General features: G+C 51.3%; 1 protein-coding gene across 2 annotated transcripts; it reads right to left on the bottom strand.

Annotated features, from left to right (window-relative positions):
• Positions 1-9004: 9004 nt before the first annotated feature.
• On the bottom strand, positions 9005-39531 carry LOC100283985 (uncharacterized). Of its 2 annotated transcripts, none has more exons than NM_001294292.1 (6): positions 38962-39428; positions 36724-36801; positions 10052-10192; positions 9886-9962; positions 9647-9796; positions 9005-9577 (listed from the first exon to the last, which is right to left on the bottom strand). In NM_001294292.1, the coding sequence occupies exons 1-6, from the start codon at positions 39067-39069 to the stop codon at positions 9364-9366; spliced, it is 768 nt and encodes a 255-aa protein (NP_001281221.1). In that variant the 5' UTR covers positions 39070-39428; the 3' UTR covers positions 9005-9363. The 2 variants fall into 2 exon arrangements, with proteins under 2 accessions (NP_001281221.1, XP_020403362.1); XM_020547773.2 differs by having other exon boundaries at positions 9016-9577; positions 9647-9799; positions 38962-39531.
• Positions 39532-72089: the final 32558 nt, after the last annotated feature.

Genomic DNA, 72089 nt, shown 5'->3' on the forward strand with positions numbered 1-72089 from the left:
GTGAGCAAGGTGACATCGTTCCCCTCATGAGAGATCTTGAGGGTGTCCCAAATTTTCTTGGCGTTATCCAAGCCGCTCACTTTGTGGTATTCATCCCTGCACAAAGAAGCTAGAAGAACAGTAGTAGCTTGTGCATTTTTATGAATTTGCTCATTGATAAACATGGGACTATCACTACTATCAAAATGCATTCCACTCTCTACAATCTCCCATATACTAGGATGAAGAGAGAACAAGTGACTACGCATTTTGTGACTCCAAAATCTGTAGTCCTCTCCATCAAAATGAGGAGGTTTACCAAGTGGAATAGATAATAAGTGAGCATTAGCACTTTGAGGAATACGAGAGTAATCAAAAGAAAAGTTCGAATTGACCGTTTTCTTTTTCTCGTAGTCGTTGTCGTCGTCCTTTTGGGAGGAGGAAGATTCATCGCTGTAGTAGACAATTTCCTTGATGCGCCTTGTCTTCTTCTTCCTCCCATCTTTTCTTTTGTGACCCGAGCCTGAGTCAGTGGGCTTGTCATCATTGGGCTCGTTGACGAAGGACTCCTTCTCCTTATCGTTGATCACCATCCCCTTTCCCTTAGGATCCATCTCTTCGGGCGGTTAGTCCCTTTCTTGAAGAGAACGGCTCTGATACCAATTGAGAGCACCTAGAGGGGGGGGGGTGAATAGGTGATCCTGTAACACTTCAAAAACTTAAGCCACAAAACTTGATTAATAGTTAGCACAGTAATTTGCCAAGTGGCTAGAGAAGAATCTCAACACAACACAATAACCAAGAGATATCAATCACAGAGATGGCACGGTGGTTATCCCGTGGTTCGGCCAAGACCAACGCTTGCCTACTCCACGTTGTGGCATCCCAACGGACGAGGGTTGCAATCAACCCCTCTCAAGCGGTCCAAAGACCAACTTGAATACCACGGTGTTGCTTTGCTTTTCTTAATCCCACTTGCGAGGAATCTCCACAGCTTGGAGCCTCTCGCCCTTACAAAAGATGTTCACGAAGAATCACAGAGCAAGGGAGGGATTAGCAACTCACACACGACACAAAGATCACAGCAAATACGCACACGCAAAACCCAGACTTGAGCTCAAGAGACTAGCACACTAGAACGGAGCTCAAATCACTAGAATGTCGAACAAGTGCGCAAGAATGAAGTGTGAGTGATCAATGATGCTCAAAGGATGCTTGGTATTCTCCTCCATGCGCCTAGGGGTCCCTTTTATAGCCCCAAGGTAGCTAGGAGCCGTTGAGCACAAATCTGGAAAGCCATTCTTGCCTTCTGTCGTCGGGGGCACCGGACAGTCCGGTGCACACCGGACACTGTCCGGTGCCCGATTTCCTTCCTTAAACAGTGAAGCCGACCGTTGGCAAACTTGGAGCCGTTGGCGCACCGGACATGTCCGGTGCACACCGGACAGTCCGGTGCCATCTTCTAGCCGTTGGCTCAGCCACGTGTCCCGCGCAGATTGCGCGGCCGACCGTTGGCTCACCGGACAGTCCGGTGCACACCGGACAGTCCGGTGAATTTTAGCCGTACGTCGCCGGTGAATTCCCGAGAGCGGCCAGTTCGCTCGAGCCAGCCTGGCGCACTGGACACTGTCCGGTGCACCACCGGACAGTCCGGTGCTCCCAGACTCAGCAGATTCTTGGCTGCTCGAGCCAAGACATTTCCAATTGGATTTTTCCTGTTTCCAGCACTTAGACACAATACATTAGTCCATAAAACAATGTACTAAGTCTGAGAAACATACCTTTATCCTTGATTTGTACTTTGTCCACCTTTTTACCCTTAGGCACTTGTGTTGGACACTAAATCACCAAAACACTTAGAAATGGCCCAAGGGCACATTTCCCTTTCAATTACTTGGATCGCTTTCTTCCTTCCTCATTCTTATTCTCAAGTGACTTGTAATTAAGGCAAGAGACACCAAGTGTGTGGTGGTCCTTACGGGGTCTAAGTGACCCATTTGATTAAGGAGAAAGCTCACTGGGTCTTGGTGACCGTTTGAGAGAGGGAAAGGGTTGAAAGAGACCCGGTCTTTGTGACCACCTCAACGGGGACTAAGTTCTTTAGAACCGAACCTCGGTAAAACAAATCACCGTGTTCATCCGCTTTTATTTATTGATTGATTTGTTTTTGCCTTTTCTCCTGGACTTGATATTCATTCTAACGCTAACCCTGGCTTGTAGTGTGTGCTTAAGTTTATAATTTTCAGATTCCGCCTATCCACCCCCCTCTAGGCGACTTTCAAAACCTAGTGAAACAGCGGTTGCGTCGCTTTGACGAAGAGAAACACAAGGGAATTGGAGAAGAGATTGCCAAGCTCCTCGCTACCGGATTCATCCAAGAAATCAACCACTCTGAATGGTTGGCCAACCCTATATTGGTATGAAAGAAAAGTGGGTAATGGAGGATATGTGTCGATTACACCGGCTTGAACAAGGCATGCCCAAAGGATACGTCCCCCCTCTCGTGTATTGACTAGGTGGTCGATTCAACATCTGGTTGTGAGGCTCTGAGCTTCCTCGATGCCTACTCAGGCTACCATCAGATCACGATGAAGGAATTCGACCAGCCCGTGACCTCCTTCATCACCCTTTTGGTTCATACTGCTATGTAACGATGTCGTTCGGTCTGAAGAACGCAGGGGCCATGTACCAACGATGTATGATCAAATGTTTCAGTGATTTGATCGGAAGGACTATGATAGCGTACGTCGATGACATCATGGTCAAGACTCGGCAGACTAAGAGCCTTGTCCATGACCTAAGAGAGACATTCGACAAATTAAAAACCAATGGTACCAAGTAAAACCAGAAAAGTGTGTCTTCTGTGTTCTTGGAGGCATGTTGCTCGGTTACTTGGTTTCCGAGTGAGGAATCAAAGCTAACCCGAAAAAGTTTTCCGCCATCACAAACATGGGGCTCATACATGACCTCAAAGGTGTTCAGTGGGTCATGGGGTGTATGGCTTCCCTCAACTGCATCGTGTCACGCCTCGGGGAGCACGGATTACCCTCTACAAGCTACTAAGGAAAGTAGAGCACGTGTTACCCTCTACAAGCTACTAAGGAAAGTTGACCGCTTCGAGTGGTCGGCGAAGGCGCAGGAGGCGTTTAACAATCTCAAAAGCCTCATGACCCAATCCCCATCCTGGTCCCACCGAAGGACAAGGAGCCACTCCTACTCTACATCGTGGGGATAGCCCAGGTGGTCAGCTCGGTGCTCGTCATGGAGAGGCAGGAAGAAGAAGGCGCGCGCCCGCTTCAACATCCTTTCTACTTCATAAGTGAAGTCCTCACCAACGCGAAAACTCGCTACCCTTAGGTACAAAAATTATTGTACGTCGTTCTGATTACTAAAAGGAAGCTTAGGCATTACTTCGAGTCGCATCCTATTATCGTAGTGACTTCGTTCCCCCTAGGCGACATGACCCACGATCCAGACATTTCTGGGAGGATTGCCAAGTGGTATCTTGAATTGATGGGATATGGATGGGATCTCCTACACCTCGCGAACATCGATTAAATAATAAGTCCTTGCTGACTTCATTGCGAAGTGGACTGAGACCCAATTAGAGCCAACACGAACCATCGAGAAATGTTGGATCATGCACTTCGATAGGTCGATGACAAAGGGGAGAGCCGATGGCGGCCTCGTTTTTACGTCACCATAAGGAGAGTGGCTGCAGTACATTGTGCGACTCCACTTTCAAGCTTCTAATGACGTGGCCGAGTACGAAGCACTCATAAATGGTTTGCGCAATGTCGTGGAGCTGGGTGTCCAATGTCTGGACGTTCAAGGGGACTCCTAGCTCGTTTTAGGGCAAGTAATGAATGTCGCGATCGCAAGATGGTGGCATACTGCCAAGAGGTGTGACGGCTAGAGGAGCAATTCGACAGCCTCGAACTGAACCACATCCCACAGCGAGACAACGAAATGGTGAACACCCTCGCGAAAATGGCATCGGGACAAACAAGCGTGCCACCAGGGATCTTTGTGACCGACCTTTTTAAACTAACTGTCCAATACGACGATGTCCACTAGAGGGGCAGGCAACTCATGGGCACGGACCCGCCGACTCCAGAACTAGTCGCCATCGTGGAGGAAACCAACCCCCTAGCCGACCCCATGGCTAGCTGGAGAACGTCATATCATGACTTCTTGGCCAATAGTTTGTTGCCTGAGACAAAATAGAAGCATGAAGGATTCGTCGATGGGCCAAGTCCTTCGTCGTGATTGGGAAAGACCTCTACAAGAAGGGGCGCAACAGAATAAGGCAGTTGTGCATCCCAATCGAGCAAGGAAAGCTGCTCTTAGAAGACATCCATGATGGGATCTGTAGGCACCATTTTGCCCTAAGAAGCCTCGTGGGGAACACCTTCCGACAAGGATTCTATTGGCCCACCTAGTGTTAGATGCACATCAGGTAGTGAGAACCTGCGAAGGATGTCAATACTACGCGTGACAGACCCATCTGCCAGCACAGGCACAATAAACCATCCCTGTCACGTGGTCATTTGTTGTTTGGAGACTTGATCTAGTCGGACCTCTCAAAAGGGCACTCAGGGGCTACACCCAAATCTTGGTCGCAATCAAAAAATTCTCTAAGTGGATCGAAGCGTGGCCCCTCGCAAAGGTCACCCTTGAACAGGCCATGAAATTTGTCACCAGCATCATTCACCATTTTGGAGTACCCAACTCAATCATAATGAACAATGGTACGTGGTTCACCGAAAACAGGTTCCTATAATTTTGCGACGAATACCACATCCGTGTAGATTGGGCTACTGTGGCTCACCCCCGTGCAGACGGGCAGGTCGAATGAGCCAACATAATGATCATGCAAGGACTAAAATCTCAGATCTTTATGCGCCTCAAGCAGGTTGGCCAATGATGGACGGAGGCGCTTACAGCAGTCCTCTGGAGCTTGAGAACAACCCCGAATTGCTCAACCGGGTATATGTGCTACTTTATGGTTTACGGAGTAGAAGCGGTGCTCCCTACTGACCTCAAATACAATGCCCCGAGGGTAAAACAGTATGCAACTAAAAAGAATGAGTCAAGCTTAGAGGACATGTTGTACCAACTCTATGAAGCCTATGATGTGGCACTTTTGCGGTTAGCGAAGTACCAGCAGACGCTATGAAGGTACCATGGCCATCGCATCCGAAGAAGAACACTACAAATAGGAGACTTGGTCTTACGATGGGTCCAAACCAACAAAGATCGACACAAACTATCCCCTCCATGGGAGGGACCGTTCGTGATCGAGGAGGTACTTCGGTTGGGCACCTACAAGTTGAAGGACAAGTAGGGGAGGACGCTCGCCAACGCATGAAACATCGAGCAACTACGACAACCCTACCCATAGCAAGGCTCTGACGTTCCTTAAATCTACCTGCTCCCGACCTCAACTAAGAGCTCGGGTGCCAGGGGGAGGCTAACAGGCAGAGCAATACAAAAATACTAACCTCCTCTCACTAAATGAATATTTGTCCTTCTAGTAAACGTTTATGCCCGAGCGAGGTGACGCTAATACCTGTTTCCTCTTTATCGTTTGTTCGATTGATGCAGGATTCCGAAAAATTTGAGGGGGAGCCAGAACCGACCAGGCCACCCTTCGAGTAACGCCTCAGCTTAAAAACTAAACGAATGACAAGGGACACTTTTTGGTAAGAGCCCGAACCCATCCCAAAACGGCTAGGATTGCTTTTTGGTAAGGACCCAAACTCGCTCAGAATTCCTTTCTAAGGGGCCAAAGAGCGAAAAACTCATGGCAAAACAGCCATGAATTCTAGAGTTCGAAGGCCAGTCTTCAAAGGCCTCACGACCGCTCCAGCGAAGAATTGAGTAAGCGACAGCCGGAGACGGGCACACTAACGGCCAGTACCCAGATGCGCAAGCATTAAGGGCGTCACCAGCCCGTGTTCGAGTCCTAGGAGAGTCTAACTCATGGTTTATCGTGAAGATAGGCAGTGAGCCATCGGTCCCGGTCAAACGGGATCAACAACTATATGAGTCAGTGCCTGGGTGTATGAGGATGGTCCCCAGCGGACTCCGCGCTTGGATCCTGCTAAAAGAGCTAGGGCCTCACTTGGATTACCTATTTGTAACTCAGCGAGCGTCATTGCTAGCCCTCGAGGAAAGTGTGGTACGGCTCAACTCCCCTCATACCCGCGAAGGGGATGCGCGGGGGAGAGTAGGACCAAAAAATACGAGGCAAGACCCCAGATGGTCCTCTGCATCGAGCAGTGGCTCGGGGGCTCACCCCGCACAGGTATGGCGGAAGGACAAAAGTTGCGCGAATAGCACCCCTTTGACTTAGAGATCTTAGAAAGGCAGGGTCAGGGGGGGCTAGAACACATACACGTCACACCCTAATCACGCGCAAAGTTCTAAACAAAAGTGAATCGTAGGATTACAAATGTGCAGTTATTCTCTTCATGTCGACCCCAGCGTAATGTTCACAACAGCGTTGAAATCACCCGTGGATGGGCCCCTGAGCTACACCAGGCAAACTCTCCAGATAGACCGATGACGTTCCGGGAAATGACACCAATGGGTAGTTGTTTTTTTTTCTCGAAAACGCAGGAGAGCTGCATTTCATTAAAATAAGAAGGTGAGCCCCAAAATGGGGCGGTACAAAAATGGTGTGGCTTTTTATGGCGGCCAACACCTTACATAGACAAATGTATCCATAGTACCAGGAGACATCTCAGCCCACAGCCCTAGGGGCTCCAGCAAGGCGCCAGAAAGTGGCATCTTCGCTAATCTCCTGGACCACTTTAGCGATATCAGCAACCTCATCATCGAACACACAACAATTCCGATGCTTCCACAACCACCAAGCAACCAAGCAGACCACCGAGTTGAAAACCTTTCGCCGCTGCTTTGGTACATTTTGCTCCGCCTGCTGCCACCAGACTTGAAAGTTGTCCTCCCCAGGGGAAGGGCACAGGTGTTGAAGATTGCAGGCGGAAAGGACCTGGAACCAGACTTGCCTAGAGAAGACGCAGCCAGCCAACAGGTGTTGAATCGTTTCCTCTTCTTGATTACAGAGCACACAGCAGTCAGGATGAGCCAGCCCTCTTCTCGCCAAACGGTCCGCTGTCCAACATCTATTTAGACTTGCTAACCAAAGGAAAAACTTGCACTTCGGAGGGGCCCAGGACTTCCAAATCCTATGGGCAGGTTCAAAAGCGATGGAGCCTATAAAGAACCTCCGGTAAGCCGATCTTGAAGAGTACTGTCCTGAGGATGATGGGGTCCAGAGGTGCTGGTCACAAACCCCCGGCGCAAGATTAACTGTTTCTATGACATCCCAGAGTTGAAGATACTCCGAGAGAACTTGAGCATCCAGAACACCCCTGATATCTCTGACCCAGCGACCATCAACCAAAGCCTCCTGTACCGTTCTACCTCGCTTGAACTTAGAAGGGACCAGCCTGCATAGGGATGGTGCCAAAACTGAAAGTGAGTGACCCTGAATCCATCTGTCTTGCCAAAACAGCGTGTTAGCCCCATCTCCCACGATCGAAACCACCGAGGCAGCGAACATTGCTGCTGCAATGGGATGGACCTGAATGTCGAACTCCGTCCAAGGGCGATCTAGCTGAGTCTTTTTAAACCAAAGCCAGCGCATACACAAGGACCAGCCAAGAGCTTCCAAGTTATGAATACCTAGGCCACCAAGCTCGATTGGTCTGCAAACACGGCCCCAATTAACCAGGCAGTGCCCCCCTCTAATGTCACGTCTGCCTTTCCACAAGAAGCCCCTCCTGATTTTATCAATGGCTTTCAGCACCCACTTCGGACATTGAAGCACCATGAGATGGTGGATAGGAATGGCCGTAAGGACAGCTTTCACCAAGACATTTCTTCCTGCCGGATGCATCAAAGCAGCTTTCCATCCTGGGAGTTTGTCCGCGATCTTATCAATCAAAGGTAGCAAGTCAACCGCTGTCAACTTTTTGTGAGATAGAGGCAAACCAAGATATTTGCATGGAAAATTCACCACATTGCAGCCCAAGGTTCCCTGAACTTCCTCCACCACCTGATCCGAACATCGAATTGGGGTAATGGAGCATTTGCCAATGTTGGTGACAAGCCCCGAAGCTTCTCCGAAAACCCGCAGCAACTCTTTTGTCAAGGTTAATTCACTCGCCACCGGCTGCACGAAGAGCACCACATCATCCGCGTACATTGAAACCCTCTGTCCAGCACCCCGCCTTAATAGGGGGAGTAACAGACCTAGATCTGCAGCCCTCTTGATAAGGAAATTCAGCACGTCCATGACTAGAATAAACAGCATTGGCGAAAGGGGGTCCCCTTGCCGCAGCCCCCGCTGGTGAAAAATAAGATCACCAGGTTCTCCATTAACTGGGTAGTTGTGAAGCGACTAAAGTTGATACTGCACCTCGGTAAGGACCCAAGGATCCATGGTCTTACGCACGGAGGTCGAGACACAAAGAAGGCGCAAACTACAATCCTCAGGCAAACTCATGCGAGAAGAGGTTCGAGAGAAAGATTCCAACGCGAATGGACATAACCCGCCAAACAGTGGAAAACGGTAAGCCAACTTTCTTTTTATTTAGAAAAAAAAATCACATTTACAATGCAGGATTAGGAGTGTCACGGACGACTTCATCCACGGACAAAAAAAATATCTCCTAGCGCTGGGTGGCGGGTGCTCGGAGGACGACGAGACAAAAAAAATAAAATTAAGTGGTTCCATTCCAACTGAACATAGCGGCTTTGTTCTCAAAATAAATGAGCACTACCTTAGTAACCCCCTCTAGCTATCTTTATATGCACTCCAGAGGATTTTAGCATTTTTCTTGTTGGTTGGAGACAAGAATTTCAATAGAAAATTTAAGGTGATCAGGGATTTCCTGTGTTTGGTAGTATGATTAACATGAAAGAACTTCGGTAAACTGTCTACTGGTTAATTAAACAGGGAGAGTAGCTTCATGTTATTGTTTTTATATAGTTAAGAGATATAGCTAGTTAAGTATTCTCATTGCATCTAAAAAAACGGCTCATTCTATTATCAAAACACACAACTTGAATGGCCATATCTCCGAAACATGGATGCATCCTAGCCAACCTTGCCATCAATCCAAACACACAACACACCATAATCATGGGGAAAACACAACATTGACCAATCAATCTTCGAGACACCGAGGTCTGATCAAATAGATAAGATGACGGTATCATATTGTCCCTTAACTCTGGTCCTCCATTGTTATTCTTGAGCATCATGATTCGTTCCAATTCCATCAAGGCAGAACAAATGTATGCATCCATCCATCCAGCCATGGAGTCAAATCAAGGCCGCAAACAAGTCAGTCAGTTCCATTGTATTTTCCTGTGGATTGTCCACTCCGACGGGTTCACGGTGGCGTCACCGCTGGAGGAGACAAGATCGAAGGGGGAGTCCTCGGCGAACTCCGTCGGCATTGCCTTCCAGTGCAGGGATGGTTCCCACTCTGCCTCTTTCAACACCTTCAGGATCTCTTCCACCACAATGTTGCTCCCTTCTTCAGACAGATGCAGCCCATCCCTACAACACGACATCAATTATTGTCTTCTTGCTCAGGCCGGCGACAAGCATAAGCAGCAAACAACTCACGTGAAGCACGCAGTCTTCCAGTCCTCCCTCTTCTGCATGGCATGCCAGAGATCAACCACCTTCAGGTGCATCTCCTTGCACAGAGCTACGCACACGTCAGAGTACAGACGGCAGGTTTCGTTGGTCCGGACGATCTCACTCAGTATAGTACTGCTGCACACATAATATGCTCAGTTCCATGTATTATATTACATTGCAAAAAGAAAGTTTGTGTTCACCATACAATTGATCTCTCTCACCTGGTTGAGTTTCGAAGCATCTCCTCGTTCAGAGGTGGGCAGCTCAGGAAAAGGACCCGTGTCTTCTCGGAGAGGCTCTGACCACAAAGGCAAAACAAACTGTCAAACAACTAGCTACTGCTGCACCAGCACCATGCCAGTAACACCTTGGTAATCGACGCTCTACCTTTAGGTGTTCTGCAATCTTTCTCATGTTCCCTATGTACTCATCTAGCGGCACATGAGGCCCGAGACCGGAACAATGAGCATCAATTGAGTCGTTTCCACCAAAGTAAACTATTACCAGAGACGGCTGCACTGCTGAATCCTAATGACAAATGAAGAGTAGAAAACCAGTTAAAATTTGGACAACTGCCAGCTATTTTTTTTAGTATCATCAAAGATTATTTCGTAAACTGTATTAGGATCATTGATTACATTACAGTATTGGTCCTCGAGAGCATACACGTGTGTCATCATATAGATAAGTAACTGAAAACTGCTGAAATTTTCATTATGGTGTGATAAACAAGTTAAAGAGAATCAAGTAATCAGCAGTTTATCATAATGCTGCTTGAAGAGAATAAGCAGACTTCCTCTCGTTACAGAAACTGCACAGAAGAATATTATGAGTGCGTTTGAATCCTAGGCTAGAAAAACACTAGCCTCGCTAGGCTCTGCATTCGGAAACCTAAAAAAATTCTTCCTTTTGAGAACGACCTTGCCTCGCTCGCTTGGCAAAGCCTAGCTTCTGAGTGAGAGCTGATTCGGCTCGCCTTCGATGGCAAGGTCGCCCTCGTGTGGAAGAAAATGAGTGTGAAACAAACTCCCTCTCCCTCCATACCGCCATGTTCCTCAGCATCCCATGCGATTTTTGCTCCAACACTCCATAAATGAAGCCAGATCGAAGTTTCCACACACCATAACCTCCACCCAGTAGCTCCATTCGTCCTATCCAACTTGACCGCTGCGAGGCCAAAGAATCGAACTAGAGGATTCTGTAGATTTTCATGAATCTATTCAGCTCTTGTACCCCTTAGATTGAGATTCCAGATTTCTAACAGCAAATCTGGCTCAAAAAGCTGAACCAAACGGACCCTCAATATACTCCCTCCGGTTTTTTATTTGTCGAGGTTTAGTTCAAAAATGAACTAGCAGGCGACAAATATTCGAGAACAGAGGTAGTACCATAAAAAATTCTAGGCAAACCACGGTTTGATCCCTATTTTAAGGTATGGTCCTTCTCTATTTTATATCAAAATAGCCTTTTTATAATATATTAGTATGTACTTATGTTCCTATAACAAATGATGGTACCCACATCCCTTGAAATATTCCATCAAGGATTGTTGATAGGTTCCGCGGTAGGAAACCTTTCCTACCCAAAATGTACTTGCGGTGGCCGATTTTGATTTGATGTTCACGTATGTAAGTGGGTAAGTGCTGGTTGGGAGGAATCGGCACATGATTGCATGGTCTTACGACATTCTCTTGAGCATCCAAATGGCCTTCGGGTACCTGAAGATTGGTGTCTACGTTTGGAACACTTTACATGTACAACTTAGTGATATTAATTGTGTTCCCAATGGCCTGCTAGGTAGATACTACCTTGCAGGTGCTGGCTACGCAGCAAGGAGACGATCTCTACCTCCTTTTTGTCAAACTTGATACCATTTGCGTGAGTGGAGGGGTAATAGAGCGCAAACGCCAAATGAGCTATTCAACCTGCCGTGCGCCAGTGTCAGCACCTGGTGGCGCATGTCGTCGTAGTTCGGCACGAAGATGCGTGTGCCGTGCAGGAGCAGCCCGTCGACGAGGCGCCATGGCGCAGCCAATACGCCGTCCCGCAGCTGCTGGAGGAGGTGCTGCCCGTCAGGTGCAGCTGCCAGCGCCCGCCTGATGTCGTCCAGCAGGGAGAATGTCGGGCCCGAGATGGCCAGTGCTGCCATAGCCGTGTCCTCCACGGCAGCCTCCGAGTCGCGACGGGACAGGGCGTCGGCCACGGTGTTCAGGCGCCCCGGCCTGTATTCCACCGAGAAATCGAAACCGAACAACTTGCTGGTCCACTGATGCTGAGGAAGTGTGGACAAGCGCTGATCCAGCAAGAACTTTAGACTATAGTGGTCAGTCTGAACAGAAAAGTGGCGCCCCCATAAGTACGAGCGCCAGTGGCGGACGGCCTGCACGAGGCCGATGAGCTCCCTCTCGTAGGCCGCCAACTTAAGGTGGCGGGCTGCAAATGGCTTGCTGAAGTAGGCGAGAGGTCCCGCGCCCTGATGAAGGACAACACCGAACCCTGCGCCTGACGCGTCACAGTCGACGACGAAGAGCTTGGCGAAGTCCGGCATCTGGAGCACTGGACCCGTCGTCAGGGCGTGCTTTAGGGCGTGGAAGGCTGTTGTCGTGTCATCGTCCCAGGCAAACGCGTCTCGTCGCAAGAGACGCGTCAGCGGGGCTGCGATGAGGCTGAAGTCTTTGATGAACTTCTGGTAGTACCCTGCTAGTCCCAAGAAGCCCTAGAGGCCTCGTGCAGACCGCGGGGGCGGCCAGGAGGCCACTGTCGCGACCTTGTCGGCGTCCATGGCGACCCCGCCCTCGGAGATGACATGGCCCAGATAGGACACCGATGTGGCGCCGAAGGAACACTTGGAGCGCTTCAGGTGGAGGTGGTGTGCCTGCAATGTCTCGAGGACGATGCCCACATGCTGGAGGTGCTCCGCCCATGATGCACTGTAGATCAGGATATCGTCGAAGAAGACAAGCACAAACTTCCGAAGATATGGGCGGAGTACGTCGTTCATCATGGCCTGGAAAGTAGCAGGTGCGTTCGAGAGGCCGAACGGCATGACCAGGAACTCATAGTGGCCATGATGGGTGCGGAACGCCGTCTTGGCGATGTCATCGGTGTGCATCCGCACCTGGTGATAGCCGGAGCGTAGGTCCAGCTTGGAGAAGAAACGGGCTCCATGGAGCTCGTCGAGGAGCTCGTCCACCACCGGGATCGGGAACTTGTCCTTGGACGTCTTGGCGTTGAGGGCGCGGTAGTCGATGCAGAAACGCCACGAGCGGTCCGCCTTGCGAACCAAGAGCACCGGAGCGGAGAATGGCAACGTGCTGGGTCGTATACACTGTCGCTCCAGCTCGTCCTTCTGCAGATGCGCGTACCGGTACGATCGTACGGCCACCGGAGCTGTACCGGGCAGCAGGTGGATGCGATGGTCGTAGGGGCGGGCCGGGGGCAGTCCCGTGGGCTCGTCGAAGATGGCGCCATGTTGCTGCAGAAGGACGTCCATGAGGGGTTGTTGGGCAGTGTCGACGACTGCCACAGCCAGCTGCTGCGGGGCAGGCTGTTGCGTGGCCCGCACACCCTGCCAGTGGATGCGCCGGCCCTGGCGCTGGAACGACAAGGTCAGTGCTCGGAAGTTCCACTGGATGGTGCCCAGCATCTCCAGGAAGTCCACGCCGAGGATGAAGTCGAAACAGCCCAGGCGCATCCCGACGCACGTGATGGAGAAGGACTCGTCGTTGATGATGACGGGGACGTCGCGGGCGATGCCGACGCAGGGTAGGCGGTCACCGTTGGCCACCGTGACCCGAAGGTGCTCGCCACCCGCCATAGCTAGCCCGAGGCGGCTCATCGTGTCACCGTTGAGGAAGTTGTGGGTTGACCCTGTGTCCATGAGCGCGAGTAGTCGCTCGCCGTTGATGGTGACTGGTAGCAGCAGCGTCTTGTCCGTCCGGATGCCCGCCAGCGCGTGTAACGAGACCACCAGCGTGTTGGCTCTGGTGACGTCTGGGGCAGCCGGCTCCTCCAGGGGGTCGACCCCACCCTCACTGGCCGCCTCATCGAGGAAGTCGTCGACCTCCAAGTAGAACAGCCGCTGGCAGACGTGTCCCCGAACGTAGGGTTCATCGCAGTTGAAGCAGAGCCCCTGCCGGCGCCGCTCCTGCTGCTCGGCCGGGGACAATCGACGAAACGGGCGTGTCGGAGTCATACTATCGCCTGGCGTCGTCGTACCGGTCGGTAGAGCCCCGGGCGGTGCTGGTGTCACGCGACCCGAGCCCTGCGCCCGTTGCGGTGGTCGCGACCCGCGCTGCTGGGATGGGGGCCAGGCCGCCGCGCGCCGTTCGAACGCCCACGCCAGGTACATGGCTGTTTGTAGATCCTGCGGGTCGCGCAGCTCAACGTCCACCCGCAAGTACTCGGGTAGACCGCCCACGAATAGCTCCGTCTTCTGCATGGGGGAGACGTCCCGAGCTCGACACAACAACGCCTGGAAGCGGTTCGAGTACTCTTGGACCGTGGACAGGAAGGGGAGGCGTCCCAGTTCCGCAAGGAGAGAACCGCGCACTGCTGGACCGAAGCGAAGGCGACACAGCTCGGCGAAGCGATCCCAAGATGGCATGCCCTCGTCCTGTTCCAGGGCATAGTACCACGTCTGTGCCGGCCCCTTAAGATGGTACGAGGCCAGCCACGTGCGATCCGAGACTGGCGTGCGCTGCCCCCGGAAGAACTGCTCACAATGATTTAGCCAGTTCAGCGGATCCTCAGAGCCATCGTATGTGGCAAAATCCAGTTTGTAGTAGCGTGGAGGCGCGCGCACCTCAGCGCCCCCGTAGGCTGCGGTCTCCACGTCGTCGTCCTGAGGCAGCCCGTGGTACGGTGACCACGCTGCTGTAGCTGCGGGTACGTGGGGGCGCAAGGGCCCCCGACCCGGGAACAGGGGGTCGTCGCCGCCTCCTAACAGCACCCCGGGAGGCCCACCGGCGGCGCTGCTGGGTAAGGAAGTCGTGAGCGCCGGTCGCGGGAGTGCCTCGGAGTACACTGGTGGTGAAACCGTAGGCGCGCCCTGCGCCCAAGATGGGATGGGGGATGGGGATGGTGGGAAGCGGATCATATGGATGGGGGTTGTGGTCGGTGGTGCGGTGGATGAAGGCCCGGGGTCGATCGGCATGCCGTACTGGTAAGAGATTGGTTGTCGGACGAGTGGAGGGAGTGGCGCAGGTGGCTGCGTGGGTGGGGGCAGTGCGGTCGGCGGTGGCTGCACCGTCAAGGACAGGTGCGGCAGCTGGGGTGGATGGGCGACTTGTGGATTGGGGAAGGGGAGGTGGCCTGTCAGCATGGCGTTCATGGTGATCTGCATATCGCGCACGGCGTGGCTGAGATCCGCCAAGGGCGCCGCGATCTGGGCCGGTGTGAGCGCGGGGGCGGCCTGCTGGTTGATGGCCGCGCTGGGAGGGCCGAGCGCCATGGCCTCCGACGGCGCAGGGACCGTGGCCAGGGAGACGACCGGTGCTGCGGGCGGGCTTGTGGCCGGCGGCGGCTGCTGTCTGGGTGACGGCGGCTTGGAGGAACTCATGATCGTCGAGTCCTCTTATACCAGATTGGTAGAACTACGGATTCTACCGGGAAGATTGCGCAGATTGTAGGGTGGGGATTTGGTGCGACCAGGGCGGCGGCGCTGAGGCGCCGTCGTGATCCTGGCTGGGTCGCGCGCAGGGAGGAGATCACAGGAGACTCTGGCTCCCTCTGGGAAGCCAGAATAGATTGGAATTCTGCTTATCTTTATTCCAGAGTTTACAGATCTATATATAGAGCTATCTCAAGTCTATCTACTAACTTTGGATAAGTATAACTATCTAGATAGAGCTGATCTAAGTCTATCTACTAACTTTGGATAAGTATAACTAACTAGATAGAGCTGATCTATTAGCTATTGGGCCTTGGGCCCCACCTGGGCAGCCTTGGCCCTATTACGCCTAACATAGGCTTGGCCATACATAACACACTCATCCCTCCGCACTACTGTCAAGAGAGCATTTGGGGCACTAAAAATCGTTTCAAAGTGCTGACTACAATACCATACGAGTTGTCATAGCATGCTGTATTCTTTTTTTCTCGAACCGCTAGCATGATGTATTCTTCACAACTGGATCTTACAAAATGGGAGACCTGATGAACTAGACCATAGTGAACAGAGTTGGTTTGAGAAGTATCCAAGAACAGACAGACGTGTTTGATGAGATTTGCATGAGGAACAGAGAAAAGTACTCTGAGATAGGGATGCCATAGCTAATAGTATGTGGAGAAACAGGCACACTGTTAGGCATAGCTGATAAGTTTTGTTGAGATATCTATGAAATTATTTATAATTTTTGTGTTGCAATGTCTTCTAGTCCTCTTAATTGCATTCATGCATTTCTCTGAATGAAAGGTAGTTTCTTTTACATGAGGTATCTTACATACATATAGCCATATGAGGTGTATGAATTTTCTCATCTCTAAAAATATTTAACAGTGTGTAGTGGGATCCTAAGACACGATAGCAATGTGAAAAGAGGCAGGAGAAGAACGAAGTTGACATGGGAAGAGGCAGTAAAAGAAGATTTGAAAATGATGGAATGTATCCAAAGATTTAGCATTGAATAGGAGATCCATGTGCCTAAAACCTCGACTTATGGTTTCAGTTGGATTTCAACTCTAGTCCACTCCAACTTGCTTGGGACTAAAAGACTGGAACAATGTTGTGTGGCAGCCCCAGGTCTGCAATACTACAAAGAGAAGAAGTTGAGGAAAGACTACTGATTTTTGTGAGGTACATCATGTGGAAGAGAAAAATATCATAAGCTGAAAGAAGGTTATGCTGCAAGCAAAGAATTTAAGTGGGGCAAACTTTGATGATGTTAAGAAAATGGTACTTTACGATGAAACGGAGGTTGTCAGGATGCAGAATGTAAGTTTTTATGTCCTTATAAATTTGATTTGGTTATGTTGCTTATGTACTATAGTAAAGTACGAAATTAATACTGGACATGTGCAGGACAAAGACCAAAGGGAAATGTTTATAATCGTCCCCATCCATTGCTATGAGATGGAATTTATTTTTCAAGACAAGCATGCAACTAGGGAGTTCACTGTTCTACAAGCACCAGACGATTTTCCACTCAGGACAGAGATTTAATTGGTGATAAGAATGTGAATCATGGTGATGTTGAGCTAGGCTTGCAGTACGGTTCAGATTGCCTGGCTGAAGAGGAGGGCAATAATGGGGAAGCTCGTCTTGCGTCCTACTGTTAGCAAGGCTAAAAAGGGAAAGAGGGCTAAGAGTGATAATAATATGATTGAGGTGACTCATGTTCTACGTGATATGTCTGACATCATGTGCTTTACCCATGTGAGTCATCCAAATGAAGAATTATTCAAGACAATTGATGCCATGGAGGAATACCCATTATTCATTCTACTTGATATACAATAGTATCTAGCAAATAATGAGAAGAGTGCTAATATGTTGAAGGGAAGGCCACTAGAGGCCATCAAGGAGTATGTTCAGAGATGATTTATTAAAAAGCTTAAGCTGATGGGAGAAGGTAGTTTATCCACTTATACACTTCAACACCCCCACTCACGAGTAGCCAGAGAGAAAGGCGCAAATGTGGAAATAAAATGGAGGCGCAAATAAAACTTAGAGTGAATGCACTGACCAGTTTAACCCAAAAGTTTAAGATGATGAGAAAAGGTAGCCAATCCACTTATACACTTCAACACCCCCAGTCACGTGTAGCCAGAGATAAAGGCGCAAACGTGAAAACAAATAGGTGGAGGACAAATAAAGCCTATGCCAGGATTCAAACTCGAGAACTCTAGCTTTGGTATCATGTTAGAGTGGACACACTAACCAGTTGTCAAGAGCAGAGACGCTCATGGTGGCGGGTCCCCGAATAGGTGGAGAACTCTGGAACTTCTTCAACAGCCCGACATGGAAGACGTTGTGGATACGAGCACGAGGAGGAAGCTCCAGCCGGACGACGACCTCGTTGATGAGCTCGACGATGTGGTACGGCCCGAAGAATCGTGGCTTGAGCTTGCCGCTGAAAGCCTGAGGAAGTGATGACGTGGTGCATTGATGTAGTCGAAGCAGCGCCCAATCGCCCAATTGGTAGTGGACTGGTCTATGCATGCGGTCGTAGTGCCGCTTCTGGTACGCCTGGGCTTGTTCCAGTCGGTAGCGGATATCCGCAAGGAACTCGGCACACTCCTCCATCTGCTTGGCGACGGCTGGCACCCTGGTGTCGCTTGGTTCATATGACCCATGGACGGCGGATCACGCCCATAGACCACTCGGAATGGAGTGTCCCTCAGCAACGTCTGGTATGCTGTGTTGAAGAGAAACTCCGCCCAAGGTAGCCACCGGAGCCACTCGCGCGGTCTGTCCCCCGTGAGGCATCGCAGGTACATGAGGATGACACGGTTGGCCGACTCGGACTAACCATCAGACTGGGGGTGAAACGCCGTCGTCATCTGCAGCTTGGTGCCCATCAAGCACATGAGTTCTTGCCAAAATGTGGACGTGAAAACTGTGTCGCGGTCAGAGACCATGGATTGGGGAATGTCGTGGAGGCGAACAATGTCGTTGAAGAAAGCCTGGGCGACCGATTCAGCTGAGTACAGATGTGCCAATGGAATGAAATTACAGTACTTGCTGAACCGGTCCACCACTATGAGGATCACTGACTTGCCGTGGACGCGAGGAAGTGCTTCTACAAAATCGAGTGCGACATCAGTCCAAACACCCTGTGGCACCGAGAGCGGAAGGAGACTCGTCGAGTGCACGTGCTCGGACTTGTAGCCCTGGCAGACCACGCATTGGCGCACCTTGTCCTGCACAAGCTGTTTCATATTAGGGAAATGAAAATCGCGCCGAAGGCGGTGGAACGTGCGTTGGACGCCCTCGTGACCGTCCTCATAGACTGCCCCCAAGATTTCCTGCAGCGGCAAGGAGTTGGGTGGTATGTACAGCCGGTCGTCGAACTGCACCATGCTGTCCACGACCGACCATGGCGCTGGACGGCCACACGCGGCAATCTCTGCATGGAGAGTGAGGGCCAGGTCCCCGAGCTGAGCCTGCCGGAGTTTGTCGAGGAAGGCAAAACGTGGAGCAGACAGAGCGAGCAGCTCTTCGTCCACTTTGTCGTACCAGGACAGCACGTCCGCCACGACGTTCATCGCGCCTGGCTTGTACACGACGGAGAAATCGAAGCCCAGCAGTTTGCCGACCCAGTGGTGTTGTGGAATGGTGGCCAAGCGCTGGTCCAGCAAGTACTTCAAGTTGTAGTGGTCCGTCTTGACGCTAAAACGGCGACCCCATAGGTACGACCGCCAGTGACGCACCGCTTGGACCAAGCCGATGAGCTCGCGCTCATATGCCGCAAGCGCTTGGTGTCGGGGTGCCACGGCCCGGCTGAAGAAGGCGAGCGGATGACCCTCCTAGATGAGGACTGCGCCGAACCCGTGAGACGAAGCGTCGCACTCGACGATGAAGGGCTTGGCGAAGTCCGGCATGGCCAGCACCGGCGTTGTGGTGACCGCGTCCTTGAGCGCGGTTGTCGGGGACCATAATTAGGGGTACCCTCAAGACGCCTAATTCTCAGCTGGTAACCCCCATCAGCATAAAGCTGCAAAGGCCTGATGGGCACGATTAAGTCAGGGATCAGTCCACACGAGTGACTCGATCGCGCTTCACCCGAGCCTAGCCTCGGCCGAAGGCAGCCGACCTCGAGAGACTTCCGTCTCGCCCGAGGCCCCCCTTTTTATGGCGGACACATCACCGGCTTGCCCAAGGCCTTGGCTTCGCTCAGAAGCAACCTTGACTAAATCACCACACCGACTGACCAAATTGCAGGGGCATTTAACGCAAAGGTGGCCTGACACCTCTATCCTGACACGCGCCCCCGGCAGAGCCGAGGTGACCGCCGTCACTCCACCGCTCCACTGGCCAGTCTGACAGAAGGACAGCGCCGCCTGCGCCACTCCGACTGCAGTGCCACTCGACAGAGTGAGTCTGACAGGCAACTAGGCCTTGCCAAAGGCGCCACGGCGAACTCCGCTCCGCCCGACCCCAGGGCTCGGACTCGGGCTAAGACCCGGAAGACGGCGAACTCCGCTCCGCCCGACCCCAGGGCTCGGACTCGGGCTAAGACCCGGAAGACGGCGAACTCCGCTCCGCCCGACCCCAGGGCTCGGACTCGGGCTAAGACCCGGAAGACGGCGAACTCCGCTCCGCCCGACCCCAGGGCTCGGACTCGGGCTAAGACCCGGAAGACGGCGAACTCCGCTCCGCCCGACCCCAGGGCTCGGACTCGGGCTAAGACCCGGAAGACGGCAAACTCCGCTCCGCCCGACCCCAGGGCTCGGACTCAGGCTAAGACCCGGAAGACGACGAAACTCCGCCTCGCCCGACCCCAGGGCTCGGACTCCGCCCTGGCCTCGGCCGGACGACTTCCGCCTCGCCCGACCCCCTGGCTCGGGCTCGGCCACGGCAACTGAAGGCAAGACTCAACCTCGGCTTCGGAGGAAACCCCACGTCGCCCTGCCTAGAGCACAGACCGCCACGTCAACAGGAAACGTCATCATCACCCTACCCCGAATCGACTCGGGTCACGGAGAACAAGACCGGCGTCTCGTCCGGCCAGCTCCGCCAGAGGGGCAATGATGGCGCTCCACGAGCTCTATGACGACGGCGGCCCCCAGCTCTCTTACGGCAGCAGGACAACGTCAGCAGGGACTCGACCGCTCCAACAGCTGTCCCTCCATCAGGCTCCGCCGCACCACCGATAGCCACGACATCACGCCAGCAGGATGCCCAGATCTCTCCGGCTGCCACATCGGCATGTACCTAGGGCACTAGCTCTCCCTCCGCTAGACACGTAGCACTCTGCTACATCCCCATTGTACACCTGGGTCCTCTCCTTACGACTATAAAAGGAAGGACCAGGGCCTTCTCAGAGAAGGTTGGCCGCGCGGGACCGAGGACGGGACAGGCGCTCTCTTGGGGCCGCTCGCTTCCCTCACCCGCGTGGACGCTTGTAACCCCCCTACTGCAAGCGCACCTGACCTGGGCGCGGGACGAACACGAAGGCCGCGGGACTTCCACCTCTCTCACGCTCGGCTCCGGCCGCCTCGCCTCTCCCCCCTCCGCGCTCGCCCACGCGCTCGACCCATCTGGGCTGGGGCACGCAGCACACTCACTCGTCGGCTTAGGGACCCCCCTGTCTCGAAACGCCGACAGTTGGCGCGCCAGGTAGGGGCCTGCTGCGTGCTGACGAATAGCTCCCCGTCAAGCCCCAGATGGGCAGTCTCCAGCAACCTCTCCGGCCCGGGACGGTGCTTCGTTTCGGGGCTCTCGAGTTCATGTCCTTCGACGGCAGCTACGACATGATACTTCTTCCACCGCCGTGCGACCACGACAATGGCGGCCGACAACCCGCCCGCCGGCGGCGGAATCGACGACGTCTACCCCGCATGGTGGAAAAGCAACATTCGGGCTCGCTCCGTTCTCTCCCCCGCCAACGGAGGAGGAGGCGGGGCCGTCAAGGCCAGACGGGAGGCCACGCTTCGCCGGCCGTCGAGCGAATCGACGCCCCCGACGCCCCGACGGAAGGCACGCCGGACATCGACCTCGCGTTCAAGACGAAGGCAAGCGCCGTCCCCCCGCGGCACGATGACCCCGAGCAAGAAGACGACGCCGGCGCGCTCGCGGAAAGCCTGCAGGACGTCGCCCTCGAACCAGAGATGACGGCGCAACCAGTCCCCGATGTGACTACGTCGCTCCTCGTCGACCAAAAGGTAACGACTAACTCCCATCTTGCGTCATTTCGACTCGGCCTCCACCCGCCAAACGACCTCGATTTGGCGGGCGCTCTCATTGAGGCGAGTGCAACCCCACTGAGGTTCTGTATGCGGTCGCCTTGGGACCGACTGACGGACGTCTCGACCTACGGGCCCTCTGGGTCCGAGGAAGATGACGATCCCAGCATCGGTTGGGATTTCTCCGGACTTGGCAACCCCAGTGCCGTGCGGGACTTCATGGCCGCATGTGACTACTGTCTGTCCGACTGTTCCGATGCAAGCCGCAGCCTTGGCGACGAGAGCTGCGGCCCAAGCCGCGAATGTTTCCACATCGAGCTAGGGAATCCCACCGAAGGCAACCATCTTGGCATGCCGGAGGATGGTGATCTCCCTAGGCCGGTGCCTCGCGCCGACATCCCACGGGAGCTAGCTGTGGTCCCCGCTCCGGCGGGGGGTTACGACCCACAACTCGAGCAAGTCCGCGAGGCGCAGGCCAGGCTCAACGAGGGAACGGGAGCGCTTGAGCCGATCCGTCGGGACGTCGGACAGGCATGGGTGGGCCAACCCCTGGCCGGAGAAATACGTCATCTGCCCCAAGGTCTCCAGCACCGCGTCGCCAACGACGTCAGGATCAGGCCGCCGCCCGCATCCAGCGGGGTCGGTCAGAACCTGGCAACCGCAGCAATGCTCATCCGCGCGATGCCGGAGCCGTCAACCACCGAGGGTCGGCGGATCCAGGGAGAACTCAAGAATCTCCTGGAAGGCGCCGCGGCCCGGCGGGCCGAGAGCACTGCATCCCGAAGGCAAGGATATCCCTCGGAACCTCATGCCGCGACTTCCCGATTCATGCGGGAAGCCTCGGTCTACACCGGGCGCACGCGCAACACCGCGCCTGCGGCCCCGGGCCACCTCGGCAACGAGCACCATCGACGCGACCGTCGGGCTCACCTCGACGAAAGGGTGCGCCGAGGCTATCACCCCAGGCGTGGGGGACGTTACGACAGCGGGGAGGATCGGAGTCCTTCGCCCGAACCACCCGGTCCGCAGGCTTTCAGTCGGGCCATCCGACGGGCGCCATTCCCGACCCGGTTCCGACCCCCGACTACTATCGTAAAGTACTCGGGGGAAACGAGACCGGAGCTGTGGCTCGTGGACTACCGCCTTGCCTGCCAACTGGGTGGAACGGACGACGACAACCTCATCATCCGCAACCTCCCCCTGTTCCTCTCCGACACTGCTCGCGCCTGGTTGGAGCACCTGCCTCCGGGGCAGATTTCCAACTGGGACGACTTGGTCCAAGCCTTCGCTGGCAATTTCCAGGGCACATACGTGCGCCCCGGGAATTCCTGGGACCTTCGAAGCTGCCGGCAACAGCCGGGGGAGTCGCTCCGGGACTACATCCGGCGATTCTCGAAGCAGCGCACCGAGCTGCCCAACATCACCGACTCGGATGTCATCGGCGCGTTCCTCGCCGGCACCACTTGCCGCGACCTGGTGAGCAAGCTGGGTCGCAAAACCCCCACCAGGGCGAGCGAGCTGATGGACATCGCCACCAAGTTCGCCTCCGGCCAGGAGGCGGTCGAGGCTATCTTCCGAAAGGACAAGCAGCCCCAGGGCCGCCCGTCGGAAGAAGCTCCCGAGACGTCTGCTCCGCGCGGCGCCAAGAAGAAAGGCAAGAAGAAGTCGCAATCGAAACGCGACGCCGCAGACGCGGACCTTGTCGCCGCCGCCGAGTATAAGAACCCTCGGAAGCCCCCCGGAGGTGCAAACCTCTTCGACAAGATGCTCAAGGAGCCGTGCCCCTACCATCAGGGGCCCGTCAAGCACACCCTCGAGGAGTGCGTTATGCTTCGGCGTCATTTCCACAGGACCGGGCCACCCGCCGAGGGTGGCAGGGCCCGCGACGACGACAAGAACGAAGATCACCAAGCAGGAGAATTCCCCGAGGTCCGCGACTGCTTCATGATCTACGGAGGGCATGCGGCGAATGCCTCGGCTCGGCACCGCAAGCAAGAGCGCCGGGAGGTCTGCTCGGTGAAGGTGGCGGCGCCAGTCTACCTAGACTGGTCCGACAAGCCCATCACTTTCGACCGAGCCGACCACCCCGACCATGTGCCGAGCCCGGGGAAATACCCGCTCGTCGTCGACCCCGTTGTCGGCGATGTCAGGCTCACCAAGGTCCTGATGGACGGGGGCAGCTGCCTCAACATCATCTACGCCGAGACCCTCAAGCTCCTGCGCGTCGATCCGTCCACCGTCCGAGCAGGCGCTGCGCCCTTCCACGGGATCATCCCTGGGAAGCGCGTCCAGCCCCTCGGGCGACTCGACCTCCCAGTCTGCTTCGGGACACCCTCCAACTTCCGAAGGGAGACCCTGACGTTCGAAGTGGTCGGGTTCCGAGGAACCTACCACGCCGTGTTAGGGAGGCCATGCTACGCGAAGTTCATGGCCGTCCCCAACTACACCTACCTGAAGCTCAAGATGCCGGGCCCCAACGTGGTCATCACCGTCGGCCCCACGTACAAACACGCGTTCGAATGCGACGTGGAGTGCGTGGAGTACGCCGAGGCCCTCGCCGAGTCCGAGGCCCTCATCGCCGATCTGGAGAACCTCTCCAAGGAGGTCCCAGACGTGAAGCGCCATGCCGGCAACTTCGAGCCAGCGGAGACGGTCAAGGCCGTCCCCCTCGACCCCAGCGGCGACACCACCAAGCAGATCCGGATCGGTTCCGGGCTCGACCCCAAATAGGAAGCAGTGCTCGTCGACTTTCTCCGCGCAAACGCCGACGTCTTTGCGTGGAGTCCCTCGGACATGCCCGGCATACCGAGGGATGTCGCCGAGCACTCGCTGGATATTCGGGCCGGAGCCCGACCCGTCAGACAGCCTCTGCGCCGATTCGACGAGGAGAAGCGCAGAGCGATTGGCGAAGAGATCCACAAGCTAATGGCGGCAGGGTTCATCAAAGAGGTATTCCATCCCGAATGGCTTGCCAACCCTGTGCTTGTGAGGAAGAAAGGGGGGAAATGGCGGATGTGTGTAGACTACACTGGTCTCAACAAAGCATGTCCGAAGGTTCCCTACCCTCTGCCTCGCATCGACCAAATCGTGGATTCCACTGCTGGGTGCGAAACCCTGTCCTTCCTCGATGCCTACTCGGGGTATCACCAGATCCGGATGAAAGAGTCCGACCAGCTCGCGACTTCTTTCATCACGCCGTTCGGCATGTACTGCTACGTCACCATGCCGTTCGGCCTGAGGAATGCAGGCGCGACGTACCAGCGGTGCATGAACCATGTGTTCGGCGAACACATCGGTCGCACAGTCGAGGCCTACGTCGATGACATCGTAGTCAAGACACGGAAGGCTCCCAACCTCCTCTCCGACCTTGAAGTGACATTCCGGTGTCTCAAGGCGAAAGGAGTCAAGCTTAATCCTGAGAAGTGTGTCTTCGGGGTGCCCCGAGGCATGCTCCTAGGGTTCATCGTCTCTGAGCGAGGCATCGAGGCCAACCCGGAGAAGATCGCGGCCATCACCAGTATGGGGCCCATCAAGGACTTAAAAGGGGTACAGAGGGTCATGGGATGCCTCGCGGCCCTGAGCCGCTTCATCTCACGCCTCGGCGAAAGAGGTCTGCCCCTGTACCGCCTTTTAAGGAAAGCCGAGTGTTTCATTTGGACCCCTGAGGCCGAGGAAGCCCTCGGCAACCTAAAGGCGCTCCTTACAAAGGCGCCAGTCTTGGTGCCGCCGGCGGACGGAGAAACCCTCTTGGTCTACGTCGCCGCGACCACTCAGGTGGTTAGCGCCGCGATTGTGGTCGAAAGGCAGGAGGAAGGGCATACATTGCCCGTTCAGAGGCCGGTTTACTTCATCAGCGAAGTGCTGTCCGAGACTAAGATCCGCTACCCACAAGTTCAAAAGCTGCTGTATGCTGTGATCCTGACGAGGCGGAAGCTACGACACTACTTCGAGTCCCATCCGGTGACTGTGGTGTCATCCTTCCCCCTGGGGGAGATCATCCAGTGCCGAGAGGCCTCGGGCAGGATCGCAAAGTGGGCAGTGGAGATCATGGGCGAAACGATCTCGTTCGCCCCTCGGAAGGCCATCAAGTCCCAAGTGTTGGCGGATTTCGTGGCTGAATGGGTTGACACCCAACTACCAACAACTCCGATCCAACCGGAGCTCTGGACCATGTTTTTCGACGGGTCGCTGATGAAGACGGGGGCCGATGCGGGCCTGCTCTTCATCTCGCCCCTCGGAAAGCACTTGCGCTACGTGCTGCGCCTCCACTTCCCGGCGTCCAACAATGTGGCCGAGTACGAAGCTCTGGTCAACGGATTGCGGATCGCCATCGAGCTAGGGGTCAGACGCCTCGACGCCCGCGGTGATTCGCAGCTCGTCATCGACCAAGTCATGAAGAACTCCCACTGCCGCGACCCGAAGATGGAGGCCTACTGCGACGAGGTTCGGCGCCTGGAAGACAAGTTCTTCGGGCTCGAGCTCAACCATATCGCTCGGCGCTACAACGAAACCGCAGACGAGCTGGCGAAGATAGCCTCGGGGCGAACGACAGTCCCCCCGGACGTCTTCTCCCGGGATCTGCATCAACCCTCCGTCAAGCTCGACGACGCGCCCGAGCCCGAGGTATCCTCGGCTCAGCCCGAGGTACCCTCGGCTCAGCCCGAGGTACCCTCGGCTCAGCCCGAGGTACCCTCGGCTCAGCCCGAGGTACCCTCGGTTCAGCCCGAGGCACCCTCGGCCCAGCCCGAGGTACTCTCGGCCCCCGAGGGCGGGGCATTGAACGTCGAGGAAGGGCAGAGCGGGGCCACGCCAGACCAGGATTGGCAGGCCCCGTACCTGCAATATCTCCGTCGAGGAGAGCTACCCCTCGACCAAGTCGAGGCTCGGCGGGTAGCGCGACGCGCCAAGTCATTCGTCTTGCTGGGCGACGAAGAGGAGCTCTACCATCGCAGCCCCTCGGGCATCCTCCAGCGATGCATCTCCATCGCCGAAGGTCGGGAACTGCTGCAAGAAGTACACTCGGGGGCTTGCGGCCACCACGCAGCACCCCGAGCCCTTGTTGGAAATGCTTTCCGGCAAGGCTTCTACTGGCCAACGGCGGTGGCTGACGCCACTAGAATTGTCCGCACCTGCGAAGGGTGCCAATTCTATGCGAAGCGGACGCACCTGCCCGCTCAGGCTCTGCAGACAATACCCATCACCTGGCCCTTCACTGTATGGGGTCTGGACCTCGTCGGTCCCTTGCAAAAGGCGCCCGGGGGCTACACGCACCTGCTGGTCGCCATCGACAAATTCTCCAAGTGGATCGAGGTCCGACCTCTGAACAGCATCAGGTCCGAGCAGGCGGTGGCATTCTTCACCAACATCATCCATCGCTTCGGGGTCCCGAACTCCATCATCACCGACAATGGCACCCAGTTCACCGGCAAAAAATTCTTGGATTTTTGCGAGGATCACCATATCCGGGTGGACTGGGCCGCCGTGGCTCATCCCATGTCGAATGGGCAAGTAGAGCGTGCCAACGGCATGATTCTACAAGGGCTCAAGCCTCGGATCTACAACGACCTCAACCAGTTCGGCAGGCGATGGATGAAGGAACTCCCCTCGGTGGTCTGGAGCCTAAGGACGACGCCGAGTCGTGCCACGGGCTTCACGCCGTTTTTCCTGGTCTACGGGGCTGAAGCTATCCTGCCCACTGACCTGGAATACGGCTCCCCAAGGGCGAGGGCCTCCACCGAGCAAAGCAACCAAGCCAGCCGAGAGGAATCGCTGGACCAGTTGGAGGAAGCTCGGGACAGGGCCTTACTACACTCGGCGCGGTACCAACAGTCCCTGCGACGTTACCACGCCCGAGGGGTCCGGTCCCGAGAACTCCAGGTGGGCGACCTGGTGCTTCGGCCGCGACAAGACGCCCGAGGGAGGCACAAGCTCACGCCCCCCTGGGAAGGGCCATTCGTCATCGCCAAAGTTCTGAAGCCCGGAACATACAAGCTGGCCAACAATCAAGGCGAGATCTACGGCAACGCTTGGAACATCAAACAGCTACGTCGCTTCTACCCTTAAGATGTTTTCAAGTTGTTCACATACCTCGCACCTACGCAAAGTTTAGTTGTCAAGGAAGGGTCGGCCTAGCCTCGGCAAAGCCCGACCCTCCCTCGGGGGCTAAAAGGGGGGAGACCCCCTCTGCGTCGAATTTTTTCCTCGAAAAAGGACCTCTTTTTAGCAGGATTTCTTCCGTGCTTCTTGACTACTTTGGAAAGCGGATCCTGGAAACGACGAGGTACACGTAAGCAGCCAAGGCTGACCGAGCCGAGGGACTCCTACGCCTCCGGGATACGGATACCTCACTCGTCCCCTTCTGCGATAAGTAACTTGCGCTCGGATAAAGCGACTCCGTGGACCGAACGAGTCATCACGTTCGGAAGCTCTCCTGCCGAAGCAGTCCTTCAAGCTTTCTCGACTAAATCGGGGACAGGGCCTCATGGACGGGTGAAAGTACGCGTAAGCGGCAAGGCCGACCGAGCCGAGGGATTCCCACGCCTCTGGGATACGGATACCTCACTCGTCCCTTCCGCGAAAAGCAACTCTCGCTCACACAAACATCCCTATTACCGACAGAGTCCAGATGCTCGAAACAAGAGGGAAAAAGGACGCGGCTTCGCAAGCGCGGCGAGGGCGTGTTCTTCTGGCCTCGGCGGCCGCAGAAAGCGCACGCTACAAGATGATCTGATCCTGCAGGCTCGGGTCTTCACGCCGAAGGGAGCCGTAGCACCCTCGGCATCGACGACGTCTACAGCAAAGCCCGACCCAGCCTCGGGCGGCGCCGAGGTCCAGGGGCTCCTCCAGGAATCCGGCCCGAGCAGGCGGCTCAACCGGTTACCCCTGGGGCCTCGGGCAACCGGCTTCCAAGGGCGCTAGCCCGATTCGAGGCCTCGACTGACCGACTTGGGCGTCGGCACCGCTGACGGGCGACACGGCTAGGCTCCGGCCGACCAGGTTCCCCATTCTCGAGCCAACTCCGCCTCTGTTCATACTGATATCGCTACCCCCGGCCTCGATCCACCAAAGGGCGGCCGAGGGGTCCCTTCAACTAAGCTAGAGGAGCCTCACGTAACAAGGACGAACGGGCCGAGGGATTCCTACGCCTCCGGGATACGGATACCTCACCCGTCACCTTGACACGGGGCAACTCATGCTTGGTAAAGCGGTTTAGATAATAAAACAGGCGAGACTTAGTGCTCGGAAATGAGGAAAAAACACGGCTCCGTGCCAAAATTACATACACGTTCAGGCCTCGACAGCCACAATGAACGAACTCACTGGCATTCGAAGTGCCATTACAAACGGAACTCCGGTTCCCCCTCCGCAGGTACGAACAACCCCACTCCGAGGGGGAAGGCCTGCGGAGCAACGGAAGACCGACGAACGGCGCGCCGTCACCTGCTCCAGCAGTGGCGACGACGGCGACTTCTGCTCCGGGGGGCCGAACAGCGGCAACGCTGACCTCAGGGTGGATGCCGCTGTCAGGAGGCCCCCGCCCGTGCCAAAACTCGTGAGGCAAGGACGGGCAGAAGGCCGTAGAAGATGGAGGTCAGCCCGTGGCTGGTCCCGGCCGCCGCGCCGGCGGAAGAACCTCTTCCGGCTGCCGTGGCAGACGCCGACGCCGCAAGGGGCCCCGAAGCCACTCGCGGCTGAAGACCAGGCACGCTGCAGCTGCCGGACGCCACGGGCAATGCCCGCTTCTCCCCCCATCACTGAGTGAAGGAGCGGGCCACCGCCCACGCAGGGGCCGACCCCAACTCGGCACTCTCCCCTCCCCAGCCTTGGTGATGAAAATCCTTGAGGCTGAGAAAGGGGCAGAGGCCGCAGCCCGGCTCGCTTTCCCCCACCATCAAGCTGGAGGTCGCCATCTCGGGTGACCGCCGGTGAAGGGGTGTGACCGGGCTGCGTGATGAAAATCCTTGAAGCCGAACGATGGCTGAGAGGTACCAACTCCCATGGAGTTGCGTTCCTCCAACGAGGAGGCGGAAAGGCGGCGGATATCCCCCATCCGGGGGCTTGGAAGACGGGAAGACCCGGCGCTTAAGGGAGGAAGAAGACATGGTCGCCTTACGAAAGGAGCCTCCCTCCTTTTAAAGGCAACTCCCCCTACGTGCGCCCCCAGGCGCCGCGGGCCGAGTCTTCTCCAACACGCTCCAAGGCCCTCCCCTGCGACTCGGGGGCTGGGTCCCGCATGTCATGAAAGCCGGCTCAGGGCAGAAGAAGCCAAACCGCCGCGCATGGTGCGCACGACCGTCCAGCGGTTACAGGCGACCCCCCATTTCCGCCCAGACCAACGGGCAGAAGGGGCGAGCAGCCATGCAGGCGGCATGCAACCGCGCCAGATGGACGCGCTTCTCCAACTTCTGACACGCCAGCCTGGGGCTCAGGCCCACGCGTCGAGCAACTGGCACGCCAGTTGCTGCATGCAAGCAACTGCACCGCCACTTGTGCCACCGTCGCGCCTCTTCGGTTGCGAAGCCTATGCCACGACTCGAGGCGACCCAACAGCGCCAGACTGGCGCGTCGGTCAAAGCGACCGAAAGTGGGCCGGCAGTAATAGCGGTGGCAGGCGGGCAGGCGCAGCGGTCACGTCGTCAGCCAGGCTCACGTCCCATCCTGAGACAGCAAGAGAGCCTCCTCTCACGGCGTGAAGACGGTGCACCCGTGACCCGTTCCTCGAACGGATCACCTACGCGCAACGGCCGCCCCGCCAACCACTCGCCTCGTCGCATTAACTCCGCGGCGGGACACGCGGCGCTTCTGGCGGGAGGAGCGCGCGACGCTTCACCTTCGCCTTAATAACCGCGTCAGAAAAGGTACGCCACGTCGTCTGATTTCGTATCCTTTTCCGTTTTCCTCTTTCTCTATCTCTTGCAACAGGGACCGGGGAAGGGGGATACCCCGAGAGGGATCCTTCTCCGCGAAGGAACCGGGCTCCGCGCCCCCCATTACTGATCAGGGGTTCGAAGGCTGGCCCCCCGAGGGTTCAACAGCCGCCTCAGATCGCGTGGGCCCGACACCCACTACTGGTCAGGGGTTCGAAGGCCAGCCCCCCGAAGGGCTCCATGGCCGCCTCAGGCTACTCGGGCTCCGCGCCCATTACTGATCAGGGGTTCGAAGGCTGGCCCCCGAAGGGTTCACAGTCGCCTCAGACACCGAGCGAGGGATGACCAGGGGTACGTTCGATACATAACCGAGGCTCGGGCTGCGCTCCCGAGGTACCCTAGGACATATCCGAGACCAGCGGGAACGATCTTGTAACGGAATCCCATCGGAGGGAGGCATCGAGCCCTCGGACCCCGTCGCCAGGGGACCGGGTCCGGCAAGTCACCCGCAGGTACTTTTGGGCGTGCCTCTGGGCCCCTAGCCGACCCCCAACGAACGGGGCACGGACGTCCACTCGGATTACCCGCTTGCAGCTCACCGGAGACACCATGTTCGGTGCCCATCGAGGGTAACATGGCGCACTCCCCCCCTCCTCCTTGCGGAAAGGCGACGTAGGGGCGTATGTAAAAAGCCGAGTCTGTCCCTGATCGTCCTCTCGCCCTGTGCAGAGGCTCGGGGGCTGCTCTCGCATAAACCGGCTCCGGCCAAATCGTTGACAGCGTCAACATACCAGCCCGAGAGCTTGGGCCCCGACCGTGCACCCGGGCTACGGCCAGTTCGCATGAGGGAACGACCAGACCAGCCGAAGCGTAAAGCGAAGCATTAAGACCTCGAAGGAGTGTAACCACTCCTCCGAGGCCTCGGGGGCTACACCCGGCGGGTGCGCTCGCGCGCACCCACCGGAACGAAATGCAACCGAGAAAGGCTGGTCCCCTTGCAAAAAAGTGCGACAAAAGCCTCCAAGCGAGTGCTAACACTCCCTTCGAGGCTCGGGGGCTACTGTCGGGGACCATAATTAGGGGTACCCTCAAGACGCCTAATTCTCAGCTGGTAACCCCCATCAGCATAAAGCTGCAAAGGCCTGATGGGCACGATTAAGTCAGGGATCAGTCCACACGAGTGACTCGATCGCGCTTCACCCGAGCCTAGCCTCGGCCGAAGGCAGCCGACCTCGAGAGACTTCCGTCTCGCCCGAGGCCCCCCTTTTTATGGCGGACACATCACCGGCTTGCCCAAGGCCTTGGCTTCGCTCAGAAGCAACCTTGACTAAATCACCACACCGACTGACCAAATTGCAGGGGCATTTAACGCAAAGGTGGCCTGACACCTCTATCCTGACACGCGCCCCCGGCAGAGCCGAGGTGACCGCCGTCACTCCACCGCTCCACTGGCCAGTCTGACAGAAGGACAGCGCCGCCTGCGCCACTCCGACTGCAGTGCCACTCGACAGAGTGAGTCTGACAGGCAACTAGGCCTTGCCAAAGGCGCCACGGCGAACTCCGCTCCGCCCGACCCCAGGGCTCGGACTCGGGCTAAGACCCGGAAGACGGCGAACTCCGCTCCGCCCGACCCCAGGGCTCGGACTCGGGCTAAGACCCGGAAGACGGCGAACTCCGCTCCGCCCGACCCCAGGGCTCGGACTCGGGCTAAGACCCGGAAGACGGCGAACTCCGCTCCGCCCGACCCCAGGGCTCGGACTCGGGCTAAGACCCGGAAGACGGCGAACTCCGCTCCGCCCGACCCCAGGGCTCGGACTCGGGCTAAGACCCGGAAGACGGCAAACTCCGCTCCGCCCGACCCCAGGGCTCGGACTCAGGCTAAGACCCGGAAGACGACGAAACTCCGCCTCGCCCGACCCCAGGGCTCGGACTCCGCCCTGGCCTCGGCCGGACGACTTCCGCCTCGCCCGACCCCCTGGCTCGGGCTCGGCCACGGCAACTGAAGGCAAGACTCAACCTCGGCTTCGGAGGAAACCCCACGTCGCCCTGCCTAGAGCACAGACCGCCACGTCAACAGGAAACGTCATCATCACCCTACCCCGAATCGACTCGGGTCACGGAGAACAAGACCGGCGTCTCGTCCGGCCAGCTCCGCCAGAGGGGCAATGATGGCGCTCCACGAGCTCTATGACGACGGCGGCCCCCAGCTCTCTTACGGCAGCAGGACAACGTCAGCAGGGACTCGACCGCTCCAACAGCTGTCCCTCCATCAGGCTCCGCCGCACCACCGATAGCCACGACATCACGCCAGCAGGATGCCCAGATCTCTCCGGCTGCCACATCGGCATGTACCTAGGGCACTAGCTCTCCCTCCGCTAGACACGTAGCACTCTGCTACATCCCCATTGTACACCTGGGTCCTCTCCTTACGACTATAAAAGGAAGGACCAGGGCCTTCTCAGAGAAGGTTGGCCGCGCGGGACCGAGGACGGGACAGGCGCTCTCTTGGGGCCGCTCGCTTCCCTCACCCGCGTGGACGCTTGTAACCCCCCTACTGCAAGCGCACCTGACCTGGGCGCGGGACGAACACGAAGGCCGCGGGACTTCCACCTCTCTCACGCTCGGCTCCGGCCGCCTCGCCTCTCCCCCCTCCGCGCTCGCCCACGCGCTCGACCCATCTGGGCTGGGGCACGCAGCACACTCACTCGTCGGCTTAGGGACCCCCTGTCTCGAAACGCCGACAGCGGTGAAGGCTGAGGCAGCCGCGTCGCCCCAAGCAAAGCCCTCCTTCTTGAGGAGTACAGGGTGCGGAGCCACGATGGATCCGTAGTTGTGGATGAACTTGCGGTAGTAGCCTGCAAGGTAGAGGAAGCCGTGCACCGCCCGCGTCGAGCGAGGTACCAGCCAGTCGTGAATGGCCTGCACCTTGGTGGGATCCAGGGCCACGCACGCCTCAGAGATCGTGTGGCCGAGGTAGGCGACGAAGGCGACCCCAAACGTACACTTGGAGCGCTTGACGAAGAGGACGTGTTGTTGAAGCATGCTGAGTATGGCGCAGAGATGACAAAGATGATCTGCCCAAGACTTGTTGTAGATCAAGATATCGTCGAAGAAGACAAGTACAAAGCGGCGAAGAAAGGGGTGCATTACATCTTTCATGAGTGCCTAAAACGTGGCCGAGGCGTTGCACAGCCCGAACGACATCACTAGGAACTCATATAGGCCGTTGTGGGTACGGAATGTCGCCTTGTGGATGTCTGCCTGCCTCATGCGCACCTGATGGTACCCCAAGCGCAAATTGAGCTTGGTGAAGAATTTGGCGCCATGGAGCTCATCCAACAGCTCGTTGACAACTAGGATTGGAAAAGTGTCCTTGATCGTGAGCGTGTTGAGGGCGCGGTAGGCAACGCAGAAGCGCCACGATCCATCCTGCTTCCTGACGAGGAGGACCGGAGAGGAGAACGCGGAGTCACTGTGCCCTACGATACCTTGCTTGATCATGGCGGAGCATTGTCGTTCCAATTCATCCTTGTGCGTCGTCGGGTATGTGTAGGGGAGCACAACCACTGGACCAGCGCCCGGCTTGAGAACAATGTGGTGGTTGTGGCCGCGCTCCAAGGGTAGACCGGTCGGCTCGGCGAAGACGTCGGAGAAGGAGTCGAGCACTTCATCCAGTAAGGGCTCGGTGGTCTCGGCGGTGTGCAGGCGTGGAGGGCTTGGTGTAGCAACGCCACGCCAGCAAACGTCTCGGCCCGCCTACTTGAACGCCATGGTGCCGGCCGCTAGGTTCCATACAATGTCACCCAGGGTGGCCATCCAGTGTGTGCCCAGCACCACGTCGTAGCCAGCCAGGGGCATGACATACAGGTGGATGTCGAACTCCATCTCGTCGATGAGTACCGCGGCCTAGCGGAGGACCCCAGGACAAGCGACGCGTTCCCCGTTGGCCACCGTCGTCGTGAGTCGAGGGTGTGGCTCGATGGGTAGGCCCGCGCGCCGAGCGGCGTCCTCCCCGATGAAGTTGTGCGTGGACCCCGGGTCGATGAGCGCGATGAAGTCCGCGGCGCCCACCCACACGTGCAGTTGGATGGTGCTGCTCACCGGCACGCCCACGACCGCGTGTAGAGAGAACACCGGGGCCTTGTCAGTCGCCACCTCCTCAGCTATCTCAATGTCGTCGATGTAGAAGATCTGGCGGCAGACCCAGTTGTGGCCTCGTGTGTACGGCTGGTCGCAATTGTAGCAAAGCCCAAGACGGCGCCGTTCGGCCTGCTCCTCCGTGGACAAACGCTTGACATGGGGCCCGACCCCCTGGGCCTGCGGTGCAGGCAACGCCAGCAGCTTGGCCGAAGGTGCTGGTTGCGTGGGAAGGGTGGTTGCCGCAGGATGCAGTGCCGATGTTGGAAGTAAGGCACGCGGCGCGGCCTTGGTAGACGCCTGATTCAGCCGGTCCAGCCTGACGAGCTCCAATTGGCGTGCTAGACTCATGGCCGCCGCAAGAGACTCCAGGTTATCGACACGCACTTGGTGTCTGAGCGGCGGAAGCAGGCCGCCGGTGTATAGTTGTACCCGATGTGCCTCCTCGAGCCGCCCGGCACGAGGAAGGAGGGCCTGGAATCGGTTGGAGTATTCCTCGACGGTCCCCGTGCTGCGGCATTCGGAGAGCTCGAACAGGGGGGCGGAGCGCAGTGGCGGCCCAAAACGCAGATGCAGCAGCTCCTTGAAGCGGCCCCACGATGACGTGCCTTCATCTTCCTGGAGTTGGATAAACCAGAGTTGCGAGACGTCCTCCAGATTATACGAGGTCATCCACACCTTTTCCTCCGGCATTATGCGCTGCTAGTGGAAATAAGACTCACACTTGTTGATGAAGAGCAAAGGGTCAGACTTCCAGTCGTAGCGTGGGAAATCGAGCTTCTGAAATCTGGGCGGACGGTCGAGGTCGTGAGGTCCGACTGGGCAGCCGCCACGTCGAGGCAGACTTGTCCGTGAGGCCTGCCAGCTCGGCTTTCACGGCCGTCAAGTCGGCGTTGAGGGCCTTAAACATCGACACCACATCAGCGAGGGTCGGATCCGCCATGGCACGGTGAGCCACGGTGGAGCAGTGGAAGAGGAAGGCGACAGTGGTGGGCTACGGGAAACGGCCGCGGCGGCGGACGGAAGGGCGGCTGCGGTGGAAAGATGGGCGGAACGGGTGGGCGAGGAACGCCGGGATCTTGATACCAGGTTGTCAAGAGCAGAGGCACTCAAGGTGGCAGGTCCCCGACTACGTAGTTCGTAGTCGCGGTTCATGGTCGCCGGCAGGGTTATGCCCCCGTGCCGTCTTCGTCGATCGGGTTATTCCCCCTGATCGTCGGCTTAAGTAGAAGTAAGGAGGGAGATTGGAGGTAATAATCTTCTTAATCCTCAATTGGTCGGTACACGGGTATATATGGCATGAGGCCCAACTAATTGGAGAAACAAACTCCACTAATTTAGGAATAGCAGATAGAAAGAAATCCCTAACTAATTGGAGAAACAAACTCCACTAATTTAGGACTAGCAGATAGAAAGAAATCCCTACTTTCCCTCTTAGCCACTGGTGGTGGCTGCGTCGCGCGCTTCTCCCTGCGTGCTTGCCGCGTGCTCAGCTGCGCATTCGTGGGCTCGGCGCACGTCACGGGCCCTATGGCGCCTGGTGTAGGTGCGCCCGCACATGACACCAGTTCAACCCAAAAGCTTAAACTGATGAAAGAAGGTAGTCAATCCACTTATACACTTCAACAGTTTTATGTTGTAGGAGCGGAAAAATTAATAGACCCATGTTGTACTTAGTTTACTAGTTTCAAAATAGCTACTTGATTAGCAATTGTTCTGAAATAACTGTGGTCCAGTATTATTTACCTGCTGCAACCTCTTGTGGTGCCAGAAAATTACTTGAGGTAGACAATGGCTACTTGATATGTTTTTGAATTTTATGCAAGTATCAGTCATTTCATCGTACCATTGTAATATATTAGTTTCTATACATGAATGCAACATTACAAATGTACTTTGCCAGAAAAGTCAAGCAGCAAGGACGGCAAGTTTTATAGGCAACCAAACAATGATACTAACTCGGCAAAAGAACCAAATGTGCTGTAGCAGCAAGCTGAGTCGGAATTGGCAAGCTTGCCTAGCTGTGCTATAGCCCAGCTCAGCGAGACTACCAAACAGACCCTATATTGCTTAGGCAGCAGCAGTAGTGATTTAAAACAGGGCCAAAACTGTAAGAAAATTGTGTGCCCCAAAATGAGTTTTTGTAGAGAGAAATATAACTGTTAAAATAGAGATACAAACAAAATTAGAGATTCGGACCATATATACCTTAGGGAACACTTTGTCCATCACTTGAACAGCCCGCCTTGTGTTCCAGCCAATATATCCTCTTAGCAGGACATCAGCCTGAATGAATAGCAAGCAGAAATAAGCATTACTGAAGTAAAAATGTTGCTAGCTAGGTACTTTCATTCACCAATAAATCGACCCAAAGGTCAATCTAACATAAGGTGTCAATAATTGAGTTCACTTCAACAACACCTAGTGAGATCGGACAAACTCAGTGCCGGAGGCTCCGGGGGTTGGGGAAGAGATAAATCGATGCAAGCCTCACTCCCACAAATACGGAGAAGGCTGCTTCGAACCCGCGACCGGGTGACTCAGATCACAAAATAAAAACTCAGGTCGTTTATACACTAGTTCTTTGTGTGTGATTCTATAATAACAAGAATGAAAGTTCCACAAAGAAACCAGTTAACCAAGAGCTGAATCTAGTGACCAAACCAAACTATGCAACACACTTGTATTCTAAAAATTATGTTCTTCCTATGTATGTTTCTTCTACTACTTTTTTAAAAAAAGTAGGGCTCAGTAACCACGTGAGTCGTCCTGATCAGAAGCGCACGTGAAACCAAGGCTGTTCCTCCCAAGGCGTCTTCACCTGAGAGCATCCTGCCTTAGGGCCAGGGGTGCCATCGCCCGGCCATCTTGAGGAATGCTCAGGGGTCTTTGGTTATGGGTTCCCTAATGTAGAGGTCCCCGAGACTTGGCTGAACTGGGGCCTTGGTCCCGACTTGGAGGGCTCTAGAGGGGGAAAATATGTCCTCTAGAGGACCCTAGGATTTGATTGGCCCTCGAGGTCTCGAGGTACAAGGCTAGTATCAGCCAGGCTCACTGTGGGTTTTCTTCTGCTAACGGGATTTCAAAAGGCATATTGCCAGTATCTAGATCCCGGACGTTGATAATATCAAATCAAAATAATAAATAAGAAGTTTATATTTTAGGACATGCATGCAAAATCCTTGATCTGAGACCATGCATATTGAATAGGAAGGTATAGCATAGAATCCCCAAACTGGGTCCAAATTGAGAACTCCGTTGTATAGGCCTCTTCTTTTTTTTAAGTCTCCATGACCTTCCTCTGAGTTGAAGTTAAAGAGGTTGGCATGTTCCTTCACTTTTGTGTTAGTCATTGTAGAGATCAGCCTCTTCTTCTTTTTTTTTTAAGTCTCCATGACCTTCCTCTGAGTTGAAGTTAAAGAGGTTGGCATGTTCCTTCACTTTTGTGTTAGTCATTGTAGGGATCAAAGGAAGCAAGAATCTATATTCTGTTATAATTGGTGCCGTTCTAGGAGTATCATTTAAAACACATGCTAGCTAGCATCAATGGCGGACCCAGGATTTAAACATAGGGTAGTCGAGAACAAAAACAACCATGTATAATTTAATACTACACATATATAATTTCTCTCAATTCGTTATATGAGTAGAAAATAACTAAAATGTGTTATAATGTATTTAATTCATCAAGTTAGGTTGCAAATTACATATATTTGTATTCTTGGGACTAAACTCTGAGTAGTAGTTTGTTTTTGGAGCAAATTACAGGGTAGTCGGGGGCCTACCCATAATACCCTTTGGGTCCGCCCCTGGTTAGCATATGTATGGTCCTGTTTATTTCGGTTTCTCGCCAGCTTCTAGCCATCAGAATCAGTTTCTGGCAGATAAACACTTAGTTTTTTAGCCCACTTCTGCGAAAATCGTCATAATTAACGTGAATGCAAGATCATTTGAGTCATCGTGACCGAGGAATCCGCCGCTTTAAACTCTAAAATGTGCAGACCCTTTCATCTGCATCCACACACAAACCACGCGAAATGTACATTCTCATGACAGCTGGATTATCCAGGAACAGAGATTCTCATGAAAGCTCTTTAGAAGAAGAAAAAACTGTTCCAAACAGCCACTATATATGGTTTTGGGAAGCATATGCACTGTGCAAACAACACACATGGAGGAGTGGAGATGCCAGCCTCAGCCTCCGTTCAAATTCATGGCGTGAATAATGGAACCGGGTACATTAATTCGTGCAGAACCAGTAATTTAATTTGTTTGACGACTGACTGACCGAGTGCTAGCTGTTTGGTTCCGATTCCGGTTGTAGGATGAGAGAGAGAGAGAGAGAGAGAGAGAGAGAGAGAGAGAGAGAGAGAGAGAGAGAGATGTGGAGGTGGAGCCTGGAGGAGATGAGAAAAAGCAAAGACGCAGAGATATGATGCAGCGTACCTTGCGGGCGTAAATGTCGGCAAGCGCGGCGCCCCATCCGCCGTTGCTGAAGCTGTACTGCACGATGGAGGAGCCGAAGAGCACGAAGAGGGGACGGCCTCCAAGCATCGTCGTCCTGCTACCTCTCCAAGTACTCCAACTGGATGGCCTCCTCCTCCCTTCTTCCTCCGATCCGCGCCGGCCGCCTACCGATCCGCGGCCCCTTTGGCTTTGTCTGGTCTGGTCCCTGATGGCCTGACCGATCGACGTCCTCTCGCTCCGTCTGGGAACACGTGGGCCCGGACCTTTTTTTGCCCCAGCACGGCCGGGCAAACTACGGTGGAACGAAGCGCGGGCTGCGCCGGCGTGACGAGGAGGCCCCCCGGCGCGGCTGAGAGATGAGCTCGCTCTGGTAGGCGGCGGACCGGCGGTCGTGCGGAGCTTGCTGTGGCTGGCTGGCAGCGACGGTCGACGGAGACACTAGACAGGAAGTAGCTGGAGTTATTACACGAAGGAAAGGTGCGTAGCGTACTAGTGCACTCACTGCGCCACTGCGACCTACCAACCTGCTCCTAGTCGCCTGCCTCTCTTCTACTCCATTCGCTACGGTTGTCATTAGATGTCACACTACTTTTTTCCTAAAAAATACAAAATTCATTATTAAAATCGTAAAATCAAATCTAGTTCGATCTTCTATGCTAAATCTCAACATATTTTATATCGTGTCCCAGTTTCATATTTTATTTCAAGCTTTATTATTTATAATACAAAATAATATTTTACACGACCGTATACATAATCTATTAAACACAGCCTTAAAATCATATAAAATTATAGCTCGTGAAATCGTCAAACTAGTTTTATATTTTTCCTAAAATAAATCATGCTACGTCTCATGGTACATAGACTGAAATTATTCAAACATTCTAAAAACTCCTTTCTATTTGTTAGCGTATGTTCTTATCATAGCTCTCCACACATTGATACACGGATTATATATGGTTTAGAATAAAAAAAATAATATAATTACTTCGACGAAGGCATAAACTAGTATTAATGATAATGTTGATGTGGGCAACTAAGGGTATGCTTGGTTCCCTGTCTACGTCGTCACAACTCGTCTAATTTTTCTCTTAAGGTTAGTTTTTCAATTCAAACGACTAATCTAAGATAAGTTATGATGTCTTAGATATGAAACCAAATAAACCCTAAATGGATACTATATGGATAGTGTGACTTGCTTAACATGTATATCTTAAGGTATAAAGTTGTTTTTTACCATTTCTCTTATATAACTTCCTTTGCATGTACTTTCTAATATTTTTTATTCCATCCTTTAAAATATTCTTTCCATTTCTGTCCATTCTTTCTATACACAACTCGGGTATTTAACATTTATTTACTATTTTTAAAATTTAAAATTTATACAATATTTATATTACTATAATATACATTATTGTCAAATTACAGAAAACATAGTGATTCCCTTATATATACGAGTGTCGGTACCCCATAACTGAGGTACCCATTTCTATCGTGCCAAGATAGAGACCCGCATGGTTAGCCCTAATCACACTCTAAGGAACTGAGCAACCGGACCCATGAGACCAGACACGGATGTTAGGACCGCTAGCCTCAGGACCTGCTCCCGACTCAAGAGTAGGTCGGATGCTGCCACGTGTCCCAGTATGTAAAATGCTCACGGACTACATCGGCATGTCCGGACCCCATAGGCGGGCCTTGGACCCTCACATATGCAGTCTAGACCCCTATGAGTGGGATATGGACTTCCATGTGTCTGAACCATCTCGCAAGGGCCCCAGGCCTCGCCTCTGACATCCGAACCCTGGTAGGCAAAGCTCGAGTCTTCAAGCCATCACGTGCCCTTGGCCCCCACTCTCCGCTTGGACAGGGTTAGGTGTCGTCATGTGGCACATGGGCACGAGACAGAAGCCTTCGGCTAGAAGCAAGCTCGCCGCTCGCATTCAATGCAGGCGGACGAGGCGTGCCTTGCCACGCACAGGGCATGTGCAGGCTTTCGTCAAATTTCGCAGGCACGAGCTACCGCTTTGCGCGTTACTGAGGCGGCCAATTACGCGACAGTACCGCTCATAGGGCTAGCACAATGTGCCTCCTGACACCATGACAGGTAGTTGTGTCTTAGTGTTGTGCGCGAGGACGGTGCCATCATGGACAGTTGTTGGCTTTGGGCGGCACACACACTCCACATCGCATTAACTTCCAAGCATGTCAGCGTGCCCAGTCCCTACATATGTCAGTATATCAGGTACGCTTCGTGGCAGACACAAGCTGGCAATTAGGACGCAAGACACGCCTGGTCAGGTTCTCTGCACGACGACCTAGTATGAGATCTATGTCTGTCGTTGCACTTACTGCTCTGTGTAGTATATATTTAATACTAGATTGCCAAGGGCCACCTGTTGGGGCTTGGCTCCCTTGTATGTACCCCGCTTGGACCATAAAAGGGAGGGCACATGTGTTACAAAGGACGGTATGGCTACTTGGGATAGGTTCACCTAAGTCTATCTACACACTCAACGATACAACTCACAATGGAGCAGGGTATTACGCTTTAGCGGCCCGAACCACTCTAAATCCTTGCGTGTTCTCGTGTTCATCCATCTCGTTGGGTAGACCCTAGGTTGCCCCCTGTTCTTAGGATTAGTCAGGTGCATTCCGCCACCTGGCTAGAATTTACTCCCACTCATGCGGTTCCCTACCCTAGTATGTTGAAATCTAAATTGAGCTAGTTGCCTTGTGACTCATTTTGGTACCCCTTTGATATGGAAGGGGGTCCGGGTCCTTAGAGGCTAGGTACATGAAAAAGATGCTCGACCTCCAGGGTGGTGCAGAGTTGTGTAGCCGCTTAGCCTGGTCCTATACCATAAGCCTGCATGCTTCGCTACTCTGGGACAGGTGTCCCAGTTTCTCGATCCAAAATCTCTAGGGGACCAGACCTATCTCTAAACTAAAGGCTAGCTTCACAAGCTCTGTTATCAGGTCTGGTTGTGTGCCTCAAAGGATTAAGTACAACATTTTGTGGGTTCCATGGGTGCGCTACTAAAACATTAATGTTGAGTCGTATACAGGTCTAGGTCCTGCCTTGGTGGTAGTTAGCCTCAAACACTTGAGACTGCATAAGGGTGAAAATGGAAACGGTAATTTTTGGATACCAGGAATCATTTTTGAAGTTTTACCGAAATTTAAGTCTAAATAGAAATGGAAACGGTTACCAAAAATACGGAAACAGAATCGGTAGAAAAAACTCGGAATGGGAAACGATTTGTGTCTCTTCCGACCGTTTTCAAAAATTACTGTTTTTATTCGGTATTTTACCATCGTTAATAAATTCGGTATTTTCAGAAAAATATTAAATCTAACTGATCTTTACAAATTCACAATAAATTCATCTTAGCTTAGAAAAATATGAAACTAATTTTATTATTTTCCTAAAATCAAGATCTATCTAATGGTATATAGTTTAGAATCGTTTGAAACTTTTATAAATCTTATTTGTGTTTTCTTACCTGTTCTTACTTTTGATACATATATTCATAATTTGCACGAGAACTTAAGAAGGACCAAAAGGACACTAATTATATTGACTATGCCAAGTAGTAGGAGTGCAAATAGAATGTAAGTGCCACATCATTATACACATCTTGATTCTACTTTATTTAAATATATAATAAATATTTTATTATTGTATGACTTCTTACTTCATATATTTATTGTGACCTCCTACCTCATATATTATTACTAATTTTTATATGAATGTGTGACTTGCGTGAATTTTTGAAGTCAACTAAGGGTACAAGTTACAGTTTTTACCGGTCGAATTTTAGATTTCCATCGTAACCGATATAATTTTCGTATCGAACTTTCATTTCCGATGTTTCCAAATTACCGATGTTGTTTTTGTTTCCGGAGTTACCGTTTTTGATCTCGTTTCCTAGGACAAATATGAAATCGAAAATGGTTTTAGTGTTTACCGATTGTTTCCGACCATTTTCACCCCTAACACTACATACCATGGGGCTAGGGCGTCAACTTTGATGTCTAATTCGCTGATAGATAGCCTCAAACCCTTGAGACCATCTGCTAGGGGGCTAGTGAAAGTCCCCTAGCTGGGGTGAATAGGCGAAACCTGAAAATTATATACTTTGAACATGCACTTCACCCAGGGTTAGGGTTAGAAATAAATAATATTGAATTCAGAGTGCGAAAGATAGTTCTTCTTTCTATGAATTGCTCAATCAATGCGGATAACTTTGGGAGCAAACTCAAAAGAATATGAGCAAGAGAACTTTAGAGAGAGAGGAGAGGGGAGAAACGAATCGAGTGATGAAGATCAACCCAAATGAACATGATGATTTGTTTCCCGAGGTTCGGTTCCAAGGAACCTACTTCACGTTGAGGAGGCCACAAAGGCCAGGTCTATTCCCACTCTCAATCGGTCACTTAGACCGGTCGAGTGCTTCTTCTTAATCACATGGGTGACTAAGATCACGCAAGGATCACCACACAATTAGGTGTCTCTTGCTAGCTTTACAAAACACTTGGAAGGATTAGAGCGAGAATAAGAAAGCAATCCAAGCAGCAAGAGCAACAAAAGAAAAACAAATCACCCTCTCTTAAGTCACTAAGTGAGAGCACCTAGAGGGGGGGTGAATAGGTGATCCTATAAAAGTTCAAAACTTAAGCCACAAAAACTTGTTAAGAGTTAGCACAAGTATGGCCAAGTGGCTAGAGAGGAGTCAAAACACAATAACCACAAGAAAGCAATCACAGAGTTGACACGGTGGTTATCCCGTGGTTCGGCCAAGTACAAAACTTGCCTACTCCACGTTGTGGCGTCCCAACGGACGAGAGTTGCACTCAACTCCTCTCAAGTGATCCAATGATCAACTTGAATACCATGGTGTTTTTCTTTCCTTTGATCTTTTCCCGTTTGCGAGGAATCTCCACAACTTGGAGTCTCTCGCCCTTACAATTGAGTTCACAAAGAAATACGAAGTAAGGTGGGAATGAGCAACGCACACAAGACTCGAAAATCAGAGCAACAACACGCACACAAGTCGCAACAAGAGCTCGCAACGCAACACAAAGAGTTCACAACTCCACAAGAGCTCTATATGCTATCACAATGAAACGAATGCGTGAGATTGATGTCTTGGTGCTTAGAAGAGTTGTAGGAATGCTTGGTGTGCTCCTCCATGCGCCAAGGGGTCCCTTTTATAGCCCCAAGGCAGCTAGGAGCCGTTGGGAACAAATCTGGAAGGCCATCTTTGCCTTCTGTCTCGTGGCGCACCGGACAGTCCGGTGCACACCGGACACTGTCCGGTGCCTGATTTGTTTCCTTAAACAGCGCATCCGACCGTTGCTGTCTGAGTCAGATCTGCGCACAGTTGACGCACCGGACATGTCCGGTGCACACCGGACAGTCCGGTGCTTCCTTCCGACCGTTGGCTCGGCCACGTGTCGCGCGCCGATCGCGCGGCCGACCGTTGGCCCGGCCGACCGTTGGCTCACCGGACAGTCCGGTGCACACCGGACAGTCCGGTGAATTTTAGCCGAAGTCGCCGGAGAAAAACCCGAGAGCGGCTGGTTTGCTCTGTGGTGGTCTGGCGCACCGGACACTGTCCGGTGCACACCGGACAGTCCGGTGCCCCAGTCCGAAGCAGCCTTTGGCTGTACACAGCCACTCTCCACTTCTTTTCTTTTCTTCTTTCTCCTGTTTCTAACACTTAGACAAGATGTTAGTACACAAAACTAATGTACTAAGGCTTAGAAACATACCTTTACTTGTGATTTGCACTTTGTTCATCCATGAGCATATTTTCACATTTAGGCCCTTGTGTTTGCACTCAATCACCAAAATACTTAGAAATGGCCCAAGGGCACATTTCCCTTTCAATCTCCCCCTTTTTGGTGATTTATGCCAACACAACATAAAGCAACTAGAACAAGTGCAAAATCACTCCAAATAAAAACTGACTTTGAGTTTTATTCAATTTTGACATATATGGATCATCCTTTGCCACCACTTGGTTTGTTTTTGCAAATCAAACTCAAATCTCTATCTCTAAGTCAAACACACATATTGAAGCATAAATAGAGTCATTCCAAAAGAGATTGATCAAGGATTTCAAAAACTCCCCCTATTTCCCATAATCAACACTTCTCCCCACAAGAAGCCAACTTTTGACAAGAGACACAATAAAAGAGTTTTGCTAAGACAAAAAGCTCTATTCTACTGTTTTCAAAATCTCTCAAGTGGTAGCTGATCCATTTATCACTTTGGCCTTTATTTTCTCCCCCTTTGGCATCAAGCACCAAAACGGGATTAATCTTGGCCTGTTAACCCCATTGCCTCACCAAAGTCTTCAATTAAGAGCAAATGGCAATAAGATTTCATGAGATGAACTTGGAATTAGTTACCCTCTCATCGGAGTGCAGTGGAAGTCTTTCATGGTCCAAGTCCACCTTTTCCCTTTCAATCCTCCTTCGAGACTAAATCATCAAACTCAAGCACATGGTTAGTCTCAAAAGGGTCAAGTTGTAACACATCTCCCCCTAAACATGTGCATCACTTTGCAACGGACTTGTGAGGTCCAGGGAGTGTTTGTACAACTTGAGCACCATAATAAGCAACAAAATGCAAAGAGGAACATGATCAAAAGCATAAGTACATGTATGCTACAATTCAATCCAAGTTCCGCGAATCTAAGACATTTAGCTCACTACGCAGCCTGCAAAAGGTCTTCTCATCTAGAGGCTTAGTGAAGATATCGGCTAGCTGGTTCTCGGTGCTAACATGAAACACTTCGATATCTCCCTTTTGCTGGTGGTCTCTCAAAAAGTGATGCCGGATGTCTATGTGCTTTGTGCGGCTGTGCTCAACAGGATTCTCCGCCATGCGGATAGCACTCTCATTGTCACATAGGAGTGGGACTTTGCTCAGATTGTAGCCAAAGTCCCGGAGGGTTTGCCTCATCCAAAGTAGTTACGCGCAACACTGACCTGCGGCAACGTACTCGGCCTCAGCGGTGGATAGGGCAACAGATGTTTGTTTCTTAGAGTTCCATGACACCAGGGACCTTCCTAAGAATTGGCACGTCCCCGATGTACTCTTCCTATCGACCTTACATCCAGCATAGTCGGAGTCTGAGTATCCCACTAAGTCAAAGGTAGACCCCTTTGGATACCAGAGCCCGAAGCAAGGCGTAGCAACTAAATATCTAAGAATTCGCTTCACCGCCACTAAGTGACACTCCTTAGGATCGGATTGAAATCTAGCACACATGCATACGCTAAGCATAATATCCGGTCTACTAGCACATAAGTAAAGCAAAGAACCTATCATTGACCGGTATGCTTTTTGATCAACGGACTTACCTCCTTTGTTGAGGTCGGTGTGTCCGTCGGTCCCCATCGGAGTCTTTGCGGGCTTGGCGTCCTTCATCCCAACCCGCTTTAGCAGATCTTGCGTGTACTTCGTTTGGGAGATGAAGGTGCCGTCCTTGAGTTGCTTTACTTGGAACCCAAGGAAGTAGTTCAACTCGCCCATCATCGACATCTCGAATTTCTGCGTCATTACCCTGCTAAACTCTTCACAAGACTTTTGGTTAGTAGAACCAAATATTATGTCATCGACATAAATTTGGCACACAAACAAATCACCATCACATGTCTTTGTAAAAAGAGTTGGATCGGCTTTCCCAACCTTGAAAGCATTAGCAATTAGAAAGTCTCTAAGGCATTCATACCATGCTCTTGGGGCTTGCTTAAGTCCATAGAGCGCCTTAGAGAGCTTACACACATGGTCGGGGTACCGTTCATCCTCGAAGCCAGGGGGTTGCTCCACGTACACTTCCTCCTTGATTGGCCCGTTGAGGAAAGCGCTCTTCACATCCATTTGGTACAACCTGAAAGAGTGGTGAGCGGCATATGCTAGCAAGATTCGAATTGACTCTAGCCTAGCCACAGGAGCAAAAGTCTCCTCGAAATCCAAACCTGCGACTTGGGCATAACCTTTTGCCACAAGTCGAGCCTTGTTCCTCGTCACCACCCCGTGCTCGTCCTGTTTGTTGCGGAACACCCACTTGGTTCCCACAACATTTTGCTTCGGACGAGGCACCAGTGTCCAAACTTCATTGCGCTTGAAGTTGTTGAGCTCCTCCTGCATGGCCAATACCCAATCCGGATCTAGCAAGGCCTCCTCTACCCTGAAAGGCTCAATAGAAGAGACAAAGGAGTAATGCTCACAAAAATTAACTAATCGAGATCGAGTAGTTACTCCCTTGCTAATGTCACCCAGAATTTGATCGACGGGATGATCCCTTTGAATCATCGCTCGAACTTGGGTTGGAGGTGCCGGTTGCGCTTCTTCCTCCATCACTTGATCATCTTGTGCTCCCCCTTGATCAAGCGCCTCCACTTGAGGTACCTGTTCGTCATCTTTGGTTGGGGGATGCACCATAGTTGAGGAAGAAGGTTGATCTCGTTCATCTTGTTCCTGTGGCCGCACTTCTCCAATCGCCATGGTCCGTATAGCGGCCGTCGGAACATCTTCTTCATCTACATCATCACAATCAACAACTTGCTCTCTTGGAGAGCCATTAGTCTCATCAAATACAACGTCGCTAGAGACTTCAACCAAACCCGATGATTTGTTGAAGACTCTATACACCTTTGTATTTGAGTCATAACCTAACAAAAACCCTTCTACAGCTTTGGGAGCAAACTTAGAATTTCTACCCTTCTTCACTAGAATGTAGCATTTACTCCCAAATACACGAAAGTACGATACATTGGGTTTGTTACCGGTTAGTAGCTCATACGATGTCTTCTTGAGGAGACGATGAAGGTAGACCCTGTTGATGGCGTGGCAAGCAGTGTTAACGGCTTCCGTCCAAAAGCACTCGGGGGTCTTGAACTCTCCTAGCATCGTCCTCGCCATGTCGATGAGCGTCCTGTTCTTCCTCTCTACCACACCATTTTGCTGTGGTGTGTAGGGAGCGGAGAACTCGTGCTTGATCCCTTCTTCTTCAAGGAACTCCTCCACTTGAAGGTTCTTGAACTCGGACCCGTTGTCGCTCCTTATCTTTTTCACTTTGAGCTCAAACTCATTTTGAGCCCTCCTGAGGAAGCGCTTGAGGGTCCCTTGGGTTTCAGACTTATCCTGCAAAAAGAACACCCAAGTGAAGCGGGAAAATTCATCAACAATAACTAGACCATACTTACTTCCCCCTATGCTTAGATAGGCGACGGGTCCGAAGAGATCCATATGCAGCAGCTCCAGGGGTCTTGAAGTGGTCATCACATTCTTGCTGTGATGCGCTCCTCCCACCTGTTTCCCTGCTTGACAAGCTGCACAAGGTCTATCTTTTTCGAAATGAACATTGGTTAGACCTATCACATGTTCTCCCTTTAGAAGCTTGTGGAGGTTCTTCATCCCCACATGTGCTAAGCGGCGATGCCACAGCCAGCCCATGCAAGTCTTAGCCATTAAGCATGCATCTAGACCGGCCTCTTCTTTTGCAAAATCAACTAAATAAAGTTTGCCGTCTAATACACCCTTAAAAGCTAGTGAACCATCACTTCTTCTAAAGACAGACACATCTACATTTGTAAACAGACAGTTATATCCCATATTGCACAATTGACTAACAGATAGTAAATTATATCCTAGTGACTCTACTAAAAACACATTAGAGATAGAGTGCTCATTAGAAATTGCAATTTTACCTAACCCTTTTACCTTGCCTTGATTCCCATCACCGAATATGATTGAATCTTGGGAATCCTTATTCTTGACGTAGGAGGTGAACATCTTCTTCTCCCCCGTCATATGGTTTGTGCATCCGCTATCAATAATCCAGCTTGAACCCCCGGATGCATAAACCTGCAAGGCAAATTTAGGCTTGGGTCTTAGGTACCCAACTCATGTTGGGTCCTACAAGGTTAGTGCAAATATCCTTAGGGACCCAAATGCAAGTTTTGTCTCCCTTGCATTTTGCCCCTAACTTCCTAGCAACAATTTTCTTATCCTTTCTACAAATAGCAAAGGAAGCATTTAAAGCATAATAAATTGTGGAAGGTTCATTCACTACTTTCCTAGGAGCATGAATAGCATTCTTTCTAGACACATGATGAATAGCATTTCTCCTAGACATATTTCTACCATGCATATAGGAAGAACTAGAAGCAAACATGGCATGAGAGTCAAAATCATCAAAAGCATTATAACTCCTATAAGCATTTCTAGTTTGTCTCCTATCATAATACATAAAAGCATGGTTCTTTTGCACATTACTAGCCATAGGGGCCTTCTCTTTCTCCTTGGCGGGAATGGGAGCCTTATGGCTTGTTAAGTTCTTAGCTTCTCTCTTGAAGCCAAGTCCATCCTTAATTGAGGGGTGTCTACCAATTGTGTAGGCATCCCTTGCAAATTTTAGCTTATCGAAATCATTCTTGCTAGTCTTAAGTTGAGCATTAAGACTAGCCAGTTCATCATTAAGCTTGGAAATTGAAACTAGGTGTTCACTACAAGCATTAATGTCAAAATCTTTACACCTAGTACAAATTTCAACATGTTCTACACAAGAATTGGATTTATTTGCTACTTCTAATTTAGCATTTAAATCATTGTTGACACCTTTCAAAGTAGAAATGGTTTCATGACAAGTAGATAGTTCAAAAGAAAGCATTTCATTTCTTTTAACTTCTAAAGCATAGGATTTTTGTGCCTCAACAAATTTATCATGCTCTTCATACAACAAATCCTCTTGCTTTTCTAAAAGTATATTCTTTTCATTCAAGGCATCAATTAATTCATTAATTTTGTCTATCTTAGATCTATCTAAGCCCTTGAACAAACATGAATAATCTACTTCATCCTCATCACTAGATTCGTCCTCACTTGAAGAAGCATAGGTAGAGTTGCGAGTACATACCTTCTTCTCCCTTGCCATAAGGCATGTGTGACGCTCGTTGGGGAAGAGGGTTGATTTGTTGAAGGCGGTGGCGGCGAGTCCTTCATTGTCGGAGTCGGACGAGGAGCAATCCGAGTCCCACTCTTTGCCTAGATGCGCCTCGCCCTTTGCCTTCTTGTAATGCTTCTTCTTTTCCCTCTTGTTTCCCTTTTCCTGGTCACTATCATTATCGGGACAGTTAGCAATAAAATGACCAAGCTTACCGCATTTGAAGCATGATCGCTTCCCCTTGGTCTTAGTCTTGCTCGGCTGTCCATTGCGACCCTTTAGCACCGTCTTGAATCTCTTGATAATGAGGGCCATTTCTTCTTCATTAAGACCGGCCGCCTCAATTTGCGCCACCTTGCTGGGTAGCGCCTCCTTGTTCCCTGTGGCTTTGAGAGCAAAAGGTTGCGGCTCGTTGATCGGTCCATTCAAGGCGTCGTCCACATACCTTGCCTCCTTGATCATCATTCGCCCGCTGACGAATTTTCCTAGGACTTCTTCGGGCGACATTTTGGTGTACCTGGGATTCTCACGAATATTATTCACCAAATGAGGATCAAGAACGGTAAAGGACCTGAGCATTAGTCGGACGACGTCGTGGTCCGTCCATCGCGTGCTTCCGTAGCTCCTTATTTTGTTGATAAAGGTCTTGAGCCGGTTGTATGTCTGAGTTGGCTCCTCGCCCCTTATCATCGCGAACCGTCCAAGCTCGCCCTCCACCAACTCCATTTTGGTGAGCAAGGTAGCGTCATTTCCCTCATGAGAGATCTTGAGGGTATCCCAGATTTGCTTGGCGTTATCCAAGCCACTCACTTTATTATATTCATCCCTGCACAATGAGGCTAGAAGAACAGTAGTAGCTTGTGCATTCTTATGGATTTGCTCATTAATGAATATAGGACTATCCGAACTATTAAAGTGCATTCCACTATCTACAATCTCCCATATGCTAGGATGGAGAGAGAATAGGTGACTACGCATTTTGTGGCTCCAAAATCCGTAGTCCTCCCCATCAAAGTGTGGGGGCTTGCCGAGTGGAATGGAAAGCAAATGTGAATTTGAACTTTGCGGAATACGAGAGTAGTCAAAAGAAAAGTTAGAATTAACCGGTTTCCTTTGTTTGTCGTGGTCGTCGTCCTTTTGGGAAGAAGAGGACTCATCGCTGTCGTAGTAGACGATCTCCTTGATGCGTCTTGTCTTCTTCTTCTTCCCATCTCTTCGCTTGTGGCCCGAGCCCGAGTCATTTGACTTGTCATCCCTTGGCTCGTTGACGAAGGACTCCTTCTCCTTGTCGTTGATCACAATTCCCTTCCCCTTAGGATCCATCTCTTCGGGCGGTTAGTCCCTTTCTTGAAGAGAACGGCTCTGATACCAATTGAGAGCACCTAGAGGGGGGTGAATAGGTGATCCTGTAAAAGTTCAAAACTTAAGCCACAAAAACTTGTTAAGAGTTAGCACAAGTATGGCCAAGTGGCTAGAGAGGAGTCAAAACACAATAACCATAAGAAAGCAATCACAGAGTTGACACGGTGGTTATCCCGTGGTTCGGCCAAGTACAAAACTTGCCTACTCCACGTTGTGGCGTCCCAACGGACGAGAGTTGCACTCAACTCCTCTCAAGTGATCCAATGATCAACTTGAATACCACGGTGTTTTTCTTTCCTTTGATCTTTTCCCGTTTGCGAGGAATCTCCACAACTTGGAGTCTCTCGCCCTTACAATTGAGTTCACAAAGAAATACGAAGTAAGGTGGGAATGAGCAACGCACACAAGACTCGAAAATCAGAGCAACAACACGCACACAAGTCGCAACAAGAGCTCGCAACGCAACACAAAGAGTTCACAACTCCACAAGAGCTCTATATGCTATCACAATGAAACGAATGCGTGAGATTGATGTCTTGGTGCTTAGAAGAGTTGTAGGAATGCTTGGTGTGCTCCTCCATGCGCCAAGGGGTCCCTTTTATAGCCCCAAGGCAGCTAGGAGCCGTTGGGAACAAATCTGGAAGGCCATCTTTGCCTTCTGTCTCGTGGCGCACCGGACAGTCCGGTGCACACCGGACACTGTCCGGTGCCTGATTTGTTTCCTTAAACAGCGCATCCGACCGTTGCTGTCTGAGTCAGATCTGCGCACAGTTGACGCACCGGACATGTCCGGTGCACACCGGACAGTCCGGTGCTTCCTTCCGACCGTTGGCTCGGCCACGTGTCGCGCGCCGATCGCGCGGCCGACCGTTGGCCCGGCCGACCGTTGGCTCACCGGACAGTCCGGTGCACACCGGACAGTCCGGTGAATTTTAGCCGAAGTCGCCGGAGAAAAACCCGAGAGCGGCTGGTTTGCTCTGTGGTGGTCTGGCGCACCGGACACTGTCCGGTGCACACCGGACAGTCCGGTGCCCCAGTCCGAAGCAGCCTTTGGCTGTACACAGCCACTCTCCACTTCTTTTCTTTTCTTCTTTCTCCTGTTTCTAACACTTAGACAAGATGTTAGTACACAAAACTAATGTACTAAGGCTTAGAAACATACCTTTACTTGTGATTTGCACTTTGTTCATCCATGAGCATATTTTCACATTTAGGCCCTTGTGTTTGCACTCAATCACCAAAATACTTAGAAATGGCCCAAGGGCACATTTCCCTTTCATTGATTTGATTTTGGAGCTTGGAGAGGATTTGATGCTTTGATTGTATCTTGGAGTGTATACTTTTGCTCTAGTATTGAATGTGAAGGTTGGAAAGCTTGGATAGCTTTGAATGGTGGTGGTTTGGGGTATTTATAGTCTCCAACCACTTCCTAGCCGTTGGCTGACTTTGTTGTCGATGGGCACACTGGACAGTCCGGTGGCGCACGGACACAACATTGTTCATTGTCCGGTGCGTGCCACGTCAGCCGACCGTTGGGGTTTGGAGCTGTTGATCGTTGAAGTCTTTTGTCCTCTTGCGGCACCGGACAGTCAGCACAGTCGACAGTTGGGCGAACTTGACCGTTGCTCTGTTGGCTCACCGGACAGTCTGGTGGCACACCAGACAGTCCGATGATTTTTAGTGGAGTGGCTCTGAGAAAACCCGAGAGTGGCCAGTTCGTGAGGTGCTTCGGCCTGGGGGCCGGACAATGTCTGGTGCGCCACTGGCTGCACCAAAACTTGTATGCTCCAAACTTTGTAGAATTCCCCAACTCATTTCCGTTGTATGTTAATGTTGAAAGTCGCCTAGAGGGGGGTGAATAGGCGAAATCTGAAATTTATGAACTTAAGCACACACTACAAACCGGGGTTAGTGTTAGCACTTAAATAAAGTTCGTGAGAGAGGGGAAAACAAATCGAATGAAAGACAAGCGAATGAACACGGTGATTTGTTTTACCGAGGTTCGGTTCCAAAGAACCTAATCCCCGTTGAGGTGGTCACAAAGTCCGGGTCTCTTTCAACACTTTCCCTCTCTCAAACGGTCACTTAGACCGAGTGAGCTTTCTCCTTAATCAAACGGGTCACTTAGACCCCGCAAGGATCACCACACACTTGGTGTCTCTTGCTTTGATTACAAGTCTCTTTGGAATAAGAGTGAGGAAGGAAGAAAGCGATCCAAGCAACAAGAGCGCAAAGAAACACGAACAAACACTCTCTCAAGTCGCTAGGTGGTTGGAATGATTTTGGGGACTTGGAGAGGCTTTGATCTTTTGATTTGTGTCTATGAGTGAATACACTAGCTCTTGTATTGAATGAAAACTTTAGAAGACTTGGATGCTTGGAGTTGTGGTGGTTGGGGAAGGCTGCTGTCAATGGGCGCATCGGATAGTCCGGTGCGCCACCAGACACTGTCCGGTGCGCCGCCACGTCACCCAATCGTTAGGGTTTTGGAGCACTTGACCGTTGGAGGCTTTGTTCTCATGCGACACCGGACAGTTCGGTGCGCCACCAGACAGATCCTGTTCACTGTCCGGTGCGCCTCTGACACTGCGGCTCTGACTCTGCGCGCATTGTTCTTCACTGTTCACGCGTCAGGGCGCCGTTGCAGTCGACCATTGCGCTGGATAGTCGTTGCTCCGCTGGTGCACCGGACAGTCCGATGGCACACCAGACAGTCCAATGAATTATAGCGGAGGGCGCCTGAAAAACCCGAGAGTGGTTGGTTTGAGTTGTACGGTCCTGGCACACCGGACACTGTCCGGTGGTGCACCGGACAATCCGGTGCGCCGTTCCTCAGCACACTCAAGTTTCTTTGCTCCTTTGAATTTGATCCCTAACTTGAATATTTATTGGTTTGAGTTGAACCTTTTTGCACCTGTAGAACATGTATTCTACAACAAACTAGTTTGCCCATATATTTGTGTTGGGCATTCAACCACCAAAACTAATTGTGGGAAAAGGTTAACCCTATTTCCCTTTCAATCTTCCCCTTTTTGGTGATTGATGCCAACACAAAACAAAGCAAATATATAAGTGCAGAAATGAACTAGTTTGCATAATGTGAGTGCATGGGTTACTTAGAATTAAACCAATTGATAATCTCACTTAATATGAATGGATTGCTTTTTCTTTCCTTTAATATTTTGGACCACATTTGCACCACTTGTTTTGTTTTTGCAAAATATTTTTGAAAATCATTTCAAAGTCTTTGCAAATGGTCAAAGGTATATGAATAAGATTGCGAGAAGCATTTTCAAGATTTGAAATTTCTCCCCCTGTTTCAAATGATTTTCCTTTGACTAACCAAAACTCCCCCTGAATGAAATTCTCCTCTTAGTTTTCAAGAGGGTTTTAATAGATACCAATTTTTGAAAAATTTTCTCTATATGTACCAATTTGAAATATAACACTTTAAAATTTTTCGAAACACAATTAAAATTAGGTGGTGGTGCGGTCCTTTTGCTTTGGGCTTAATACTTTCTCCCCCTTTGGCATTAATCGCCAAAAATGGAGGCTTTGAGAGCCCTCGTTTTTTTCCTCACCTTTGGTAAGCAAAATATGAGTGAAATATTATACCAATGTGGAGTGAGCGGAGTAGCAACAAAGGATAAATGATACCGTTAGAGTGGAGTGGAAGCCTTGTCTTCGTCACATACTCCATTTCCCTTTCAATCTATGACTTAGTATAGAAATATACTTGAAAACACATTAGTCGTAGCCTTGGTACAAGAATAATAAGAAATATGCATTTGTACCAAATGAAAGAGATATGATCAAAGGTATATGAATGAGCTATGTGTGCAATGTTTCAATCAAAATTCCGAGAATCAAGTATATTTAGCTCATTCCTAAATTTGCTAAACGTTTTCTTATCTAATGGCTTGGTAAAGATATCGGCTAATTGTTCTTTGGTGCTAACATAAGCTATTTAGATACCCCCTTTGTTGGTGATCCCTCAAAAAGTGATACCGAATGTCTATGTGCTTAGTGCGGTTGTGTTCAACGGGATTATCCGCCATGCGGATTACACTCTCATTGTCACATAGGAGAGAGACTTTGCTCAATTTGTAGCCATAGTCCCTAAGGGTTTGCCTCATCCAAATTAATTGCGACAACAATGGCCTGCGGTAATATACTCGGCTTCGGCGGTAGAAAGAGCTACTGAGTTTTGTTTCTTTGAAGCCCATGACACCAGGGATCTCCCCAGAAACTGATAAGTCCTTGATGTGCTCTTCCTATCAATTTTACACCCTGCCTAATCGGCATCGGAATATCCTATTAAATCAAAGGTGGATCCCTTGGTGTATCAAAGTCCAAACTTAGGAGTGTAGACTAAGTATCTCATGATTCTCTTCACGACCCTAAGGTGAACTTCCTTAGGATCGGCTTGGAACCTTGCACATATGCATACAGAAAGCATAATATTTGGTCGAGATGCACATAAATAGAGTAAAGATCCTATCATCGACTAGTACACCTTTTGATCTACAGACTTACCGCTCGTGTCGAGGTCGAGATGCCCATTGGTTCCCATGGGTGTCTCAATGGGTTTGCCATCCTTCATCCCAAACTTCTTAAGTATGTCTTGAATGTACTTTGTTTGGCGGATAAAGGCGCCCTCTTGGAGTTGCTTGATTTGAAATCCTAGAAAATACTTCAACTCCTCCATCATTGACATCTCGAATTTTCGAATCATAATCCTACTAAACTCTTCGCAAGTAGATTTGTTAGTAGACCCAAATATGATATCATCAACATAAATTTGGCATACAAACAAATCTTTTGCAGTAGTTTTAGTAAAGAGTGTAGGATCGACTTTTCTGACTTTGAAGCCATTAGTGATAATGAAATCTCGCAGGCATTCATACCATGCTCTTGGGGCTTGCTTGAGACCATAAAGCGCCTTTAAGAGTTTGTAAACATGGTTAGGGTACTCACTATCTTCAAAGCCAGGAGGTTGCTCAACATAGACCTCTTCCTTGATAGGTCCATTGAGGAAGGCACTTTTCATGTCCATTTGATAAAGCTTAAAGCCATGGTAAGTAGCATAGGCAAGTAATATACGAATTGACTCAAGCCTAGCTACAGGTGCATAAGTTTCATCAAAATCCAAACATTCGACTTGTGAATAACCCTTGGCCACAAGTCGGGCTTTGTTTCTTGTCACCACACCATGCTCATCTTGCTTGTTGCGGAATACCCACTTGGTACCTACAACATTTTGATTAGGACGTGGAACTAAATGCCATACCTCATTCCTTGTGAAGTTGTTGAGTTCCTCTTGCATTGCCAGCACCCAATCTGAATCTCTTAGTGCATCCTCCACCCTATATGGCTCAATAGAGGACACAGAAGAGTAATGTTCACATAAATGTGCAACTCAAGATCTAGCGGTTACCCCCTTATGAATGTCACCAAGGATGTAGTTGACGGGGTGAACTCGTTGAATTGCTTGGTGGACTCTTGGGTGTGACGGTCTTTGACCCTGAATTTCTTGATCATCTTTCTTGTCTTCATTGACTTCATCTCCCCCTTGATCATTGTCCTCCTCTTGAGGTGGCTCATCCTCTTGATCTTCATCATCTTGAGTCGATTCCTCATCTTGAGTTGGTGGAGATGTTTGGTTGGAAGATGATGATTAATCTTGTGTTTGTGTAGGCTCTTTGGATTCCTTAGGACACACATCCCCAATGGACATGTTCCTTAGCACGATGCACGGAGCCTCTTCATCATCTACTTCATCAATATCAACTTGCTCCACTTGGGAGCCATTAGTCTCATCAAACACAATGTCACAAGAAACCTCAACTAATCCAGTGGATTTGTTGAAGACTCTATATGCCCTTGTGCTTGAGTCATATCCTAGTTAAAAGCCTTCTACAGCCTTGGGAGCAAATTTAGATTTTCTACCTCTTTTAACAAGAATAAAGCATTTGCTACCAAAGACTCTAAAATATGAAACATTGGGCTTTTTACTGGTGAGGAGTTCATATGATGTTTTCTTGAGGATTCGGTGAAGATATAATCGGTTGATGGAGTAGCAGGTGGTGTTAATCGCCTCAGCCCAAAACCGGTTCGATGTCTTGTACTCATCAAGCATGGTCCTTGCCATGTCCAATAGAGTTCTATTCTTCCTCTCTACACCATTTTGTTGAGGTGTGTAGGGAGAATAGAACTCATGCTTGATGCCCTCATCTTCAAGAAAGCCTTCGATTTGTGAGTTCTTGAACTCCGTCCCATTGTCACTTCTTATCTTCTTGATTCTTAATCCGAACTCATTTTGAGCCCGTCTCAAGAATCCCTTTAAGGTCTCTTGGGTTTGAGATTTTTCCTACTAAAGGAATACCCAAGTGAAGCGAGAATAGTCATCCACAATAACAAGACAGTACTTACTCCTATCGATGCTTATGTAAGCTATCGACCGAATAAATCCATGTGGAGTAGCTCGAGCGGCCTGTCAATTGTCATGATGTTCTTGTGCGAATGATGAGCACCAACTTGCTTTCCTGCTTGACATGCGCTACAAACCCTGTCTTTCTTAAAATGAACATTTGTTAGTCCTAAAATGTGTTCTCCCTTTATAAATTTGTGGAGATTCTTCATCCTAACACGGGCTAGTCAGCGATGCCAGAGCCAACCCATATTAGTCCAAGCAATTAAACAAGTGTTGAGTTCAGCTGTGTTTTCATTAAAATCAACTAAATATAGCTGACCCTCTATCACTCCCTTAAATGCTATTGAAACATCACTTCTTCTAAAGACAGTAACACCTATATCTGTAAAAAGACAGTTGTAGCACATTTTGCATACTTGAGAAATAGAAAGCAAATTGTAATCTAAAGAATCTACAAGAAAAACATTGGAAATAGAATGGTCGGGTGATATAGCAATTTTACCAAGTCCTTTGACCAAACCTTGATTTCCATCCCCGAATGTCATAGCTCATTGGGGATCTTCGTTTTTCTCGTAGGAGAACATTCTTTTCTCACGTGTCATGTGCTTTGTGCATCCGCTATCAAGTATCCAACTTGAGCCCTAGGATGCATAAACCTGTAAAACAATTTAGGCCTTGTTCTTAGGTACCCAAACAATCTTGGGTCCTTTCACGTTAGAAACAAGCACCTTGGGTACCCAAACACAAGTCTTTGAACTCTTGTGTTTGCCCCCAACAAATTTGGCAATACTTTGCCTGATTTGTTAGTGAGCATATATGAAGCATCAAAAGTCTTAAATGAAATATTAGGTCCATTTGATGCAACAGGAGTTTTCTTTTTAGGCGTTTTAACATGTGTAGAATGCCTAGAGCTAGAAGCCTCATTTTTATACATAAAAGCATGGTGAGAAACATTATGGGATTTTCTAGCATGAATTCTCCTGTCACGTGCCAAACAGAGCCCGACCCCACCACGTGGGCGGCTCCGGGGCCGCCACGTGGCCGAAGGAGACGATATACCCCAAGGTGTCAATAGTGGGTCCGGACCCTCACGGGAAAGTGCCGGACCCCTGGATACACAGCCCGGACCTCCGCGGGTACAGACCAGACCCCCGGGACGGGTCCCTGACCTCTCTGTGTGGGGTCCGGGTCACTCACAACAAGGTCCCGGGATTCTGGGAAAAGGAGTACCCGGACCTTAATCAAGACCAGGTGGGGTCCAGAGCCGACACGTGTCCGGATTATATCACGTACGCCACTGCTCCCCGCTGAGGCGGAGACCCGATGCTGCCACGTGGCCAGCTGCTCGTGACGTAAGCCCACGGGCGGAGCCTAATGTAAGGCCTCTAGGCCGCGCATCCTCCACATTTATTGCGGATGAGGCGCGCCGCCTGTCAAACTGGCAGGTGATGTGCCGCCTCAGCATTAAATGCGCCATGTCTACTCCACTGGCAAGCGATGTGCCGCCTCAGCATTAAATGAGCTCTGTCCACTCTGCTGACGGGTGGCGACTAGGTCATCCTGCAGGTGGCGTGCCTGTCCATTCTAGTAGCAGGCAGTACGCCCGTGCTGCGGCATACGCTGTGCTCATCATCACTCGTACGTTGCTAGGGAAGCTTCCGTTGCACGCTAATGCTACACAGACCGCGGATATCAGGGCGCAAGGAGATTTCACTGGCGACGAGCATTAGTTGCTCCAAGTATTACATCTGTTATATTCCTGGGCCCGCATGTCGGGGCTCAACACCCTTGTATGTGCCCCCTTGAGCTATAAAAGGGGAGGCACGCGAGGTTACAAAGGGGGGAGACACACTTAGACTCTCAGACTCACAAGTTCATACTGAGAGCACCTAGAGGGGGGGTGAATAGGTGATCCTGTGAAACTTAAACTTATAGCCACAAAAACTTGTTAAGTGTTAGCACAATAATCGCCAAGTGGCTAGAGAGGAGTCTCAACAACACAATACCACAAGAGATCAAACACAGAGATGACACAGTGGTTTATCCCGTGGTTCGGCCAAGACCAACGCTTGCCTACTCCACGTTGTGGCGTCCCAACGGACGAGGGTTGCAATCAACCCCTCTCAAGCGGTCCAAAGACCAACTTGAATACCACGGTGTTTTGCTTTGCCTTTCAATATCCCGTTTGCGAGGAATCTCCACAACTTGGAGCCTCTCGCCCTTACACTTGAGATTCACAAAGATAAATGGAGTAAGGAGGGGAAGCAACACACACAAATCCACAGCAAAATGCGCACACACACGGCCACGAATCGAGCTCAAAAGACTATCTCAAAGTTCTCACTAGAACGGAGCTCAAATCACTGAGAATGACAAACGAATGCGCAAAGACTGAGTGTGGATGATCAAGAATGCTCTAAGGTTGCTTGGTATTCTCCTCCATGCGCCTAGGGGTCCCTTTTATAGCCCCAAGGCAGCTAGGAGCCGTTGAGAGAAAATCTGGAAAGCCATTCTTGCCTTCTGTCATCGGGGGCACCGGACAGTCCGGTGCACACCGGACACTGTCCGGTGCCCGATTTCCTTCCTTAAATAGCAAAGCCGACCGTTGGCAGACTTGGAGCCGTTGGCGCACCGGACATGTCCGGTGCACACCGGACAGTCCGGTGCCATCTTCTAGCCGTTGGCTCAGCCACGTGTCTCGCGCAGATTGCGCGCCCGACCGTTGGCCCGGCCGACCGTTGGCTCACCGGACAGTCCGGTGCACACCGGACAGTCCGGTGAATTTTAGTCGTACGTAGCCGGTGAATTCTCGAGAGCGGCCACTTCGCCCGAGCCAGCCTGGCGCACCGGACACTGTCCGGTGCACCACCGGACAGTCCGGTGTGCCAGACAGAGCTGAGTCTTGGCTGTACACAGCCAAGCCTTTTTCACCTCTTTTCTTTTCTTCTTCTTTCTGTTTCTAACACTTAGACAAGTATATTAGTACATAAAACCAATGTACTAAGGCTTAGAAACATACCTTTACTCTTGGTTTGCACTTTGTTCATCCATGGGCATAGATTCACATTTAAGCACTTGTGTTGGCACTCAATCACCAAAATACTTAGAAATGGCCCACGGGCACATTTCCCTTTCAATCTCCCCCTTTTTGGTGATTTATGCCAACACAACATAAAGCAACTAGAACAAGTGCAATATCACTTCAAATAAACACTCAAATTTATTTTGATTCAAATTGGCATATATGGATCATCCTTTGCCACCACTTGGTTTGTTTTTGCAAATCAAACTCAAAATCCTATCTCTAAGTCAAATCCACTTGTAGAGACATAAAGAGAGGTTTTCCAAAGAAAATTGATTCAAGATTCCAAAAACTCCCCCTTTTTCCCATAATCAACACTTCTCCCCACAAGAGGCCAACTTTTGACAAAAGAGACAATGCAAGAGTTTTGACAAACCAAAAGCTCTATCCTACTGTTTTCAAAGTTTCTCAAGTGGTAGCTGATCCATTTATTGCTTTGGCCTTTATTTTCTCCCCCTTTGGCATCAAGCACCAAAACGGGATCAATCTTGGCCCTTTAACCCCATTGCCTCACCAAAATCTTCAATTAAGAGCAAATAGGCAATAAGAGTTTAAAGATGAACTTGGAATAAGTTACCCTCTCATCGGAGTGCAGTGGAAGTCTTTCACTGTCCAAGTCCACCTTTCCCTTTCAAACCTTCTTTGAGACTAAAACAATCGAACTCAAACAAACGGTTAGTCTCAAAGGGTCAAGTTGTAACACATCTCCCCCTAAATATGTGCATTACTGGCACAAGGACTTGTGAGGTCCGGGGAGTGCTTGTACAACTTGAGCACCATAATAAGCAACACAATGCAGAATGAACATGATTAAAGGCATAAACACATGTATGCTATAAATCAATCCAGGTTCCACGAATCTAAGACATTTAGCTCACTACGCAGCCTGCAAAAGGTCTTCTCATCTAGAGGCTTGGTAAAGATATCGGCTAGCTAGTTCTCGGTGCTAACATGAAACACTTCGATATCCCCCTTTTGCTGGTGGTCTCTCAAAAAGTGATGCCGGATGTCAATGTGCTTTGTGCGGCTGTGCTCAACAGGATTTTCCGCTATTCGGATAGCACTCTCATTGTCACATAGGAGTGGGACTTTGCTCAGATTGTAGCCAAAGTCCCTGAGGGTTTGCCTCATCCAAAGTAGTTGCGCGCAACACTGTCCTGCGGCAACGTACTCGGCCTCAACGGTGGATAGGGCAACAGAGGTTTGTTTCTTAGAGTTCCACGACACCAGGGACCTTCCTAAGAATTGGCACGTCCCTGATGTACTCTTCCTATCGACCTTACATCCAGCATAGTCGGAATCTTAGTATCCAACCAAGTCAAAGGTAGACCCCTTTGGATACCAGAGCCCGAAGCAGGGCGTAGCAACCAAATATCTAAGAATTCGCTTCACCGCCACTAAGTGACACTCCTTAGGATCGGATTGAAATCTAGCACACATGCATACGCTAAGCATAATATCCGGTCTACTAGCACATAAATAAAGTAAAGACCCTATCATTGACCGGTATGCTTTTTGATCAACGGACTTACCTCCTTTGTTGAGGTCGGTGTGTCCGTCGGTCCCCATCGGAGTCTTTGCGGGCTTGGTGTCCTTCATCCCAAACCGCTTTAGCAGATCTTGCGTGTACTTCGTTTGGGAGATGAAGGTGCCGTCTTTGAGTTGCTTCACTTGGAACCCAAGGAAGTAGTTCAACTCGCCCATCATCGACATCTCGAATTTCTGCGTCATCACCCTGCTAAACTCTTCACAAGACTTTTGGTTAGTAGAACCAAATATTATGTCATCAACATAAATTTGGCACACAAACAAATCACCATCACATGTCTTAGTAAAAAGAGTTGGATCGGCTTTCCCAACCTTGAAAGCATTAACAATTAGAAAGTCTCTAAGGCATTCATACCATGCTCTTGGGGCTTGCTTAAGTCCATAGAGCGCCTTAGAGAGCTTACACACGTGGTCGGGGTACCGTTCATCCTCGAAGCCAGGGGGTTGCTCCACGTACACCTCCTCCTTGATTGGCCCGTTGAGGAAAGCGCTCTTCACATCCATTTGGAACAACCTGAAAGAATGGTGAGCGGCATATGCTAGCAAGATACGAATTGATTCTAGCCTAGCCACAGGAGCAAACGTCTCCTTAAAGTCCAAACCTGCGACTTGGGCATAACCTTTTGCCACAAGTCGAGCCTTGTTCCTCGTCACCACCCCGTGCTCGTCCTGTTTGTTGCGGAATACCCACTTGGTTCCCACAACGTTTTGCTTGGGACGAGGCACCAGTGTCCAAACTTCATTTCGCTTGAAGTTGTTGAGTTCCTCCTGCATGGCTAACACCCAGTCCGGATCTAGCAAGGCCTCTTCTACCCTGAAAGGCTCAATAGAAGAGACAAAGGAGTAATGCTCACAAAAATTAACTAATCGAGATCGAGTAGTTACTCCCTTGCTAATATCACCCAGAATTTGGTCGACGGGATGATCCTTTTGAATCATCGCTCGAACTTGGGTTGGAGGTGCCAGTTGTGCTTCTTCCTCCATCACATGATCATCTTGTGCTCCCCCTTGATCACACTCCTCTTGATGAACCTGTTCATCGTTTTGAGTCGGGGGATGCATCATTGTTGAGGAAGAAGGTTGATCTTGCTCCAATTGTTCCTGTGGTCGCACATCACCAATCGCCATGGTGCGCATAGCGGCCGTTGGAACGTCTTCTTCATCTACATCATCAAGATCAATAACTTGCTCTCTTGGAGAGCCATTAGTCTCATCAAATACAACGTCGCTAGAGACTTCAACTAAACCCGATGATTTGTTGGAGACTCTATACGCCTTTGTATTTGAGTCATAACCTAACAAAAACCCTTCTACAGCTTTGGGAGCAAATTTAGAATTTCTACCCTTCTTCACTAGAATGTAGCATTTGCTCCCAAATACACGAAAGTAAGATACATTGGGTTTGTTACCGGTTAGAAGCTCATATGAAGTCTTCTTGAGGAGGCGATGAAGGTAGACCCTGTTGATGGCGTGGCAAGCCGTGTTCACGGCTTCCGACCAGAAACACTCGGGGGTCTTGAATTCTCCAAGCATCGTCCTCGCCATATCGATTAGCGTCCTGTTCTTCCTCTCTACCACACCATTTTGCTGTGGTGTGTAGGGAGCGGAGAACTCGTGCTTGATCCCTTCCTCCTCAAGGAACTCCTCCACTTGAAGGTTCTTGAACTCGGACCCGTTGTCGCTCCTTATCTTCTTCACCTTGAGCTCAAACTCATTTTGAGCTCTCCTGAGGAAGCGCTTGAGGGTCCCTTGGGTTTCAGACTTATCCTGCAAAAAGAACACCCAAGTGAAGCGGGAAAAGTCATCAACGATAACTAGACCATACTTACTTCCTCCTATGCTCAGATAGGCGACGGGTCCGAAGAGGTCCATATGTAGCAGCTCCAGGGGTCTTGATGTTGTCATCACATTTTTGGTGTGATGAGAGCCTCCCACCTGTTTCCCTGCTTGACAAGCTGCACAAGGTCTATCTTTTTCGAAATGAACATTGGTTAGACCTATCACGTGTTCTCCCTTTAGAAGCTTGTGGAGATTCTTCATCCCCACATGTGCTAAGCGGCGATGCCACAGCCAGCCCATGCAAGTCTTAGCCATTAAGCATGCATCTAGACCGGCCTCTTCTTTTGCAAAATCAACTAAGTAAAGCTTGCCGTCTAGTACACCCTTAAAAGCTAGTGAACCATCACATCTTCTAAAGACAGACACATCTACATTTGTAAACAAACAGTTATATCCCATATTGCATAATTGACTAACAGATAGCAAATTATATCCAAGAGACTCTACTAAAAACACGTTAGAGATAGAGTGCTCATTTGAGATTGCAATTTTACCTAACCCTTTTACCTTGCCTTGATTCCCATCACCGAATATTATTGAATCTTGGGAATCCTTATTCTTGACGTAGGAGGTGAACATCTTCTTCTCTCCCGTCATATGGTTTGTGCATCCGCTGTCAATAATCCAGCTTGAACCCCCGGATGCATAAACCTGCAAGGCAAATTTAGGCTTGGGTCTTAGGTACCCAACTCATGTTGGGTCCTGCAAGGTTAGCACAAATATCCTTAGGGACCCAAATGCAAGTTTTGTCTCCCTTGCATCTTGCCCCTAATTTTCTAGCAACTATCTTCTTATGCTTTCTACAAATAGCAAAGGAAGCATTTAAAGCACGATAAATTGTAGAAGGTTCATTCATTACTTTCCTAGGAGCATGAATAATATTCTTTCTAGGCACATGATGAATAGCACTTCTCCTAGACATATTTCTACCATGCATATAGGAAGAACTAGAAGCAAACATGGCATGAGAATCAAATTCATCATAAGCATTATAACTCCTATAAGCATTTCTAGTTTGTCTCCTATCATGGTACATAAAAGCATGGTTCTTTTTAGCACTACTAGCCATAGGAGCCTTCCCTTTCTCCTTGGCGGAGATAGGAGCCTTATGGCTTGTCAAGTCCTTGGCTTCCCTCTTGTAGCCAAGTCCATCCTTAATTGAGGGGTGTCTACCAATTGTGTAGGCATCCCTTGCAAATTTTAGCTTATCAAAATTACTCTTGCTAGTCTTAAGTTGAGCATTAAGACTAGCCAATTCATCATTAACTTTGGAAATTGAAACTAGGTGTTCACTACAAGCATCAATGTCAAAATCTTTACACCTATTACAGGTTTCAACGATTTCTACACAAGATGTTGATTTACTAGCTATTTCTAACTTAGCATTTAAATCATCATTAAAACTCTTTAACTTAGCAATAGTTTCATGACAAGAGGATAGTTCACTAGAGAGCATTTCATTTCTCTTAATTTCTAGAGCAAGAGATTTCTGAGCTTCTACAAATTTATCATGTTCTTCATACAACAAATCCTCTTGCTTTTCTAAAAGTATATTCCTATCATTCAAGGCATCAATCAATTCATTAATTTTGTCTACCTTGGTTCTATCTAATCCCTTGAATAAGCATGAGTAATCTATCTGATCATCATCACTAGACTCATCCTCACTTGAGGAAGCATAAGTACTAGTATTATGAGTGCTTACTTTCTTCTCCCTTGCCATGAGGCAAGTGTGTCGCTCGTTGGGGAAGAGCGATGACTTGTTGAAGGCGGTGGCGGCGAGTCCTTCATTGTCGGAGTCGGACGAAGAGCAGTCCGAATCCCACTCCTTGCCAAGATGAGCCTCGCCCTTTGCCTTCTTATAGTTCTTCTTTTTCTCCCTCTTGTTCCCTTGATCCTGATCACTATCATTGTCGGGACAGTTAGCAATAAAATGACCAAGCTTACCGCATTTGAAGCATGAGCGCTTCCCCTTGGCTTTGGTCTTGCTTGGCTGTCCCTTGCGACCTTTAAGCACCGTCTTGAATCTTTTGATGATGAGAGCCATCTCTTCATCATTAAGTCCGGCCGCCTCAATCTGTGCCACCTTGCTAGGTAGCGCCTCCTTGCTTCGTGTTGCCTTGAGAGCAAGGGGTTGCGGCTCGTTGATCGGACCATTCAAGGCGTCGTCCACGTACCTCGCCTCCTTGATCATCATTCGCCCGCTAACGAATTTCCCAAGAACTTCTTCGGGCGACATCTTGGTGTACCTGGGATTTTCACGTATATTGTTTACCAAATGAGGATCAAGAATGGTAAATGACCTTAGCATTAGGCGGATGACATCGTGGTCCGTCCATCGCGTGCTCCCGTAGCTCCTTATTTTGTTGATGAGGGTCTTGAGCCGGTTGTATGTTTGTGTTGGCTCCTCGCACCTTATCATCGCGAACCGTCCAAGCTCGCCCTCCACCAACTCCATTTTGGTGAGCAAGGTGACATCATTCCCCTCATGAGAGATCTTGAGGGTGTCCCAGATCTGCTTGGCATTGTCCAAGCCGCTCACCTTATGGTACTCGTCCCTGCACAAAGAGGCTAGCAACACAGTAGTGGCTTGTGCATTTTTATGAATCTGTTCATTAATAAACATGGGACTATCCGTACTATCAAAGTGCATTCCACTTTCTACGATCTCCCATATGCTAGGATGGAGAGAGAACAAGTGACTACGCATTTTGTGACTCCAAAATCCGTAGTCCTCTCCATCAAAATGAGGAGGTTTACCAAGTGGAATAGATAATAAATGAGCATTAGTACTTTGAGGAATACGAGAGTAATCAAAAGAAAAGTTCGAATTGACCGATTTCTTTCTCTCGTATTCGTTGTGGTTGTCGTCCTTTTGGGAGGAAGTAGACTCATCGCTGTCGTAGTAGACGATCTCCTTGATGCGTCTTGTCTTCTTCTTCTTCCCATCTTTGCGTCTGTGGCCTGAGCCCGAGTCGTTGGACTTGTCATCCCTTGGCTCGTTGACGAAGGACTCCTCCTTGTCGTTGATCACGATTCCCTTCCCTTTAGGATCCATCTCTTCGGGCGGTTAGTCCCTTTGTGAAGAGAACGGCTCCGATACCAATTGAGAGCACCTAGAGGGGGGGGGGTGAATAGGTGATCCTGTGAAACTTAAACTTATAGCCACAAAAACTTGTTAAGTGTTAGCACAATAATCGCCAAGTGGCTAGAGAGGAGTCTCAACAACACAATACCACAAGAGATCAAACACAGAGATGACACAGTGGTTTATCCCGTGGTTCGGCCAAGACCAACGCTTGCCTACTCCACGTTGTGGCGTCCCAACGGACGAGGGTTGCAATCAACCCCTCTCAAGCGGTCCAAAGACCAACTTGAATACCACGGTGTTTTGCTTTGCCTTTCAATATCCCGTTTGCGAGGAATCTCCACAACTTGGAGCCTCTCGCCCTTACACTTGAGATTCACAAAGATAAACGGAGTAAGGAGGGGAAGCAACACACACAAATCCACAGCAAAATGCGCACACACACGGCCACGAATCGAGCTCAAAAGACTATCTCAAAGTTCTCACTAGAACGGAGCTCAAATCACTGAGAATGACAAACGAATGCGCAAAGACTGAGTGTGGATGATCAAGAATGCTCTAAGGTTGCTTGGTATTCTCCTCCATGCGCCTAGGGGTCCCTTTTATAGCCCCAAGGCAGCTAGGAGCCGTTGAGAGAAAATCTGGAAAGCCATTCTTGCCTTCTGTCATCGGGGGCACCGGACAGTCCGGTGCACACCGGACACTGTCCGGTGCCCGATTTCCTTCCTTAAATAGCGAAGCCGACCGTTGGCAGACTTGGAGCCGTTGGCGCACCGGACATGTCCGGTGCACACCGGACAGTCCGGTGCCATCTTCTAGCCGTTGGCTCAGCCACGTGTCTCGCGCAGATTGCGCGCCCGACCGTTGGCCCGGCCGACCGTTGGCTCACCGGACAGTCCGGTGCACACCGGACAGTCCGGTGAATTTTAGCCGTACGTCGCCGGTGAATTCTCGAGAGCGGCCACTTCGCCCGAGCCAGCCTGGCGCACCGGACACTGTCCGGTGCACCACCGGACAGTCCGGTGTGCCAGACAGAGCTGAGTCTTGGCTGTACACAGCCAAGCCTTTTTCACCTCTTTTCTTTTCTTCTTCTTTATGTTTCTAACACTTAGACAAGTATATTAGTACATAAAACCAATGTACTAAGGCTTAGAAACATACCTTTACTCTTGGTTTGCACTTTGTTCATCCATGGGCATAGATTCACATTTAAGCACTTGTGTTGGCACTCAATCACCAAAATACTTAGAAATAGCCCACGGGCACATTTCCCTTTCACATACAGGCTCTCAAGCTCAATACATCACACAGTGGAGTAGGGTATTACGCTCCGGCGGCCCGAACCACTCTAAACCCTTGTGTGTTCTTGTGTTCGTTCATTGCTTAGCAGACAGGCAAAACGCTTAGGCCCCTCCTCATCTTAGGATTTAGGGCGGGTGCGTTCCGCCACCCGACCGGAGAATTTCCTCTCCGACATTTGGTGCGCCAGGTAGGGGGCTAGGCTTTAGGTTTTTGCTTGTTTTCTTGCTCAGCATGATGGTACAAATCGTTGAGCATCGCGCTGAGACTTTGGAAGATTTCCTGGTGGAGGAGGAAGCTGCTTCTTCCACACCACGGGCTCCCAACCGCCCAGTGCCAGGCACTGCTGCTGTACACGTTGCGCAGCAGCATACAACTGCGCAAACATCCCGGACTCCGTCGAGGGTAGCTCTGGGGGCGTTGTCTGCGGCCAGGGAGTTGTTGCGCCACCCTCCAAGCTCCACGACCTCATCAGGGGCCATGAAGCAGTGGCATGACGACGTCGACCGACTGCTCGACATGGCGCACTCCGGCTCGACCAGGTCTAGGTCGCGGTCATCCTGACGCCAACATGAGGCGACGATGTCTGTGCGCTCACCCTCGGTGAGGGGTGCACAGACCGATGACCTCCGGGCAGAGCTCAACCGCAGGCGTGCGGGAGAGGATGCACGGGTCTCTCTGGAGAGGGCACGGGAGTGTCGACAAAACTTCGAAGGTCGCGAAGACGCTCGAGTCTCTCTAGAGAGGGCGCGTGAGCGCCGACTAAACATCGAGTGTCACAACCTCGATCAAGACTTTGTTGCGGTAGCACCGCAAACCCCAATAGGCATCTGGTTCCAGGCGGGTGTCCCTTTGGCCGGCGTGGGCTACGCCGCACTCGCGGATCATCTCCACGCGGTGACCTGGCTATCCAAGTTCTGGTCGCACCTGCCGGAAAAGTACGACGGTACGTCCAACCCATTGGAATTCTTGCAGGTGTACGTCACCGCCATTACGGCAGCAGGTGGAGACACCGCCGTAATGGCAACATATTTTCATGTTGCCTTTTCTGGGCCTGCCCGGACTTGGCTCATGAACCTTACCCCAGGATCAATCTACTCCTGGGAAGAGCTCCGTGCACAGTTCGCAGCAAACTTCGCCAGTGCTTATCAGCGGCATGGCGTGGAGGCTCACCTCCATGCAGTGAGGCAGGAGCCCGGGGAAACTCTCCGGACCTTCATCTCTCGCTTCACCAGGGTACAAGGAACTATACCCCATATCTCCGATGCTTCCATCATCACCGCTTTCCGCCAGGGGGTGCGTGATCAAAAGATGCTAGAGAAGTTGGCCACGCATGACGTGGAAATTGTCACCACGCTCTTCGCTCTGGCCGATAAGTGTGCCAGGGCCGCCGAGGGCCGTGCATGGCACTCGGCACCACAGACCGGGGTTGCCCAGACAGGTGGCTCGGGTGCCGTCGCTCAGGACGGCAAAAAGAAGAAGAAGAACCGCGGCTCTGAGTGGCCGCCGTCTGCCGCTCCGATCGTCATAGCTGCAACTGGGGGCCGGAATGAGCGCAACAAGCGCCCACGACCACAGAGGGCTAACAACAACCCATGCCCTATACACCCCAACAGTCACCATAGCGCCGCGGAGTGTCACGAGATCATCGAACTCGCGAAGCGCGTCAGCGAACGGCGCAGGCAGACAACCAAGGACGACTCCCCTCCTCATCGCCGACCTGGCAAGGAAAGGGTCGACAGCGGCGAGGTGGCTGCAAGAGAATTGGACCTCGGGTATAAGTCACCCAAGGGGGTCCTGAAGGATGTTTTCACCGGAGACTCTGACTCCAGCGATGACAACTAGTCGGGCCACCGGAGAGACCCCGTCCTTCCTGGTCCACGGGCTGAAGCCTACCTTCCCCCAGAAACCTTTATGGGCTCCTCACGGGTCCAGTATTTTAACGAGTCTATGCAGGAATAGCTGCGGCGTGAGGACGTGGACTTCATCAATGAACGCAGATGGCAAGCGACGATCTGAAATGCACGGTACAACCAAGCGCTCGGGCGCCACCGCCAGCGGATCGTGCATAGTATGGAGCTCGGGGTCCGGGACCTAGTCCTACGGAGAGTACTGAACCGAGAAGGGCTCCACAAACTCTCCCCTAGTTGGGAAGGACCCTTCAAGGTGACGGAAGTATGCCGACCCAGGAGTGCCCGCCTCACCACAACTGAAGGGGTGCCTCTTCCCAATCCCTGGAATAGAGTATTCCTGTAAGTCCTACCCACAGAAGCAAGTCCGAGGGGTTATGATTTCTTCTGTTAACTAGGTTGTGCATACGTGTACGCCAGCCCGGTGAGGTCCGCCCTCATAAGCCCAGCTTGTTGGTCTGCACTCATGCATGTCAAGTTATAAGGAAAGAATTTACCCCCTCAGATGTGCCCCTGTGATGGTTTTATTCTGCTACAGATTCCAGATATTATTATTTTTTATCTAACCCACCCATACGGTCTCCCACCCTTGCTGGTATGATGACATCCGAATTGAGTAGCCAGGCTTGCAGTTTAGGACCCCTCTACGAAAGCAGGGGGTCTGACAGCCTGGGGGCAGTTCTAGAGAATGGGTACTCGTCTCCTGGGGTGGTCCGGAGCTGTGTAGCCTCTTAGCTTGGTTCCGCACCCTAAGCCTGCACGCTCCACCACCCTGTGATGGGTATCCTAGTATTTGGAACTATAGCCCTGTGGGTCCGGGAACCTGGGGTCCGGTTCTAGAGAATGGACGCACGTCCCCTGGGGTGGTCCGGAGCAGTGTAGCCACTTAGCCTGGTCCCGTACCGTAAGCCTACACACTCCACCACTCTGCGATGGGTGTCCTGGTATCTAGAACTGTGATTCAGGGGGTCCGGACACATGGCTTGGCTTCCCAGGCCAAATCCTGCAGGTCCTGTTGCATGAATCAAAGGAGGGGTGATACCAGATGATGGGTCCTGATGGGTGTGCTACTAACGCTTCCTAGCCAAAGCTATGTGCAGGTCCAAGTTCCAGTCGAGGCTGCCTCCTGGGGGCCAGGACACCAACTCTTTCTTAGGTATGATGGTATCTAGCCTCGACACGTCGAGCCTACATCCCAGGGGGGCCAGGTATCAGGAAAAGAGTTGATAGAACCACACACAGCAAGAACAAGCGTCATGTAGATAAGAGCTATTTAATTGATAGTTCCCAAAAGTATCTTACAAAAATACATCCGCCTTCAAGCGGGGAACTAGCCTTATGTCTACAGGTATGACCTACTCGACATCAGTAGGGTCACGCTAGAAGCACGCGGTCGCCATCTCCACGACATCTTGTACGACCTCCCGGGCGGCGTCTTCAGCAGCCGGGCCAGCGGTCACCGTTGGAGGCGGCACCGAAGCCATCAAAGCCAAAGAGATGGAGGCGCGAAAGATGGAGCCACAACTCAGCTCGCGTCCCACCTCATGGAGTTGGAGCTAGACCAGTTCATGGTGGTGTACCA

This window comes from Zea mays, chromosome 2, assembly GCF_902167145.1.
Source record: "Zea mays cultivar B73 chromosome 2, Zm-B73-REFERENCE-NAM-5.0, whole genome shotgun sequence".
Taxonomy (NCBI): Eukaryota; Viridiplantae; Streptophyta; class Magnoliopsida; order Poales; family Poaceae; genus Zea; species Zea mays.

Coding starts and splice junctions, on each gene's coding strand:
- LOC100283985 (XM_020547773.2), bottom strand. CDS start 39,069: ATGCTTGGAGGCCGTCCCCTCTTCGTGCTCTTCGGCTCCTCCATCGTG. Junction 9,800..9,885: donor ATGCTTCGAAACTCAACCAG/GTGAGAGAGATC, acceptor TTATGTGTGCAG/CAGTACTATACTGAGTGAGA. Junction 9,578..9,646: donor TGGAAGACTGCGTGCTTCAC/GTGAGTTGTTTG, acceptor GTCGTGTTGTAG/GGATGGGCTGCATCTGTCTG.